General features: G+C 36.6%; 7 protein-coding genes across 11 annotated transcripts; 5 read left to right on the top strand and 2 right to left on the bottom strand.

Annotated features, from left to right (window-relative positions):
* The first annotated feature begins 16,453 nt into the window (after positions 1 to 16,453).
* LOC116136436 lies at positions 16,454 to 18,289 on the top strand. Its single transcript, XM_031422142.1, has one exon. It carries the CDS (start codon positions 16,454 to 16,456, stop codon positions 18,287 to 18,289), a length of 1,836 nt encoding a protein of 611 aa, XP_031278002.1.
* Positions 18,290 to 44,809: 26,520 nt separating this feature from the next.
* LOC116136450 lies at positions 44,810 to 50,596 on the top strand. 5 transcript variants are annotated; one of them, XM_031422159.1, is made up of 9 exons: positions 44,810 to 44,948; positions 45,627 to 46,148; positions 46,900 to 47,291; positions 47,522 to 47,771; positions 47,987 to 48,152; positions 48,248 to 48,350; positions 49,087 to 49,215; positions 49,521 to 49,736; positions 49,841 to 50,596. In XM_031422159.1, the coding sequence occupies exons 2-9, from the start codon at positions 45,917 to 45,919 to the stop codon at positions 50,117 to 50,119; spliced, it is 1,767 nt and encodes a 588-aa protein (XP_031278019.1). In that variant the 5' UTR covers positions 44,810 to 44,948; positions 45,627 to 45,916; the 3' UTR covers positions 50,120 to 50,596. The 5 variants fall into 5 exon arrangements, with proteins under 5 accessions (XP_031278019.1, XP_031278015.1, XP_031278017.1 ...); XM_031422155.1 differs by having other exon boundaries at positions 49,087 to 49,218; XM_031422157.1 differs by lacking the exon at positions 44,810 to 44,948 and adding an exon at positions 45,176 to 45,280 and having other exon boundaries at positions 49,087 to 49,218.
* A 2,181-nt stretch (positions 50,597 to 52,777) lies between these two features.
* On the top strand, positions 52,778 to 53,619 carry LOC116136435. The gene is made up of 2 exons (XM_031422141.1): positions 52,778 to 53,183; positions 53,267 to 53,619. Exons 1-2 carry the CDS (start codon positions 52,946 to 52,948, stop codon positions 53,617 to 53,619), a joined length of 591 nt encoding a protein of 196 aa, XP_031278001.1. The 5' UTR covers positions 52,778 to 52,945.
* Positions 53,620 to 55,783: 2,164 nt separating this feature from the next.
* On the top strand, positions 55,784 to 56,529 carry LOC116136434. The gene is made up of 2 exons (XM_031422140.1): positions 55,784 to 56,093; positions 56,177 to 56,529. The coding sequence occupies exons 1-2, from the start codon at positions 55,856 to 55,858 to the stop codon at positions 56,527 to 56,529; spliced, it is 591 nt and encodes a 196-aa protein (XP_031278000.1). The 5' UTR covers positions 55,784 to 55,855.
* A 71-nt stretch (positions 56,530 to 56,600) lies between these two features.
* On the top strand, positions 56,601 to 60,776 carry LOC116136433. Its single transcript, XM_031422139.1, has 7 exons — positions 56,601 to 56,612; positions 57,220 to 57,469; positions 58,712 to 58,877; positions 58,949 to 59,051; positions 59,132 to 59,260; positions 59,366 to 59,581; positions 60,415 to 60,776. Exons 1-7 carry the CDS (start codon positions 56,601 to 56,603, stop codon positions 60,691 to 60,693), a joined length of 1,155 nt encoding a protein of 384 aa, XP_031277999.1. The 3' UTR covers positions 60,694 to 60,776.
* Positions 60,777 to 61,056: 280 nt separating this feature from the next.
* On the bottom strand, positions 61,057 to 65,592 carry LOC116136443. Its single transcript, XM_031422147.1, has 3 exons — positions 65,563 to 65,592; positions 63,436 to 65,415; positions 61,057 to 61,828 (listed from the first exon to the last, which is right to left on the bottom strand). Exons 2-3 carry the CDS (start codon positions 65,029 to 65,031, stop codon positions 61,442 to 61,444), a joined length of 1,983 nt encoding a protein of 660 aa, XP_031278007.1. The 5' UTR covers positions 65,032 to 65,415; positions 65,563 to 65,592; the 3' UTR covers positions 61,057 to 61,441.
* A 241-nt stretch (positions 65,593 to 65,833) lies between these two features.
* LOC116136442 lies at positions 65,834 to 70,650 on the bottom strand. The gene is made up of 3 exons (XM_031422146.1): positions 70,340 to 70,650; positions 68,213 to 70,192; positions 65,834 to 66,605 (listed from the first exon to the last, which is right to left on the bottom strand). Exons 2-3 carry the CDS (start codon positions 69,806 to 69,808, stop codon positions 66,219 to 66,221), a joined length of 1,983 nt encoding a protein of 660 aa, XP_031278006.1. The 5' UTR covers positions 69,809 to 70,192; positions 70,340 to 70,650; the 3' UTR covers positions 65,834 to 66,218.
* Between the last annotated feature and the right edge of the window lie 843 nt (positions 70,651 to 71,493).

Below are 71,493 nucleotides of genomic sequence, written 5' to 3'. Positions count from 1 at the left end.
ATGCTGAGTGGTTGAGTTCATCCAATCCTTTTCTTTTGTGCTGAATTACAAACAAGGATACACACTGTTGTAGCCGATGCACTCTCTAGAAGGTATGCTTACTTTCTTGTTGATTCTAGAGTTCTAGGTTTTGAATTAATGAAATTGTGCTATGAGGAAGATTTGGAGATGAAAAACTGCATAACTGAATGTGGGAAACCTGGTTTGAGAATTATATTATGCATGATGGGTAATGTTCAAGGGTAGAAGATTATGTGTCCCGAAGGGTAGTTTTAGAGAACAATTATGAGGGAAGCACATAGTGGTGGGTTGGCAGGCCATTTTGGGGTTACTAAGACTTTAGAAACCATAAGGAATATTTTTATTGGCCTAAAATGTTAGGGGATGTTCAAGCTCTTTTAGAAGGTGTGGTCATGTCAAAGAGCTAAGAGTCATTCAAGGCCGGACCATACCTACCCTTACCCATAGCCGGCACCCTGGGGGGATCTTAGCATGGATTTTGTGGTGCATTGCCTAGGACACAAAGAGGAAAAGATTCCATCATGGTAGTGGTTGATAGGTTCTCAAAAATGGCCCATTTCATATCATGCCATACCACAAATGATGCCTCCAAAGTTGCCGAATTGTTCTTTAAAGAAGTGGTGAGACTTCATGGCATTCCGAGGACCATTGTCTCGGATAGGGATACAAAATTCTTGAGTCATTTTTGGAGAAGTTTATGGGGTAGACTAGGGACAAAATTAATGTTTAGCACCTCACACCACCCGCAAACCGATGGTCAAAACGAAGTGGTGAATAGAGTGTTGGGTAATGTCGTAAAGAGTTTAGTGAGTAAGCATTTAAAGGGATTGGGATTTGCAATTGGCACATGCTGAATTTACCTACAATAGGAGTCCTAGTTCTAATACGGGTCACACTCCTTTTGAGAGTTGTATGGAGTAAACCCACTTATCCCTTTTGATCTCACTTCCCTACCCCTTGATTTTGAGCCAAGTGTGAATGCTAATGAGAAGTTGAAACAAATGAGAAACTCCATGAAACTGGAGAGCTCAAATAGAATATTCAAATGAGAAGATCAAGAATAAGGCAAACAAGCATAGAAAACCTAAGTTTTTCCAACCGGGGGATTTAGTTTGGATTCACTTGAGAAAGGAGAGGTTTCCAAGTAAAAGGAAGAGTAAATTAGCTCCTAGGGCTGATGGACCTTTTGAGATTGTTGAGAGGGTAAATGATAATGCTTATAGGTGGAGTTGCCTAGTGAGTATGGGGGAGTCTCGGCCACTTTCAATGTGGGGGATCTAAGCCCATACTTGGAGGACGATTTGGATTTGAGGGCAAATCCTTCTCAACCTGAGGAGGATGATATGTTTACAAGTCTAAAACATTGTAAACATGAGTGGACAAGAATTACAAGTCCTAAAACACTTGTTAATTCGGTTGAATCAAAGAATTTCATTCCAAGTCTAAACACTTGAATTGTGGAGTGTGGAAGCATGGAGGAGATTCGGCCCAAGCAAGTCCCAAGGGGAGAGAGAGCCCAAGCACTTCGGCCCAAACAATTCCAAGTCCAAGCCCAACAAAGGGCTCAAGTCCACAAGAGAGAAGCCCAAGTGTTGAAGTAAGCCCATTCGGCCCAATGCTCATCCAAAGGGGAAAGTCCACTTAAACCCTTATTGGATCCAATTGCAAGATCTTCAAGGCCCAATCTCTTGCACCCTTATTAGTAGACTTGATTAGGATCATTGATCAAGTTTTGGGCTAAAAAAGTGAGTTTTTTCAACTAATAGGGTGGTTAAAGACATGACCCTAGAATTAGGGAATCATGTCCCCTTTTGCATTAAATGGGTATGGCCAATTTGAATGAAGGCTTGTAATTTTGTGTGAATATTTATATTTTCATTTCTTGTAATGTATTTGTTGATTACTCTTTTAACCTTGTAATTGCCTATATAAAGGCAACTATTCTCTTGTAATGGTAGTCATGAAAATTATCAAAAACTTGGTTTAACCATTGAGAGAACTTTGTGTTCTTATTGAGATTCTTTATCCAAGTCTTGGCCAGGAGATTGGTGGGTGAATCGATTCAAGTTGGGGAGAATTCCTTTATGCTTGAAGTGTTCATTGTCTTAACCTAAAATTTGCAAGTAAGTGCAACATTGCTTCCATTTGTGTTTGGCCGAATTTGAGCTTAAGGTAGGGCATATTTTGTGTGTTGCTGTTGAAAATGGGTGGATTTGGATCAAAGAGCTACATGTGTGTAGTGTGAAAGTCATACTTGAGTAATTTTCTTAGGCATATTTCTTGTCACCATGTGAAAGAGCTACATTGTGTGTAGTGTGAAAGTCATACTTGAGTAATTTCTTAGTGCATATTTCTTGTCACCGTGTGAAAGAGCTACATTGTGTGTAGTGTGAAAGTCATACTTGAGTGAATTTTCTGGATGTAGAGACCCCTATGTTCTTGGAAAATCTACCATTTAGAGGACTACCTACTAGCAAGTGTGAAAGCTACACTTGGTTACCTCTTGAGTGTTATGCCCATCAATCTCTATTGATTTGAAAAAGAATACAAAAGTTTGAGATTATGTTCAAAAAGAAAAAGAATATAAAAAAAAAAAAAAAAAAAAAAAGGCCATTAGGGAAGGGGGAGTTGCTTTTATTTCAAAATTGACCAATACTCACCCCTTGAGGACACTACACACACATATGATAAAGAATGCTTGCTTTTGTTGCTCATATAATACTTAAAGGGGTGATTACTTTAAGTTGTTGAATTTTCATTGGATCAGATACTCCTTATGCATTTCTTTCAAAGGTTTAGAAATGAATTTTTGTGTCTTCTAATCATATCATTATGACTTGTCTCTTTAAATCTTGTGAACATTTTGATTGATCTCATGAACATCTTGTCTTTATTTTTAAATTTTAAGTGTTTATAGTTGACCCTAAACCCTAAACCCTAAAGTAGGTGCCCTAGAGCCAATCAATTATTATAGAATTGACTCTCTGTAATAATGTTCATTGATCAATAAAAAGGCATTTTATTGATCAATGAAGTGTAAATCATCATTGTATGTATTGATAAATATCCTCAAAATTGTAAAACCGTGACGAAGGTATCAAGTGTTTCAAATCTTGATAGTGAGAACCCTATGACCACATATGGTGGCCATTCTAGAAACGTCTGTAGCCCTAGTATTATTCTGAAGTAAGGGCACAAATAATACGGTAAGGCTATCATAGTGTTGAACGACCTTGTTGAAAGGCAGTGACCAATCTCACTTGTCAAGGTTGTTTGTTGACAACTTGGTGCAACACATGGGTGCTTGTTGTAGGCAAGTTTACTAGACTAACCCACTAGAGAATTCCATATGAATGGTAACCCCAATGTCTATGGAACATATCCTTTAACAAATGGTGGTGCATGTGATCCTTAGACTTGAGATCACCAGAGCGCCTTGTGCACCGATTGGTGCAGTTTGACACTAGCCCAGCGTAGTTCTATTTAGAGCTGTCAATATAGCAGTGATTAGCTGCATCAAGGAGTGTATCAAGACTATGGTGGATCGACAGAGGATTCATCATTCTCGGGTACGGGGGAAGTTATCTCACGGCGCAATTCAGTAAATGGCAATGACACTAAAACTGTGGCCACAGTGGGATTGAGTTGTTACTCTATCCAGTTTATAATTCAGGTCATTGGTCCAATAACTGAATACATAATATCAAGAGTAACCAAGGTTAACACTATTTCTATGCCCCGGTCTCGTTGAGATAACAGATGATAAAAGGATTGGATTGTACGGTAACCATATCGTTGACAGGTAGCTGCTTCACTGAATCTAAATCTATCGGGTGACCATGATGCCTTGCTAGGGGTCAATCTTGGTCTGTGTGTAGTGAAACAATTAATTGGTGTTAATCGCGAAACTACACACTACCGGTATGATGAGGAGCCTACGGGTCACACACATAGAAAATAATTTAAGAGCCAGTTTATCAGAAGGGCGTTTTCATCTTTTTAGGTGAAAGGGTATTTTGGTACTTTCACAGTGTAATTAAATTTGCTGAGCTCGTAGCCTTTATTTAATTTGTTAATAAAATTAAATAAGTGAAATTATATTTAAATATGTGTTCGCATATATTTAAATGAATTATTGTTATTGTTAAATGTTAATATATGAAATATATATATTAATTGAATTTAATTGAAATAACAATAATAATTATTAAAATATCAAAATGGGGCTATTTGGACATAGGAGTTGTTTGGGTTGGTTCCCAAGCCCATTCCATGATGGAATAGGGCATAGTGTGCACCATATAAGTGCAACACTTTGTGAAATAATTAATTGAATTCATTTTCATTCACAAAGCAAAATCCTCCAGCCCCATTCTCTCCCACGCCAGATTGCTTTTTACTTGAAACAAAATTTGCTTGGTTCTAAAAGGCTAAAGAGGATCTAGCAAATCCCTCTTTAGTTCGTTGGGGTTATCTTCGTGTGGACTACCGCTGGTTCAATCCTACTCTTGGGTCGGTAGCGAAACCCGTTCAGAGACAAGTTGGAGGAGCCTCCAACGTGCGTATGATTTCTTAAACTCTAAACTGATTTTTCTGCAGATTCTAATATAATGTATAAACTGTAAATTTGTGCCCTAATCTTGGTTCTAAGGAACGATCTATGATGTAAATAATTTTTGTTTTCCGCTGCCATGTATGATCATATCCTAACAATAGTCTATTGCCTTTGTGTCTTTGTCACCACCTTGAGTATTCATGTGATAACCTGCTTGTTTCATGGTACTCACATGAGTTTTGACAGTCATCACTCACTGATTTGTTAATTTGAATAGTGCAGATGATCGTCGTATGCTCACACTAACATTTGTGTCACCACCTAATGGATGAGTTGCTTGAATTTTTTTCAATTTTCTGTGCTCGCAAGGGTTGAGAAACTATGAACAAAGAGGGGGAGTGTTTTAATTCAATTTTTTATCTTGCAAAACTGTTTTTAATTGAACCATACTGATTATGTTTTGCTTGTTGTCTTCGTTTCATACTTATTCTATGCCTTAATGTAATACCCAAGATGTCAAAGGTATGTTCCTAACTCAAAATAGTCCTTTAAATGTTTATTTTATGTTAAAAAGCATAAAATCTAACTAAGGGTAAAATAGTCAATTCATTTGGAACGGTATGAATCAATTATCCATAAAGAGGCTTAGGGGCAAAATGGTTATTTTGCCTATGGATAAGCATTGAAAAAGTCAAGGATGAGTAGGCTTCATTGCATTTAATTGCATTAATTAAGTAATAATTATGTCTAGTGAGAAATGACCAAAATGCCCTTATATGAAGAATTAAGGACTTATGAGTTATACAATTAAAATAATTGGGCCAATTGCATAATTTTGGAAAATAAATGAAATATTTTCCTATAAATGAGATGAAATTCGTTCAAGCCAAAGGAGAGAGCCTTTCTTCAACATTTCTTCCATTTTCTCTCAAATCTTCCATGAAACAAGCTTTCTTTCTCTAGGTTTTCAAGGAGTTTTGCATAATTTTTCAAGGAGAACAAGATAGGAGCCTTGGATCTTCAATTTGAAGGGTTTAAGGTAAGGATTAAAAACTTTAGTTTTGATGTGATTTGAAGATTTGAGGTAGATGTTGAGGTATAATGTTATATATGTAGGATTAAGGTGTAAAAGAAGTCAAAGGCAAAGGATTTGTTGGAGGAAGTCTTTAAAAAGGTAAGGAAGAACCTCCCATGACTTTAGGGTTTATGCTAGGGTTTGTAGATTTTTATGAAACCTTAAATTAAAGCTTTAAGGCATAGAATTAGTTGATGGCAAGTGTAGTTGAACTCATTTATTCTACTTATTGCCTTGAATTCATTATACATGAAGTTATTGCTCTTTATGTTTTATGAGTTGTTATGTTTGATTGAAGAAAATGAAGTGTGGATACTGATTGTGGCAAAAATTGTAGTATTGGAGGCCACATGGTGTTGAATGGTTGCTATTAGAAGTGTTGATGTGTTGTTTGCATTAGCTTACAATGTTATAGCAATAATGGATGATTATGGAAATGAGATTTTACACTTCCTTTAAGATGTTAAAGACTATCAAGGGGAGGTTTATTTGATCCACAAGTTAACCTATTGGTTAATGTCAATAGGAATTGATGTGGCATAGTTAATATGAAAATTCGGATTTAATGGGCTTAGGGGTTTTGGTAACCCTGCTTCTGTATTTCGACCATAACTTGAGTTATAAAAATCGAAATGAGATGATTCTTGAAGCATTAGAAAGCTAAGACACAGACCTATAACTTTTATGTTTATGCCAAGAGCCAATTCGTTTGAGAAAAGGATGGAAAATGGCCTGAAGCATAAACTGGTTATTAAAGTTTAAGATTTAACATAATCAATTCTTATGATTATGAATTGATTATTAATGTATTATTGTAAGTATAACATGTACTAATGTTTACCCATTAGTTAGATGATATTTGAAAGATATACATGGTCATGATGTTAATACATGATTAATGTTATGAAATGGCATGAAGATGCAATATAATACATGTTTTAAGATGATGTATGTGAGCAAGAGGTAATGTAAGTGGATTGATAATCCATAGATGAATTAAAAGTATTAAGCTCACCAAAATATGTATTTACATGCCATAAGATGTTAGAGATGCAAATAAACATGATAGAGATGCATATAGACACGATGGAAAACGCGTAAGCATATCCTCGTATACCGGTTGAGGAAAGATGAATATATGCTTTAGATGCTAAATAACGCGTAAGCACGCCTCCCGATGATATGAGCTCTAGATGAAATTTGAGGCTAGATGATATGAAGTGCTTAAGATGCTAAGAAAGGTCCGATCGGCTAGACGTTAAATGTTTCATATGCATTTAGTTGCATTACATGAGTTATGATGTTATTTACATCATGAGATGATTTATACTCATGTTAGATGATTTTAGATGTTATGTCATGATATGTGATGTGTGTGTACACATTGATGTTTATATAGCCATGGGATAAAATGATGAAAAGCATATGAATTAGTAATAAAAGGGGAAGTATCCCTAGATGTAAAAGATAAGTGATGTGTTAACAGATATGTTTAAATAAAGATCAAATAGTACATTTAGAATGAAACGGATCACTCCTTACTGAGCGATTAGCGCTCACCCTTTCATTGTTGATTGCTTTGCAGGTAGACTAGAAGCGAGGGATGCTAGAGACAGCGGGACTACACGTGAGGGGAGATGATTTATTATCATCTCGATGTTTTTATCTTGATGTAAATATGTAAATGATAAATATTTGTGAAATACATTTGGAAGCTTCCACCCTATAAATATGTTTTGATTGTGTAATTTCTTAAAGTTTGTAAATTATAAGTTTAGATCCTGCGTGATATTTTATATGCATGTTTTGGATATTATTATTATTATCCTTATACAGATTTTTTCTAAATACAACTCGTTCTCCAGACATGTATCCTCGGGATTCTCATTGAGGGATATTCAGAGGATACCTGATTGGAGGGGGGTTTTACACTTAATGATTATGTCCTTATGAGATATGTTTTTGTGTTGTTTTAATTCTTGTCTATTGTTGATTGATTGTTGATATGTATTGAGACAAGTTTATAGATGAAAAGATTGTGCTTTGTTCATAAGTGTGACAAAGGGGGAGATTGTAAGTTATTTTGTCAACTTATGATTCTAGTGGTGTAACACCAGCCATGGAATGAACACTTCACTTTGAGTATTGCACAATCATTCTTGTTTAAATTTCCAGTGTGACCACCTTGTGTTAAAGTGACCACCTTCTATTATGTTGTTTATCTATTATATCGGGTGAACACCTCTAAGTCAAAGTGATCACAATGCATTTGGCAGATATTTTGGGTAACACGTGTTGTATTTCTAAAATTCAATGAGCTGTCTTATTCTCTTATGAGATATTTGTGTGGTCCGTAACACTTGTCAAATTGATATACAACGTGCTAGAAAATTTGTTCTCTTTGATAGGTGGTCCCAAGAAACGGAATAAACTTTTTCATAAAGTTGAATTCATAAAGTATCATTTTGGCCACTTGTCCCCTTGCATTGGAGCCCAAGTTTTCTATATATTCGTCTCCTCCAATGCAATTCTTCTTAAGCCTGATTATTCCTCTGATATTACTCTGAAAATTCCTTGAGGATTTTTTTGCTTTGAATCAGGTTTCATATGCCTTAGGTAGGCTTACAAATACCTTTGATAAACTTTGTTTATTTGTTCATGGCTGGAACGTGGGTTTCCATTGGTGATGCTTGATGAGATTTCAAGCTTTTGGAGCTGAAGTGTGTCTTCGGTGTTGATCCATGAGAGGAGCTAAAGGTTGACCAGGTGGTCTCGTGAATGTGGAGCTTGCTATGGTAGTTCAAAGTTAGACCAAAGGGTAGAGTTTGAAGCGTTGCAAAACAGGGAGTGTTCTTGCAACTGATGCTTAACATTGGCTCTGTAATTGAACTATAAATGTTTACCATAGTGGATTGGCTTCATTTGGACTTGGTCCCATGGATGTAAGCATTTTGCTTAACCATGTAAAAATTTGGTGTTGTTTTACTTTGTTTTATTTTTATTGCTTTCTGTTTATGTTCAAAGAACTCTTAAAATCAACATAGCAACCATTTCTGCTTAGGATTAATTCACTTGGTAAAGGAATCAAAACTTTCAATTTGTATCAGAGCTTGTTCTAGAAAGTTATTTCAGTTGATCCTTGCTTGTTGATTGTGTTTTTATTGTTTTTTTTGATCTGTTGTTGTTCTGGTTTATTTTTCATGTTATTCTGCAGTTTTCTCGTTATAGACTTTGTGTGACCACCTTAGAGATGTGTGATCACCCCGTGTTGGATTTTTTATTTTTATTATTATTATTTTGACCACATCTATGTGTGTACTGTCACTTTTGTTTTTCGTTTTTGTAGGTGACCACTGAAGCCTTGTGTGATCACATTGACTGTTTGTTCATCATGAGTTGGTGAAGGAGGGTCTACCACTAGACCACCCTTGTTGGAGAGAACCAACTATGCTTTTTGGAGACCTAGGATGCGTGTTTTTTTTTAAATCCATTGATGAGAAGGCTTGGATGACTTGTATTGTTGGTTGTAAAGAACCTAAAGTTGAAGAACCACATGGGACCAAAACAAAAGCCATTGATCAATGGACCAAGGCTGAGTTAGAAGAGTCTAGCTTTAACTCAAAAGCCCTGCATGCCTTGTTCAATGCTATTAGTATAAGTCAAATGAAAAATATTGCTAACTGTGAGACTGCAAAGGATACATGGGATAGACTCTAAGTAAAAATTGAAGGAACAAACCTTGTGAAAAAGACTAGGCTTAGGAGATTTATAACTGACTATGAAAACCTTGTTATGCATGATGATGAATCAATCTCTGATTTTCATGGTCGATTTTGTGATGTAACAAATGAGTGTTTTGCTTTGGGTAAAATCTATTCTGATGCGGAATTTGTCAGGAAAGTGTTATGCTCCTTACCCAAGAGATTCATGTCCAAGGCAACCTCTATTGAAGAATGTCGTGACCTCGATGTGATACAGCAGGACGAATTGATTGGATCTCTTCAAGCATATGAGCAAAATTTGAAAAGGTGGGGTAAACAAAAATCAGGTAATGACCTTGCATTTAAACATGAGGTAATTTATGATACCCGTGATGATGTTGATGATAGTGATGTGGATGATGATGAATGTGGCTTAATTGTTAAATCAATCTTAATTAGATAAGAAAAAACTATTATTGCTAAATCTAATACAATTCTCTAATCCACCAACAAAATTTTTGCAAGACTAAACCAATTTCAGTAACTCTTACTGCCTTAATCTTAACATATAACATATTTTAATTTGATAATATAAAATAAAAGATAAATTCAAATAAACTATATGATATTATCTAGGTTTCGGATTGGGTAATATATGTATAAGAACGTCACAACATGAATATATATATACAGCTACAAAACGAGATTCCTACATTTAATTGTACCCTTGTTTTAATTATGGCGGCTAATCTTGATTACTTCCTTTTGGAGGATGCAAATTAACGAAGGAGGAATCTTGCTATATATACAACAGTGAGCATTTATAAATCCCATTGTCACTAGATGGATTAATGTGGGGGCGAAATTTTATAATTAGAAGAAAATTTCACCTAACTATTCCATAATTAATATATTTATTTTTTATATATTAAAGATTTCATATTGTGACATAACTGTAGAATCTTATTTCATCACTTTTTCTGTTCTATTCCACATGCCAACAGTGGCTAACTTTAATCTTGCTTTTGATACTTCTGGATTGAAATACATTACAATCTAAGATTAATGAGAATCATTATCCCATTCTAATTCTAATATTCATTTCCACAAATCTAACATTGTCTAATGATGCGTTGATATTACAACATGCAATGTATAGTAAGTGCACTAGTCGTAAAAAGTAATAAAGTGATAAGTAGAGTATCGTTCCCACAAGGATTGCTTGTTAAACACTAATTTTCCTAGTTGTTTATCAAGTTGGAGAGATCGAAAGATGTATGGATTGCTGGAGAAAATCAAGCTAAAGTTAAAACAAAATTCACTACGTACTTTAAAAGCTAATTTATTACAACAAAGTTAATTCAAGAGAAATATCAATTAAACAAAGCGGTTAGGGTTTTAATTTCACTAGGATTTTATGAATTAATCTACGAATTCGGTTATTTCTACACTCACATGCATGGATTATAAATTGGACACCCTAATGTGTAAAACATACCTTCTCAGGCTATGTTTTTCTACTTTTCCCTATTAAGCTTCCACACCCAACAAATTGAAGATTAATAGTTCCAAGTTCGTTAAGCTAAATGGAATCCTAAATTGATTTCATTGATTCTCAAACCTATCTCTAGCGTTCAATAAAACAATGGCAATTACCCTAAAAAGCGAATACATGATTTACTTCTCAGTCTCATCATGCTCAATAAGTAATTTCAATAAAAACAAGAGTAATCACACAATCTATGTAATAGAATGTAAAAGCAACATCAATTTATTGATTAAACATTAAAATCCCAATTACATCAAAACCCTAACCCAAAAGTGAGTTAGTTCATACTAAAATTAACACAAAGAAAATAAAAGCTGTAAGTAAGGCATTCAACATGATGGAATAAAGAAAAGAAAACAAAATCTTCCCTATTAGATAAATCCAAAGAGTTTCAATCACCAAGCTTCTCTTCTTTCTCCCAAAACAAAGTCGAATCCCTTACTAAAATGACTAAGTTTCACTCATATAGTCGGTCCAAAAAAACCTAAGACTCTCGTATAAAATTAAAACGCACAGTTTTAATAACTGAAATTTGTAGACTTCGCTGCGGCGAAGAGTAAACTTCATTGCAGCATCGAGTTGGCTTCTAATTCATTATCTGACCCAAGAGTTTATCGTCGCGGCGAAGAAAGAACTTCGCCGCAGTGAACTTTTCTAAACTATTCTGAATTTACTAAATTTCCCTCCGCTTGCTTCCTTATTTTAATCTTCAATCTTTATTGATCTCTAATAGGAACAAGCTTCATAGTGCTTCAAATCTGCTTCAGAACTTCCCCGAATCCTGAGATTCGCTTGCTTCTGGGTCCAGAAACTCAATTCCGCTCAGTATTTGCTCTAATTGCATGTTTTTGCCTGAAACATAAAATATATGAAATTAAGTTGCAATTCATGCACAAATGAAAGAAGAAGTATCCAAAATCCGGCCAAAAAGCCTAGATAAAACAGTATAATCCTAGGATTATCATCTAATACGGTCTCAATTTTGAATAAATTGAAAGAATATAAATCTTTAAGAATAAAAAAAATGAAATCATAATGATAAAAGGGGTTGCTCATGGGATCGTGTTCCATAATTGTAAACAATTTTATTATAGGGTAATGTTATATAATTGTTCTCTCTCACCAACAGTTAAGTATTATTTCTCCTGTATTTGTATTGCAAGACGACACAACTCCGGCGTAGTCTCCACCGAAATACTACATAAACTGCCTCGTCGTTTAATTTATCCAGGTATGACGCATATTTTTTGTCGTATTTTCAGTGGATTACTAGAGCTGGTTGACCATATTACACGACGTTAATTTACATTGTATTCTAATTCCAGAAAATGATGCGACGTATTGTGTCGTCTTGTCTATGCAACAACCAATATTATACGACAAAATCATGGCACACTATTTCGCGTAGATGAAATTTTGTCCAAAACCGGCAATCCTTGTAGCATCGTTTTAGACACTTTTTCCAGTAGTGTTAATCATTTACCATAATCTTCTTTTCGGTTTTTAAACCACTGTTATACATTAAATCAATCATTAATTTCATTAAAATCCATTTTTGATCGGTAAATCAATCTTAATTAGATAAGAAAAAACCATTGACTTTTGTGAAAGTCAGAGAAAACAATTAAAGAAGAGGTTTCTATTACAATTTTCTAATCCACCAAGAAAAATTTTGCAAGGCTAAACCAGTTTCAATAGGCCTTATTTCGTTAATAAAATAAAACAAAAGATAATTCATATAAAATATTCGATCTAGACTAGGTTTAAGTATTGGATATTATATGTGTTCTCAACCGTAGGATAAGTTAATTAAAAGCCTTATGTACTTTGAAAAATATTTATTAAAATATCAATGCTAAAAGTTGGTGCAGACACCGCCCTGTTACACTTTTTTAATTAAACATAGGGAGAACGACATTTTCCCAACCAAGCTTTGGAAAAACGACACTTTCCCACCCACCTTTATGTTCTGTTAAGAAAATTCGTTCTCTAATATATACAAAGAATGCAAAGACAAAAATACCCTTCCCTCTTCTTCTCTTTTCTTCTTTCTCCTTTGCCAGAATTGCACCTGGCCGGGTGAAGCTAGAAGACACAAGCCCCCTGGAAGCCTAACTCGGCTTTAAGTTCACTAGATTGTGTTACAATATTAACATTACAACAAGAAACTGATTTTAAAAACAAATCATCATCTTCAAAGCTGCAAATGGTATCAAAATGTTTATTTTAAAACGCGTGTAGAAGGTTGAACATAGAAAGGGAGATAAAAAGGCAAAACTAGCTGGGAACTGCTAATTGTTTCTTCCCCTTCTTGCTCCCACGGGCTGTCTCCCCTCCCCTGGTCATTCTAGAGAGTATATCTGCTTGCTTTGTGTTCCCTTCCTGATTAAGGCTAGCAGTCAAATCCTCACAGCTCTTCCAATCAGTGGCTCCTGCTTTTGCAAGAATTTTACACAATTAAGAATATGCATTGAGAGTTTTCCCTACTGCTAAGAGAGTATCCAACACCCTTCTCATAGCTAGAAAAGTCTACAATGTAGTCTCTCTCCAAACAAAAATCCAACAACTTCGTAGCAGCAATGGTCTTCCCTTTCAAAGACAGAACAAATAGAAGACGATCAACATTGGGTGCACAACCACTGTGCATCAGTATATCAATGCGTCCAAGGGCTTCCTCAACATGACCTCTCATAAGCAAAGCTTCCAAGACCTTGGCGACCAAATCGCATTCGGCTAAATCGACGCGGATTTGGTGTGATTTTGTGTTTACCATCCCTTCACCGATCCCATCAATTACCCCAACAATTCGATATAGAAAGAACAAAAATAACAACAACATGACACCAGATCCAGATTTGAATTCCGGCCAATGGTGGGGGAGGAGAAATGATGAGACGTTTCGGCAGACAGAGTAGTGTGTCTTAAGTGAGAAGGAGAGAGAGTTAACTTGGCGGATGAACTGAGCGTATGTGAGAGCTTGACCGGTGATGGCGTTGACGAGAAAGTAGTGGACGGAGTGGGGGTGGGGTGGGGAAGGAAGTGTTTGATATCTGGGCTTTTTTTTTTTTTTTTTTTTTTAGTTTATATATAAGAAATAAAATGACATAATTACCTTAGACTATTTTGTGAATTTACTATTATATCCTTTTTCAATTAAAGTTAATGGATTGTGGGTGGGAAAATATGGTCGTTTCGCCAAACCTGGGTGGGAAAAAGTTGTTCTCCCTTAAACATATTCTATAGTTGGTCTTAAATATTATACTCTTAAAATCTTGGGTTAACACTTGCTTACGCAGGCAACTTGCGGATAAGGAGAAGAGGAAGCACGTCCCAGCATGAATGTACAACTAGAAAACAGGGATTAATTCTTAAATTTAATTCTGTTATTTAATTATGTTGTCTAATCTAGATCACTTTTTATCGGAGAATCTAGATTAACTAATTACGAGGAAGGGAGAACGACTGTTTCCCACTCAAGGTTTGGCAAACTGATACTTTTCCACCCATCAAATTCCAAAACGACGACAATTTCCCACCCACCATTATATTTCGTTAGCAAAATCCATTATTATTTGGTTGTAAACACAAAAATATCATTTATCATTTGATTTAATATTTTTCTTATTATTTTATGTCATATCAACAAATTCAATTATCAATATACACACTCTTTAAATATAGAAGTATTGATACGCTCTCCAGTATATACAAATACAAGAATATAAATTACCAATTTATCCTCCCAATTTTTTTTATTATAAATAATGTTTTATTGGAATTTAACAAAAAATTATATATAATTTTTTTTTTCACAAACTCAATAAATACAAGATCTACCAACTTTCAACAAACCCATTAAAATTTTCAAATGCTCGGGATTAATATCAGAACATCCATAGCACTATCAAATTACAAGAACAAAACTCTCACCACCTGCTTCATCACTCTATTTAGTATCCATGCACAAAAGGACATGTAGGAAAATACAAACACAAATAACCTCGCGCTTTTACTTTTATCAAAGGTTAAAATATTTCAACCAAGCTTAGCGGATTGAATAGTTACACCACAGAACAAAAATTTGAGGATAGTAACTGCAACTTAACAATACAGTGGGTGCTGGGTGGGGTTTTTTGTTGAACGGGTAGTGGGCAAGTTGGCAAGGTAACTATGTGAAGGGGTTGGAAATCACAGAAATCGCCCAAATGCTCCACAAAGTAGAAATAAAAACAAAACTTCAAAACCAAATTAAACTCCACAAAATCAACAAAACAATCCACTTTCAACTGTCAAACACAGACTTCTCTAAACGGCGGTGACAAAGGCAGGGGTGGGCATGTGAGATGACGGGGAGTGATCGGTGGGGGACCATGAGGCAGATGGAGGTGGCGGCGGAGGGTCGGGGGGTGCTGCCACTACGAAGGAGAGTAAAAGTCTTTGAGGCGGTAGCTCAGTGGAGAGGTAAGTAGAATGGGTTTTGGGCAATGAAAAGCTAGTGAGGGAGGCAAGCAAAGTCGTTGGAGGCGGTGAGAGAGGCCGGCTGCGACACCAGTAGGAGGCTGGCTCGTGACTAAAGGTTACGACGCTGCCAACCTAGTGTGACGCCTCTCAAGCATTTCATCAAACACTTGGTGTGCGTCACCCAAACAATCTAGAAGCTTCTGGAATACTCTTGTATATGCTAGAATATTGTAATTAATGTGGTAGTTGGTAGATAGTAGTTGGTAGGTGGTACTTTGGAGTTAGCTAATCTCCACCGTTGATCTCGGAAGATCTAGACCGTTCATTGTATACTCCAACTACTATAAAAGGGGGAGGCCTTCATTTGGCCAAACCATCCAAGAATTGTAAAGTTATCTCAATTAGTAAAGAGTTCTCTTCTAGCATCTCTTGTGAGTTTGTATGAGTGTTTTCTTACTTGCAAGGCTAGGAGCGTGAGCAAGCAAGGCTGACTTAGGGCAATCGTCGAGAGATTAGCACCTAAGGCCGAACGAGTCCGAGGGGAAGCAATCGGGTCGTTACAGTTGGTATCAGAGCAGGAAGATTCTTGGTTCAAGATGTCGTCCAAAGTTTGGCATGAAGAGCAAAGGGGGAGGGAGGCCATTCCTAACCCCAACCCCTCCAAGAAGAACTCTCAAGGAGGGAAGGACAAGTCTGTGGACTTGTTTGCCTCTATGGAAGCTCGTGTTATGCGCAACGAGGTGAATGTTGCCGAAGTGAAGGAACACCTCGACGTCCTCGATCAAAAGATGGACGATGTTGAAGGCATGGTCGAAACCATGGGAGAGTTTCGCCAACATGTTGCCGACAAGCACCAAGCTTTTGAGGAGTTCCAAGCGGTGGTGTTGGACTCTCTCAGGACATTACAAGCTCAAGTGGAAGAGCTCCGATTGGGTCTAGAAGAAAGCAAGGGCGATTAGGCGTTTTGCAAGAGGGCGGTGGCAAACGGGGTCGTCACCAATGCCACACCTCCCGCAAGGGTCGAAGTTCCAAGACCGCGGAAGTATGGGGGAAAGCGGGATGCCTAAGAGCTGGAGAACTTTCTATGGTCCATGGAGAGGTACTTCGAAGCTACTAATGTCCAAAGTGAGCAAGAGAGGGTGAACATTGCAACCGGGTGTCTTGAGGACCATGCAATAGCGTGGTGGCAACGAAAGCATGCCGAGATTATGCAAGGTACATGCATCATCAACATTTGGGAGTTGCTCAAGTGTGAGATTAAAAAGCAATTCTATCCGGGCAACGTGGCATATGAAGCACGGAAGAAGATGTGGGAGCTTAAGCACACGGGGCCGATTTCCAGGTATGTGGATGAATTCTCTAAGCTTATGCTTCAAGTTGATAACATGAATTTGGAAGATTTGCTATTTAATTTTATGGAGGGGCTCCAACCCTGGGCACAACGGGAGCTCCAAAGGCGTCAAGTAGCCAACATCTCTACAGCCCTTACCGAAGCGGACACCCTTGTTGAGTTCCACAAGGGAGAGACATCCAAGCCGAAGAAGGATGGCAAGTCTGATCACGGCAAAGGTGGGGGAGGAAAGGGAGACAAACCATCCCACCGAGAAAAGGGAGATAAGCCGCCGCACAAGAAAGAATGGCGGAAGTATGGCAAGAAGGAGTACAAGCGTCGTGAGAATTGCTATCTTTGTGATGGGGACCACTGGATCCGTGACTGCCCCAAGCGCAAGGCTTTCAATGCCATGTTCGAAGAGAAACAACCTGAGACATCCGCATCCGAGACAGCCAACATGGGATGCCTCCAACTTCTCAATGCCTTGAAGGTAAAGCCCGCACAACCGAAAGCTCAAGACAAGTCCCTTATGCACGTTGAAGCCACCATCAATGGGAAGAAAGTTCAAGCCTTGTTGGACACGGGTGCTTCCCATAACTTCATCAAAGATAGCGAGGCAAGACGATTAGGCCTCAAGGTGGAGAAATCAGACGGATGGCTCAAGACGGTGAATGCTGAAGCTAAACCACTTGGGGGCGTGGCTCGGAACGTTGAGCTACATCTTGGCACATGGAGCGGCAAGGTATCATTTTCTGTTGCACCTTTAGATGATTTTAACCTTGTTCTTGGCATGGAGTTTCTCAGGCAATTCAATGCGGTACCCCTACCGCGATACAACTCTATGTGCATCCTGAAGGGAGTCCCGTGCATGGTTCCAACCGTGAGCAAAGTCGCACCAAGCAACCAACTCTCCGCAATGCAAATTGAGAAGGGACTTAAGCGAAAGGAAGAGACCTTTCTCACCATGGTGCATGAGTTGGAAGACGAGGGAGGTGTGGACACCATGGAGCCGGTACCGGGGGAAATATCCAAAGTCCTTGAAGAATACAAGGACGTCATGCCATCCGAGTTGCCAAAATGCCTACCACCTAGGAGGGAGGTGGACCATAAAACCAAGCTAGAGCCGGGAGCCAAACCACCTGCCAAAGCTCCATACCGGATGTCGCCACTGGAATTAGACGAGTTGCAGAGACAACTCAAAGAACTCTTAGAGGCCGGATTTATCAAGCCTTCAAAAGCACCATACGGAGCTCCGGTCCTCTTTCAAAAGAAGCATGATGGGTCGCTTCGCCTTTGCATCGACTATCGGGCACTTAATAAGGTAACCATAAAAAACAAATATCCCATTCCACTAATTGCCGATTTGTTTGATCAACTTGGACAGGCCAAGTACTTTTCTAAGCTTGATTTGAGATCGAGGTATTACCAAGTGCGGATCGCGGAAGGAGATGAGCCAAAGACCGCATGTGTGACGCGTTACGGAGCCTTTGAGTTCAAAGTCATGCCATTCGGCCTCACCAATGCCCCTGCCACATTTTGCACGCTTATGAACCACATCTTCCATCCAGGTCAAAATGTACTAGAAAGTACCTGAAATCCGACAAAAAGGTATAATGAAAAGTGTATAATTCTCGGATTATCACACCGCTACCAAGATAAACGTGTTCCCAAAAGAACTTGGGAACGGACCCATGAAATCTATCCCCCACACATCAAAAAGTTCAACCACCAGGATGTTGTTCAACGGCATCTCATCTCTTTTTGAAATATTACCCATCCGTTGACATTGGTCACACTCTTGAATTATCCAGAAGGAATCCCTAAAGAGGGTTGGCCAAAAAAACCCTGATTGTAAAACCTTAGCTGCTGTTCTAGCTCCCCCAAAATGTCCACCTACTTCCTTCTCATGACAATGCCTTAGAATGCTCTCCATCTCCTCCTCCAGGACACATCTCCGTATCATTTGATCAGTACAGTGTCTATATAGAAATGGTTCTTCCCAAAAGTAGTACTTCAAGTTTGAGAAAAATTTTCTCTTTTGTTGATACGTCATACCACTTAGGAGCACCCTTGATGACAAATAGTTTGCAAAATCTGCATACCATGGTGCTTCTTCCACTCTCATCAACTTCTCATCCGAAAATGTTTCTGTAATTGGCATTTCCTCCTCAATTCCCTTGATTGGTCTCTCGATTCTCGACAAGTGATCAGCCACCAAATTTTTCGACTCCTTCTTATCTCGAATTTTCAACTTGAACTCCTGAAGTAGTAAAATCCATCTTATCAACCGAGGTTTTGCTTCTTGCTTTACCAATAGGTGCCGGAGTGCCGAATGGTTCGTGTAGACGATCACCTTTACACCTAACAAATAAGAACGAAACTTGTCAAAAGCAAAAACTACAGCCAACAATTCTTTTTTAGTGGTGGTGTAATTCAATTGTGCATCAACGAGTGTTTTGCTAGCATACTGAATTATATGCAACACTTTGTTTTTCCTCTGTCCTAAAACTACCCCTAAAGCAAATTCACTAGCATCACATATTAATTCGAAGGGTAGTCCCCAATCGGGAACTGCAATAATAGGTGCAGATACTAATAATATTTTCAGAGTTATAAAGGCATGCATGCAATCATCGTTAAAGTAAAAAACAACATCTTTATTTAATAAATTGCAAAGGGGTTTAGAAATTTTAGAAAACTCCTTGATGAAGCGTCTGTAAAACCCCGCATGCCCTAGGAAACTTCGGACTACTTTGACATTTGATGGTGGTGGCAGCTTCTCAATCACTTCTGTCTTTGCTCGATCAACTTCAATTCCATCCTTGGAGATCCTATGCTTGAGCACTATTCCCTCTTGGACCATGAAGTGACACTTCTCCCAATTAAGCACCAGGTTCGTCTCCTTACATCGCTGCAAAACAAAAGAAAGATTAGTTAGACAGCTATCAAATGATGAACCAAAAACTAAGAAGTCATCCATGAAAACTTCTATAAACCGTTCCACCATGTCCCCAAAGATTGACATCATGCATCTTTGAAATATTGTTGGTGCATTGCATAATCCAAAAGGCATCATTTGGTAGGCAAAGGTGCCGTAGGGGCAAGTGAAGGTCGTTTTTTCTTAATCCTCAAGAGCGATGACAATCTGATTATATCCTGAATACCCATCCAAGAAACAGTAGTAGGCATATCCTGCCAACCTCTCCAACATCTGATCAATGAAAGGTAATGGAAAGTGATCCTTTCTTGTCGCTATTAGGAAACGACCCGGTTGCGCAGCGGAAAAGAAAAATTTTCAACCACGGATCGTTCCTTAGAACCCAAAATCAAGGCACAGATTTTACAGTTTATGCATAATAAGAATCTGCAGAAAAATAAATCCAAAGGTTTGAGAAACCATACCCACGTTGGAGGCTCCACCAATGTTGTCTCTGAATGTGTTTGCTACCGATCCAAGTGTAGGATCGAANCAAAAGCTCAATGATACGGAGCGGCGATACACGGTACAAGAGAAAGAGATGACAGCCGTGGTGCATTGTCTACGCACTTGGCGACATTATTTACTTGGGTCCAAATTCTTAGTGAAGACGGACAATGTGGCAACAAGCTATTTCCAAAGTCAGAAGAAACTCAGCCCCAAACAAGCTAGATGGCAAGATTTCTTGGCCGAGTTCGACTATGTGTTGGAGTACAAGCCCGGGAAAGCTAATTTAGTAGCGGATGCATTGAGTCGGAAGGCCGAGTTTGCAGCCATAAGCAAGATACAAGGGGATCTTCTCCAGCTTATAAAGGAGGGTCTCGAGCATGACGCATTGGCCAAGCAACTCATTTCCTTAGCTCAAGGTGGCAAGACCAAGCACTTTTGGGTAGAAGATGGCCTCCTGTACACCAAAGGGAGAAGGGTGTATGTTCCGAAGTGGGGAAATTTACGAAGGAACTTAATCAAGGAATGTCATGACACCAAATGGGCCAGACATCCCGAACAAAGGCGCACTCGAGCACTGTTAGAAGCAGCTTATTATTGGCCACAAATGCGGGACGATGTGGAACAGTTTGTGAGAACTTGTCTTGTGTGTCAACAAGATAAGGTCGAACACCGAAGCCCTGCTGGATTACTAGAACCGTTGCCCACACCGAGTCGACCATGGGAGAGCATCTCAATGGATTTCATAGTGTGCTTGCCGAAATCCAAGGGGTTTACTACCATTATTGTCGTGGTGGACAGGTTGTCGAAGTATGCTACCTTCATCCCCGCACCAAAGGAATGTACAGCGGAAGACATGGCCAAGCTCTTTTTCAAGCATGTTGTGAAGTATTGGGGTCTTCCAAAGTCTATTATAAGTGACTGAGACAGTCGGTTCACTGGGAGATTTTGGACCGAATTGTTTAAACTCATGGGGTCAGCGCTGCACTTTTCTACAAGTTTTCACCCTCAAACTGATGGGCAGACCGAGAGAGTGAATGCTTTGTTAGAGATTTATCTACGGCACCTTGTGAGCGCCAACCAACTTGATTGGGCAAAGTTGATTGACGTAGCCCAATTTTCATACAACTTACAGAGAAGTGAAGCCACCAACAAAAGTCCATTCGAGGTGGTAATGGGTCAGCAACCACTCACGCCGCATACTTTGGGTACAATTTATAAGGGGAGTAGCCCCGCAGCATTCAAAGTTGCTAAGTCATGGCATGACCAAGCCGACATCACACGAGTGTACCTCGACAAAGCAACTAAGAAAATGAAGAAATGGGCGGATAAGAAACGGAGGCATGTAGAGTACAATGTGGGAGATTTGGTACTTGTCAAAATCCTTCCATCACAACACAAATCCACCAGGCCACTACACAAAGCCCTTGTCCGAAGATACGAGGGGCCATTTCCCATAATCAAGAGGGTCAGTAATGTGTCTTACAAGCTTGAGCTACCTTCTTGGTTGAGACTTCATCCGGTCTTCCACGTGAGTTGTTTGAAGCCATACCATGAAGATACGGAAGATCCAGGAAGAGGAGAACCAAAGCAGGTACCATTTGGCAACACCAAGTTCTATGACAAGGAGGTGGAGCGTGTGTTAGCCGATCGCGTCGTTTGACAAAAGGGCCATCCTCCAAGTCGGGAATACTTTGTCAAATGGAAGGGGCTACCAAAGAGTGAAGCTAGTTGGGAACCCGAGAGTGCATTGTGGCAATTCAAAGACAAGGTCCGAGAATTCCACGAAGAGTCGATGAGGACCTCTCCGGATTAGGTGGGGGAGAATGTGACGCCTCTCAAGCATTTCATCAAACACTTGGTGTGCGTCACCCGGATAATCTAGAAGCTTCCGGAATACTCTTGTATATGCTAGAATTTTGTAATTAATGTGGTAGTTGGTAGATAGTAGTTGGTAGGTGGTAGTTTGGAGTAGTAATCTCCACCGTTGATCTCGGAAGATCTAGACTGTTCATTGTATACTCCAACTACTATAAAAGGGGGAGGCCTTCTTTTGGCCAAACCATCCAAAAATTGTAAAGTTCTCTCAATTAGTAAAGAATTCTCTTCTAGCATCTCTTGTGAGTTTGTGTGAGTGTTTTCTTACTTGCAGGGCTAGGAGGGTGAGCAAGCAAGGCTGACTTAGGGCAATCATCGAGAGATTAGCACCTAAGGCCGAGCGAGTCCGGAGGGAAGCAATCGGGTCGTTACACCAGGGACAACCATAAGAAGAAAACATGGACTTCCTTATCATGTGCTTTTCATAAGTAGCAGGCTGATTCAACCCCGCCCCATATTAGGGGAAGGCCCACTAAATTATTGATATTTTTTACTGTATATATTTTAAAAAAAAAATTATAATATTTAATATTATGTCAAATTAAATTGTAAAACGAAATTTTTGTTTTAAATATTTTTCTTTATATATAAAAACATTCTATGGAAACTAATTGAACGATAATTATTTTCATAATTGTTCCTTATATGTACTGAATGCTATGGAAAATTGAATGATATTATTTATTTCACAATATTTAAAATTGAGTAGCATTAAACACTCTGTCATAATTATCTTATTTTCTTTATAGGAATAAAAGTTATTTTTGTTATTATATATTGAATAAAAATTTGTTTTAATAATTATACAAAATGACTTAGATGCTCTTGATTATTTTTAAAGTGAATGTAATTCTTAAATTCTAAATTAAAAAAAAATATATATATATAAGGAAGACCAAAACCAATTTTTTTTAAAGGAAATCAAAAAGGACAAAAAAAAAAATTAAAAAACTAGAAGAAAATTCAACAAAATTAAGAACTATAAAATATTTTATTATTTATTTTGTAAAAAAGAATAATTATTTGTTTAGTTTTTTTTTAAATAATTCTTTTATGTAGCAAAAAGAATAATTTAAATTTGTTGAATCTGATCCTAAGTAACTCCTTGTTGTCCCTTAATTAAATGATTTGTAACTTTTATCGTCTCATTGTAAAAGTCAGGAAAATTTATAAATGTCCCATGAAGATATAGTATATCAAACTTAAAGACTACTAACTTATGGGACATTTGCATATAAGATTATGATAATCCGTAAATTATACAGTTTTTATATGATCTCTTTGTCGGATTTCAATTACTTTCTAGTGCATTTTTACCTGAATTGGTGCGTAATTCTCTACTTTTCGTGTTTCAGGTTAAAATGGACTCTTTTAGCAAATAAAGGCAAAACTTGGCAGTTTTGACTCAGAATTGAAGGATTCCAGAAGATAAGAGAGTTCCGGAGTAGGACAATGCGCGATGAAGCTTGTTTCCAAGGTGAAGAGTCGAAAATCGAAGAATCGGACGAAGAGGCAAGCAGAGTGGCNTTCATTTGCCAAGCCGGAGGTAGAGTTTCTCGGCCACAAGATCACGGATGGGAAACTCATCATGGACAAAGCCAAGGTGAAGGCTATTGCGGAATGGGAAGCTCCAACAAAGGTTACCGAGTTGCGCTCTTTCTTGGGCCTGGTCAACTATTATCGGAGATTTATCAAAGGCTATTCCACTATTGCCGCACCACTCACGGATTTGCTTAAGAAGGCCATAAAATGGGAGTGGACGGTTGATCGCCAACAAGCCTTTGACACTTTGAAAAGGGCCATCACGGAGGAGCCAATATTAGCATTGCCCAACCATGCCCAACCTTTTGAGGTACATACTGATGCATCCGATTTTGCTATTGGAGGTGTTTTAATGCAGGAGGAACATCCGATAGCCTTTGAGAGCCGGAAGCTCAATGATACGGAGCAGCGATTCACGGTGCAAGAGAAAGAGATGACAGCTGTGGTGCATTGTCTACGCACTTGGTGGCATTACTTACTTGGGTCCAAGTTTTTGGTAAAGACGGATAATGTGGCAACGAGCTACTTTCAGAGTCAGAAGAAGCTCAGTCCCAAGCAAGCTAGATGGCAAGACTTCCTAGCCGAGTTTGACTATGTGTTAGAGTACAAGCCCAGGAAAGCCAACTTGGTAGCAGATGCATTGAGTCGGAAGGCTGAATTAGCAGCTATCAGTAAAATACAAGGGGATCTTCTCAAGATTATAAGGGAGGGTCTCAATCATGACGCATTGGCCAAGCAACTCATCTCCTTAGCTCGAGATGGCAAGACCAAGCGCTTTTGGGTAGAAGATGGTCTCTTGTACACCAAAGGGAGAAGGGTGTACGTTCCGAAGTGGGGAAATTTGCGGAGGAACTTAATCAAGGAGTGTCATGACACCAAGTGGGCTGGACATCCCGGACAAAGGCACACTCGAGCATTGTTAGAAGTAGCTTATTATTGGCCACAAATGCGGGACGATGTGGAACAGTTTGTGAGAACTTGTCTTGTGTGTCAACAAGATAAGGTCGAACACGGAAGCCCTACTGGATTACTAGAACCGTTGCCCACACCGAGTCGACTATGGGAGAGCATCTCAATGGATTTCATTGTGTGCTTACCGAAATCCGAGGGGTTTACTACTATTATTGTGGTGGTGGACAGGTTATCAAAATATGCTACCTTCATCCCCGCACCAAAGGAATGTACAGCGGAAGACACAGCCAAGCTCTTTTTCAAGCATGTGGTTAAGTATTGGGGTCTTCCGAAGTCTATCATAAGTGATCGGGACAGTCGATTCACCGGGAGGTTCTGGACCGAATTATTCAAACTCATGGGGTCGGCATTGCACTTTTCTACAAGCTTTCACCCTCAAACCGATGGGCAAACCGAGAGAGTGAATGCTTTGCTAGAGATTTATCTACGGCACTTTGTAAGCGCCAACCAACTTGATTGGGCGAAGTTGATTGATGTAGCCCAATTTTCATACAATAAGCTTACCAAAACTTAGAACTAAATGAAAAGTGATTTGAGCGATTCTATATTTATATAATAAATATCTAAATTTTTATATCTTGAATCAAATGATAAATAATTTAACATGAATTATATTAATTTAATATTATCTTATTATTATCTAATAGTGTAACAAAACATTATCATAGATATGACTTATCAAATTAAGTGCTAGACCCTTAAAGAATGTCTGGGCATGGTGTGACGCCTCTCAAGCATTCATCGAACACTTGGTGTGCGTCACCCGGACATTCTAGAAGCTTCCGGAATACTCTTGTACATGCTAGAATATTGTAATTAATGTGGTAGTTGGTAGATAGTAGTTGGTAGGTGGTAGTTGGAGTTAGCTAATCTCCACCGTTGATCTCGGACGATCTAGACCGTTCATTGTACATCCAACTACTATAAAAGGGGGAGGCCTTCATTTGCCAAACCATCCAAGAATTGTAAAGTTCTCAATTAGTAAAGATCTCTCTTCTAGCATATCTTGTGAGTTGTGTGAGTGTTTCTTACTTGCAGGGCTAGGAGCGTGAGCAAGCAAGGCTGACTTAGGGCAATCGTCGGGAGATTAGCACCTAAGGCCGAACGAGTCCGAAGGGAAGCAATGGGTCGTTACAGTTGGTATCAGAGCAGGAAGATTCTTGGTTCAAAGGTCGTCTGAAGTTGTCATGAAGAGCAAAGGGGGAGGGAAGCCAATCCTAACCCCAACCCTTCCAAGAAGAACTCGAGGAGGGAAGGACAAGTCCGTGGACGTGATTGCCTCCATGGAAGCGCGAGTGATGCGCAACGAGGTAAATGTTGCCGAAGTGAAGGAAACACCTCGACGTCCTCGACCAAAAGATGGACGATGTTGGAAGGCATGGTCGAAACCATGGGAGAGTTTCGCCAACATGTTGCCGATAAGCACCAAGCTTTTGAGGAGTTCAATGGGTGGTGTGGACTCTCTCAGGACATTACAAGCTCAAGTGGAAGAGCTCCGATCGGGTCTAGAGGAAAGCAAGGGCGATTGGGCATTTTGCAAGAGGGCGGTGGCAAACAGGGTCGTCACCAATGCCGCACCTCCGCAAGGGTCGAAGTTCCAAGACCGCGGAAGTATGGGGGGAAGCGGGATGCCCAAGAGCTGGGGAACTTCTATGGTCCATGGAGAGGTACTTCGAAGCTACCAATGTCCAAAGTGAGCAAGGAGGGTGAACATTGCAACGGGTATCTTGAGGACCATGCAAATCGCGTGGTGGCAAGGAAGCATGCTGAAATTAGCAAGGCACATGCATCATTAACACTTGGGAGTTGCTCAAGTGGTGAAATCAAGAAGCAATTCTATCCGGGCAACGTGGCATATGAAGCACCGAAGAAAATGCGGGAACTCAAACACACGGGGCCTATTTCCAGGTATGTGGATGAGTTTTCTAAATTATGCTTCAAGTTATAAACATGAATTCGGAAGACTTGCTATTTAACTTTATGGAAGGGCTCCAACCCTGGGCACACGGGAGCTCCAAAGGTGTCAAGTAGCCAACATCTCCGCAGCCCTTACCGAAGCCGACACCCTGTTGAGTTCCGCAAGGGGAGACCATCCAAACCAAAGAAAGATGGTAAGTCCGACATGGCAAAGGCGGGGGAGGAAAGGGAGACAAACCATCCCACCGAGAAAAGGGAGATAAGCCGCCTCACAAGAAAGAATGGCGGAAGGATGGCAAGAAGGAATACAAGCGTCGTGAGAATTGCTATCTTGTGATGGGGACCATTGGATCCGTGACTGCCCCCAAACGCAAGGCCTTCAATGCCATGTTCGAAGGAAACAACTGAGACATCCGCATCCGAGACTGCCAACATGGGATGCCTCCAACTTCTCAATGCCTTGAAGGTAAAGCCCGCACAACCGAAAGTTCAAGATAAGTCTCTATGCATGTCGAAGCCACCATCAACAGGAAGAAAGTTCAAGCCTATGGACAGGTGCTTCCCATAACTTCATCAAAGATAGTGAGGCAAGACGGTTAGGCCTCAAGGTGGAGAAATCAGACGGATGGCTTAAGACAGTGAATGCTGAAGCTAAACCACTTGGGGGCGTGGCTCGGAAACGTTGAGCTACATCTTGGCACATGGAGCGGCAAGGATCATTTTCTGTTGCACCTTTAGATGATTTTAACCTGTTCTTGGTATGGAGTTTCTCAGGCAGTTCAATGCGGTGCCCCTACCGCGATATAACTCTATGTGCATCCTGGAGGGAGTCCCGTGCATGGTTCCAACCGTGAGCAAAGCCACACCAAGCAACCAACTCTCCGCAATGCAAATTGAGAAGGGACTTAAGCGAAAGGAAGAGACCTTTCTCGCCATGGTGCACGAGTTGGAAGATGAGAAAGGTGTGGACACCAGGGAGCCGGTACCGGAGTAAATATCCAAAGTCTTTGAAGAATACAAGGACGTCATGCCATCAGAGTTGCCAAAAATGCCTACCACCTAGGAGGGAGGGGACCATAAGATCGAGCTAGAGCCGGGAGCCAAACACCCGCCAAAGCTCCATACGGATGTCGCCACCGGAATTAGACGAGTTGCGGGAGACAACTCAAAGAACTCTTAGAGGCCGGTTTTATCAAGCCTTCAAAAGCACCTACGGAGCTCCGGTCCTCTTTCAAAAGAAGCATGATGGGTCGCTTCGCCTTTGCATCGACTATCGGGCATTAACAAGGTAACCATCAAAAACAAATATCCGATTCCACTAATTGCCGATTTGTTTGATCAAACTTGGACAGGCCAAGTACTTTTCTAAGCTTGACTGAGATCGGGGTATTACCAAGTGCGGATTGCGGAAGGGGGGAGCCGAAGACCGCATGTGTGACACGTTACGGAGCCTTCGAGTTCAAAGTCATGCCATTCGGCCTCACCAATGCCCCTGCCACGTTTTGCACCTCATGAACCACATTTCCATCCATATCTTGATCGATTCGTGGTAGTTTATCTCGATGACATTGTGGTGTACAGCAACACTCTTGAGGAGCATGCCGAACACTTACGGACAGTTTTCCGAGTGTTGCAAGAGATAACTATATGTCAAGCGGGAGAAAGTGCGAAAAAAAAGAATTCAAGAAGTCTCTTTGAAGGCCAAAGATCAAGTTCAACAAATATGGGGGACCAAGAAAAAGCAAAATTTTTTAGGGATAAAAGTAACATATTTTTATATAGTCTCTACAAATTTTTGTGGGTCTTGGATGGCCACAGCCTCCCCCCTGGTTGCGACTTTGTAAAATGATCAAAATAGACATAATATTTAAACATTTGTATCTTTTTCAATGAATTCATATTAGTTTCCCTTAATAATATTATTTACCCACTACAAAGATTTGTCTTACTTTTAAAATATTTGTACGTGGAGTAAATATGTGAATGAATAAAATATTCTGATTTTCAAGGATCTTCACCATGAATTTATAAATTCTTTTTGGAAGAATTCTAAAATCTTTAGGCTTTGAATTGTGTGACCAAGTCTTGCTGAGGTCATCCAAAGCCAAATCCACCACTTGAAAGGAAAGCAAGTAATAGGGTTTTCTATTAATTAAGTAGAAGAAATGTTCAGTTAACCTCATTTAATGCGTGTCTTAATAAGCTATTGAATCAAAATTGAATTACTTTTTCTTCCTTCATAATCAATTTACTATTTCAACATCTCTTGCCTCGACTTTGATAAATGTAAGACTTAAATTAATATAAACAATGAAGACTTTTTATCGGCAAGAGGGTTTTTAAAAGGGCAAGTGGACAAATTATAATAATTGATGAAATTGTTGGTTACAATGACAAGCAAGGAAAATGTATTAAGAAATGGAAGACTTGGTAATGAGAACAAGTGAAATGACTCTATCTTTTAGTTGGCATTTGTGAAGGAAGTTGTCTTTGCTACTTATTTTGGGAGTTAACAACTTTTTCTCACCCAAATAATGACTTAATGACACTTTTCCACCCACATACATTTATAATACTATTTTATTATTCAAATTTATATTCTGATTGCAAACAAAGAGCAAATTCGGTCTAAGTTATTGAGGTTTTTGAAGAGGGGAGGCCGATGAGTTTTTTGGTGGTGGGAGGTTAGATTTTGGTGATTAAGATTGATCGAAATTTGACTTGGAAGGAGCAGTTGTGCAAACCTTAATGGCTCAATTACTGATGATTAGCAAGGTTGGAGGAGTAGGGTTTGAGAGATTTTGGTGAGTGATGATTAGGGAAGAGAATGTGGTGGTGTGAGGTTGCAACAATGTCGGAATCAGAAAGGGAATATAAATTTGGACAGTAAAGTGGTATTTTAAAAGTATGTGGGTGGAAAAGTGTCATTAGCCATTATTTGGGTGGGAAAAAGTCGTTTACTCTTATCTTGGGGTTGAGAGGTCAGGGGCATACAAACTATTTAATCTCAAAATGAGGTGGAGACTTTAACTTCTTTTAACCACATTTTCATATCTCTCTCTCATTTGACCTTTTTTTTTTTTTCTATTTTGTGTCATTTTGCCCTTCTTTTATATTCTCTTAAAGGGCTATTATCAATTTAATCACAATGTTTTCATAGAATGATAAAAACATAAAAAAAAAAAAAAAAGTTTCAAATCCTTCCAAAAAATAAAAAGAAGATAAATTAACCACAATTTACGATTACTTTAATAGAAAAAAAAGATTCAAAAACTAAAATACGATTCAAATTTTTGAGTTGTATTTTAAAAGTTTTAATATTTGAAAATGTGTGTGATAGAAAATTTAAAAATTGTTTTTAGATTAAAAGCCTTAGGAAATTGTAAAAACTACTTTTAATTGTTTTTCTATTTTTACACTATTTTTAGGATTGTATTCGTAAACTGTTTTTGAAGAACATTCCACTTATTTTTACAAAATGCATTTTCATAACATTTTTCATACTTGTTTAAAAAAAAAAAAAAAGTATTTAAATTCTACATCAAACGGGACCCTAATTACCCCAAATATTGCAATATATATTATGCAAATTTAGTATTTAAATGATAAATCTTAAAAATAAACATAAAAAATAAAAAATCAATTATTTTACCATAATATCCTTGATCTATTAAAATAAATGTTGATTGGGGTTATATGTTATTTTTGATAAATAAAGGTGAAAATTTTTTTTGAGGAAATCTTGATGGGGAAATTTAAACCCTTATTTAAATTAAAAAATATGTATAAAAGTGTATGATAAAATTTAAACGTAANAAGTGCCATTACATTCCGTATCACAGTTTCCGTGTTGTCCTCTACTTCCAAACAGGGAATTTTTAACTCAACTCCACTAAAGTATGGAATTGGGATTATAAAATTTCTCTATTTTCGTTCTATATCAAGTAAACACCTTCCTTCAAGAAATGTAAACTTCACTCCTGATTCTTCCAGTTTGACTGCTGAAGGTAAAACTGAAAAAGAAACATTGTGTTCAGGGTGGGTATGCAGCAAACTATTTCTCTTCAAATCAGTGAACTGATTAACGTTTGGATGATAATCAGGTTTTTCTTCTATAATGCACATACTATCATGGAAGAAAGAAATAGAAAGAGTAAGGAAGTCAGGGTACCCTTGTACTGTAACTTTAAATTTAGTTGACCTGTATAATTCTTCGAGGACGAAGTATGGGAGTTGATTTTCAAGTAATAGTAAGTCTCGCTTTAAACCAACTTCGAAGTATGGTTTATTTAGCAAAAAATCATCTTTGCATTCTTGAAATTTTGATCTATCTTCTTTTTTACCTGCGTGTTCCCGAAATTTCAAGAAAAGCTCAATGATGAAGATTGAATCATACAAAACCATTGTTATAAAATCAAGACTTTTAAGAGGGGAAGTCTCTGAATAGCAATTACGAATTTGTTGCTCCTCCTTTTCTATGAAGGTGATAAAATCCTCCCAATTCTCCTCAATCATTCTTTCACCAAATTCTTTTTTATATCTTACTTTTTGTTTTTCCATTTCAGCCAAATCCTTGTTACCATGATGAAAAGGGCCTATAGAAATTAATTGAGGAGTATATGCTGCTTCATTTATTTTGCGAAGCTCTTCAGGAACCCTATAAATACAACACTCAGAGTCAGGCTCTAACTTTTCGTCTATACCAATTTTCAACTCTGCGCGTTTATGCTCTTCAATGTAAGTATTTGATAACTTCCCGTAGCTAATCTTCATTTATCCTAGTAAAACATATAATATGCAAAAGTTGTTAACAATTATCTTATTATGATGGAAAGAAAGATTAATTACTAAAATACAACTAATACTATACATCAACGTATAAATTTTTTATTTTTAATAAATTATCATCATACTGTCAAAGGTTTGTTAAAAAGAAAAAAAAAAAAATGTATAATTTATTCAATTTTCTTGTTTCACTATAGCTGATTATCAACACTTTTATATAAGAAATATAATTATACAGGGGCAAAATTAAAAATTAATTTTCCAGAGGGCTAATAAAATTGATTTACAAGAAAAATATAATACCCAAATCATAAATTTAAATTTATTATAATCTTGTCCAGAAAAAGAGATAGAGTTATTTTTTAATTTAAAATTGTACATAAATAAAGAAGAGAGGTTTGGAACAAGAGAAAAAAAAAAAATAGCATAAATTGAATTCTAACAAAAATGTTGAGAATTTAGATAATTAAAATTATTTTTTAGAGATAATAACCTTATTTATAATAAATAATGTATTTTAGATATTTCTTTAGAAAATCAACATAATTTCGACTATTATACATAACAAATTATGCATTTTGTTATATTTATAAGTTATAACATTGAAAAATATTAATAAAAATTTTTTTAGAAACTTCCCCGGGCCACTGGTGGCCCTGGCTCTCCCGCTGCTTTTATATAAATGCCTATTGTAACGGGGATTTTGGGATTTTATTTAAGTTGGATAGTTTGAGCTTAAATAAAGACTACAATTTATAAGAAAACATGAAATAAATCTTAATTGTAATGTTGAGAAGTAACATAATAGTGTTTCTAGTAAATAAATAAATAAGACTTGGGATAGAATAGAAGGAAGTTAATTATGTTGTTTTAAGAAAACTGATGTCAATAGGGTTAAGAGTCTAAATATCTAGGATTCTCAAATAATTATAAAGAAAAAAAAATTGCCAAAAACATTTCTTTAATCAATTTTTATCAATAATAATATCTTCCGCTGCCATTATAAAAAAAATCCAAATCCTTCTTCTCAAAAATACTTCTACAATAAATTAGTTATTATAGATATATTTATAAAATTTTTAAAAGTTCATGAAATACCCAATCAAGAAATGATTCAATTTAGAAATTGAATGATAATATGCAATGAAATAAGTTACAAATATCCTAAACTAATCTTTTATACTAAAACTATAAGAACTTCATAGCTCAAATTAACATTAAAACATAGTACATTAAATAGAGAAACTACTTAGTCTGAATTTTGGTGCATATATAAATTAAAGAACTTGATCTTCATATGAATTTCACAAACCAAAATACAGAATAAATAAATAAAGAGCGAGAGAGAGAGCAAACAAACAAAGCCAAATTAGAGAAAGTTAAAATGAACCTGGATAATTCGAAGGAATAGGAATAGTGGTGAGATTGACAAAGAAGAATAGCTTCAAAAATACCACAATGAACTTTAGAACTTTTGGTAATCTATGTAATCTTCCTTTCACTTTGATAATGTGTTTCCTCTTCTTCTAATATATATAGAGGTTTGTGAGAGTATCTGTATTTTAAATACAAACCGATAGTTTAAGAGGTTGTTTGTTTGAACTTATGAAAATTAGCTTTAAGCAACATACTTATAAACTAATTTTAGCTTATAAGCATTTGAAATTTTAAGCAATTACTTGTTTGGTTAAAATACTTATAAGTGACTGTATAGTAGTTGACGTGTTTGGTAAAATGTGACTTATAAGTACATTTTATTATAAAATACTAAAAAAGATACTACATTAACGGGTATATATAAATTTTAAAATTAAACAAGGATATATGGTAATATTTTGTCAAACTAGCTATAAGCAGAGTGCTTATAAGCCAAAAAAAAAAAAAAAAAAGTACCTCCCCCCAACTTATTTTTTTTTTTGACTTATAAGCTCAAAAAAGTTATAAACAAACAGGTCAGCTTAATTTTACAGTTTATAAGCTAGTTTGACTAGCTTATAAGCTTAGACAAACACCCCCTAAGTCGAGAGAGAAACCATAAATTAATTTCGGTGATAAAGGTATTCATATATAAATTGTTTTTTCGATTTTGTTGATATGAGAAAATTTATTAATAAGCAAATACTTATAAAATTTAATGAGTTTTATTATTTTAAATTTATATTCTTATATATTTCAAAAAGATAGAGAAATAAAGATAATACCCACAATATAAGTACTTGAAAATGAAGATAATCTATTTAATAACATTAAAAATATTTTTTTATAAAAAAAAATCTTAAATACTATGTAATAATAATAAATTATATATTTAAATTAATTACAAATTTATTTATTTATTTATTTTTGTTTTAAAAATTTTTACCAGGCTTATGGCTCTCTCCTTCGCAGCTACCAGTACACTTACACCCAATAGTTATTGTTTCTCTACATCATCCAGTTTTCAAAGACAAAACAGTGTTGTTCTTATTTCTAATTTGATTAAAAATATGCAAAATTGTTTGCTGTGAGATTTTGAAAATTCTTTAAAATTTATTATGAATGTGATTTTATTTGAATCTCAAAAACAAACAAGCTGGAATCAGCTTATCCTATTTATTTTCACTTTGGCAATTGTTGCAATTAATTCGCCCAACAGGCACTTGGCTACTATAAATAGCCTTAAAAGCCTCCTGTAAATCGTACAATTGAAACAAGAGCACTTGGATGAAATCATGTAGCCCCTTTTACTTTTCTAAAATTTATTGTCATCCATATTATTTTATATTTCTATATAAAAATTATTCCATATTTCATATTTCAAATCATGTGTAACCATACATGATGTTAAAATGTAAATAAAGTGATTTAGTGAAAGATATGGAAATGTCAAATAAAATGACATATCACTTGGGATGTGAATTTTGAGATATATTTTAAGATGTGTAGAATTATTCGTTTTAGTCTTTCTAGGATTATAACATGTCATTAATATGACAAAGCTTTGAAAGTATCTTAATTCATACTTTATTTCAAATTATTTATATGTTATTGTTACAAGTATGTTTTGTGGTTGTCATCAAAATAGGAATACGTTTTTAGCACCGGACCCCAAAAATACTCGAATCAATAATATTTCAACATGCATTTTGTCGATTTTAAGGAGATAATGCACCATGTGCAAATAACATTGGTTAAACAAAAAAATCTCTAGATTACAGTTCACACTAACATCAAAGGAAAACCAAAGAGCTTTAGAACACTAGGGAAAGCATAAAACTGTAAAATCCACCTTCATTCCAGTTTGCCATTTGAATACAACATACTACACAATGTGTGAACGTAACAAAATGCGACAAACCCTAGTTTAAATGTTTCACTTATTAACCTAGTATTTAACAAGGCAACACAACAATGTCAATCCAAGCACATTAAAGTCATGAAAACAACTTCATCTTAAAAATAGACCATGGTTGGAAAAAATAAAAAAAAATAAAAAATAGAGCAACAAAATGTGAACTAGAGAATCCATTTCGAGACATATTAGACATGCTTAATATACCTATATAGTTTGTGTAAAGACATATTATTTTGCGCTTTAACCTCATGTACATATACAGAAGCATTTGAAGAACTTGTAAAACCCTTCTCTGTGTTTGATACACAATGTTTCTGTTCTTTAGATCTCTCATCTGAATTTAAAAATAATAATAACATAATTAATACTATACCATGCAACAAATTATATAATTGAAAAGCTTAACCAAAAGGCAAAAACAGTAATTAAATATCTCATTTATATTTATAGAAGCATTTAAAGAAATTATTGCATCTTTCTTTGTCTTCAATACATAAGTTTTATGATTGAGACTGTTAGGATAGACTGAATGCAAGTCGTGCTCATGCAGTTCGTTTAAGTAAAGCTCATGCAATTCGTGCTCATGCAGTTTGGTTTAAGTAAAGCTCATGCAGTTTGTTTAAGTAAAGCTCATGTAGTTCGTGCTCATGCAGTTCGTTTTAAGTAAAGCTCATGTAGCTCGTTTTAAGTAAAAACAAAGTGTTTTACTCTGCTAACTTACCATGTAAACTTTGACTTTTACTTTGTTCACTGTTCACCCTATATAGGTGAACTCATGTAAAATATCTCAGTAAGAAAAGAGTAGAGTTTTAGCTCACACGTTTTACACTCTACATTGATTTTTCTGCTAAGTTTCTTTTTCTGCAATTCTACTTTCGCAACCTGGTATCAGAGCCACTGACCAACGTCGGAAATGGCTGATTCCTCTTCAAATCCATCCTCTCTTGATGAATCAAACAAGAATTCAAGCTCTAAGGAGATTTTCGACACAATCAATTTCACTAATCATTCATCAGTTGCTTCATCCACACTTCCTGTGATTTCACCAAAGCTAACGTGTGATAACCACAGATTCTGGAAATCGCAAATTCTTTTTGTCGTAGGAGCTCATGATCTCGAAGAACACCTAAGGGACTAATTTCATGTCCAGCTCCGTTCGTTAGAGTTCAATTGGACAACTCAAATTCAGAGGTAACAACAAAACCTAACTCAGAGTTTACTCTTTGGAAGAAAACAGATAAACTGTTAATGAGCTGGTTATTGTCTTCAATTTCGAAGGCAATGTTCTCTGTAATATCAAAATGTCAAACTGCCAATGATATCTGACTTACTCTAGAAAAGGAGTTTTTAACTGAGTCTAGAGCAAAAACACTACATGTTAGAAGTCTCTTGCAAAATACAAAGAAAGAAAGTATGAGTATGCATGACTATTTTCTAAAGATGAAAGGATATGCTAAAATTTTGTCTGCCAGTGGTGTTGCTATTTCTGATGATGAACTGATAAACTACATATTAGACGGACTTGATTCCGAATATGATGCAGCAGTAGTAAATGTTACCACTAGGCTTGAATCTAGCGTTGATCCTATAACAGTTCAAGAAGCACATATTTTTTTGCAGAAGTTTGAATTACTGTTGGAAAAGGCAAATAGTGCAATGAATTCTATGGTACATGCTGAATTTCATAGTAGCTTAGCGAATATTGCTAATTTGTCTATTGATAATGATGCAAAAAAAATTACAGTCTGGACAGACTTCATCCCAACTCAAGGTAGTGTTACTCAATATAACAACCAATCCTCACCTATGTCACAGTCTCCAAGTCTTAGTTCATCCTATTTTCCAAATACACAGAGCTCACCTATATACACACCCCAGCAAACTCAGTTTTTCACACCACATTCTTCTGGAAACTATACTGGTGGCAGAGGCAGAGGTCATGTAGGAGGTAGAAATAGATTCATATGCCAAGTGTGTGGGAAAATAGGTCACTTGGCTTTAAACTGTTACCATCGCTTCGATGTGAATCCTTCTCAACACTACTCACAGAGTGTTAATACAATCCCCTCAATGCAGCTTCAGAATAATTTCCAATCACAGTCTCCCTCAGCTGCTGGTCATTCTTCAAGCAGTTTGGACACTAATTCTGGTACTTCACAGATGCATAATCAAGCCTTCATGGCTCAGTCACAGAATCATAGTTGACCTCCTACAGCAATCAATTACATTGCTACTCCATCCTCAATCCAAGACACTGCTTGGTATGGATTCTGGTGCAACAGACCATGTTACCTCTGATTTTTCCCAACTGACTTCAAGTTCCAGTTACATGGGCAGTGAGCAGCTTCAGGTGGGAAATGGTTAGTTGCGTTTAATTACACATACTGGTTTTGCAGTTTTATCATTTGTTAATAAAGTATTGCATCTTAAATATGTATTATTTGTTCCATCTTAAGAATGTATTATTTGGTCCTCATATCACCAAAAATTTACTTAGTGTTTCTAAATTAACTAGAGATAATGATGTCTTTATTAAGTTTTTCATTGATCATTGTGTGGTAAAAGACAAGTCTTCCCAAGCCATTCTTCTCCAAGGAACACTTAAGTCTGGCATGTATCAGCTTCAAAGTTCAGCCTGCTCTACTCCTAAGTCTACTGTAGTCTTGGTTTCATCCTTCAATTCCATGCCAAGACATTGTCTTGCTTCATTTCCTTGTTATTCCAATAAGGAACCTAGTAATCCTATGAATAAAGAACCTGATATTATCAATAAAACGAATACTTCTATTCAACTATTTCCTGTGCAAAAGACTGATCATATGATTTGGCACAAGCAGCTAGGTCATCCTAATAAATTCGTACTCACACAAATACTTAAACACTTACAAATACCATCCAATAACAAATCTGATATTACCTTTTGTCAAGCATGCCAATTTGGCAAGATGCATTAGTCCACCTATCTTAAATCCACATTTCGTGCCACCAAACCACTTGAACTGGTATATTCAGACCTTTGGGGACCCTCCCCTATCCCCTTTCCCGAAGGTTTCAAATATTACATTCAATTCTTGGATGATCACACAAGATTTACCTGGCTATTTCCCTTGAAAACTAAATCTGAAACATATTCTGTTTTTACACAGTTTCACAAGCTAGTTGAAAAACAGTTTGCTACTTCCTTAAAATGTGTTCAAACTGATTGGGGGGGTGAGTATAGGACTTTAGTTCCATACCTAAAAGCTCATGGCATCCTTTTTAGACATCCATGTCCCCATACTCATCAACAAAATGGGAGGGTAGAGAGAAAGCATAGGCAAATAGTGGAACAAGGTTTAACTTTTCTTGCTCAAGCATATATGCCTCTTAAATACTGGTGGTATGCTTTCCAAATAGCCATCTACCTTACAAATGGACTTCTTACCCCTGTGTTAGACAATATTTCCCCCTTTCAGATGTTATTCAAAGCTGTCCCCAACTACTCTGTTATATGAATTTTTGGCTGTGCTGTTTATCCATTTCTTAGACCCTATAGTCAACCCAAATTCAACTTTCGTACATCTAAGTGTACTTTTATAGGTTACAGCCTTAACCGTAAAGGATATCAGTGTCTAGCACTTTCTGGCAGAATATACATTGGCCAAAGTGTCACTTTTGATGAATTAGAATTTCCTTTCAAGTCTTTTCTTGAATCAATGCCACTTACATCAAACAATACCATGAATTTAAAGTGTTTTCCTTCTATGTCAGGTCATCCTAGTTGGTCTATTCCTGTCTCTACTCTACAAATTTTATCCCTAGTCAATTCAGAATCTACATGTCCTACTACACATGATCAGTTAAAAACATCAATTCAGGCACCTAAAACAATGTCATCCATAAAGTTAGTTCCTTCAACAGTAGGTTCCTTAGCTTCAGACCTTGATTAGTGCATCTCTACATTAGCTTTCAGCCCTAAAGTTTCTACTAAATCCTTGCCTATATCATTTGAATTCTTGTCTTCACCATCAACACCTACTGACACTACACAATCTGCTCCATATGATATTGATCAATCCTCTAATATCAGAACCTTTGCTGATCCTGTAATCTCAGTTTTCTCCAACTCAGATTCTCCCAAATCTTGGCTGTCACCTGTTACAATTTCCTCTCAAACCTCTTATGATACTATCCCTCTTATAGTTCAGCTGCCTCTAACTGAACCCTCTGGTCCTTTTGCCATTAATACTCGTCCTATGGTTACTAAAGCCAAAGTCAAAGCCCATAACATTGCCCTTCTTTCCACTTCTGCACTTGATACTAAGGAACCAGTATCTATAACTAAAGCACTTACACATCCTGCTTGGAAGGCTGCTATGCAGTTAGAATATGATGCTTTGTTGTCTAATAAAACCTGGGAATTTGTTCCTGCCTCATCCAAGATACAACCAGTTGGGTGTAAGTGGGTTTTTAAAATCAAAACCAATCCTAATGGCTCTATTCAGCAGTTTAAGGACAGATTGGTGGCTAAAGGATTCCAGCAGACCCTTGGTATTAATTATCTTGAAACTTTCAGTCCTGTGGTGAAGTCTCCCATTGTTAGAGTTATACTGAGTTTGGCTGTGAGTTATGGCTGGGATATACAACAAGTGGACATTAATAATCCTTTCTTGAATGGTGACCTTACCGAAAAAGTTTATATGGTTCAGCCTAAGCGTTTTTTGAGTCCTCATCATCCTCATCATGTATTTCAGCTTACCAAGGCTTTGTATGGTCTGAAACAGGCACCAAGGGCCTGGTTTGATAAATTAAAAAAAGCCTTTCTTGGTTCAGGCTTCAATCATTCCTTGGCTGATCCGAGTCTGTTTATTTACAAAAAGGATGAGAAGATAATGTATGTATTGGTGTATGTTGATGACATACTACTCACCGGCAATGATTTCAGCTTAGTTTAGCAAATTGTCACTGATCTGAATAATCAGTTTGCTTTAAAAGCATTAGGTTCACTCAAATACTTTCTAGGCTTTGAGGTGACAAGAAGAAAGTCAGGTCTTCATATGACACAGGAGAAATATGCCAAAGACTTGCTGATTAAAACTAACATGCTTGACAGTAAACCTTACTCAACTCCAATGGCAATAGGGAACAAACTTACCTTTATTTTATTTTATGTGAACAGCTCTAATTCTTATTTAAATCCATACGACACAAACTTATACTATTATGTGACATAAACAATACAATCTATTTCATCAACACTTTAATAAAAACACAATATTAAGAATGATATTAATAAAATATCATAATACCAAACATCATCATAATACCGAATACATCAATAAAAAAGAAAGTACATTAACCCATAATTAAACCAAAATTCTAATATACTAACCATTAATACTAATATCACATTGAAAGTATCACATAACAATACATGTACCTATCAATTTTGGATAAATATATATCTTATAGCTAATGGTTTATTACAATGTAAATCATAAAGTTTATCATTTATATACTCATACTGAAATTTTCAACTGAGAGAGACTTTGAGACGCTTCAATTTTTTTATTAATATTATAGTTTGACATATTTAAAAAATTGTCTAACTAATTCTATGGAATTTGTTGCCTAACCATCGTCCATAATTATGATTGCTCAAAGCCTGTTATGGTCGATAACTTCACTGTCAAACCATCAATTTGGCTATAGAATGGTAATAAGGCAAACACTGATATATAATTCATCCATCATCTAAGAATGCTTGAAATTTTGAACAGATGAAGGTATCATAGAGGTCTACATTGCACTGCCGAACCATAACCAGGATGTAATTAATTGCATTTATAATTTGTTATAACTTTTCTAGGAACACTGCTAAACTATGAATTTGATCGGAATTTGTATACATTGATACAATTCCATCCGATACTATATCGATCGCTTTCAGGTTATTTTTTATAGTCAAATGAAGTGTCAAACAATGAGATTTACGAATATTTCATTGGCGCAGGTCCAAAGGAAAGAATAGTAAATATTTTGTTAAACTCACAACTTAGAAAACATTATAAGGATGTCAAAATGGTTAAATCTTCGGGATGCCAATGCAATACCCACATATTGTTGAAAGAAATAAAAAACTCGATTCGTTTGTTATAATTCATTCTCATAAAATATCATAATCCAGAAAGCACACCTTTGATATATTGCCTGAGTAGTAATAAATACATAGATGATTGGGACACATGGTTGAATATCTCAAAATCACTATATATTGAATACAACCAACAAATCTTTACATCATTAAATTTCAAACCGCAAATGTTCACAATCTAGCAACACTGAACCAGAATAACCAAATCTTAGACTCACCATTACCATCATCCAGAAAAGTAACCATGACACCCTCACAACATGAATCGTTGACATCTGCAATGACCAACTCTGATACAATAAGATTCCATTCATAAATCACAAAATCGAACCTCAACTACTAGCAGATAATGCTACTTTGTGACAACAGTGCACCGAGCAACACAAAGCAATGATAGTTGAGGGCCAATTGTGTCACCTGAAAACACAGCTAGCAAAAAAAACTCATAAAAGCCTTGTTAACATAAAACAATCCATAAATGTTTCATATAGTTCAGTCCCAAAACAAATACTCACATATCGCCTGGGACAAATAGATAGCATGATAGAAAAATCAGTAAAAAAACATTTAAACAAAATACAAACCATCAACGTTTAATGTTACTCAACGTCAACAATACAAGGAAAAACTAATTGCCCATAGTATGAATATACCGACAACAAATACTCACTATTCGACAGAAACTGTAAGCCAATCGATTCATGTTATTTCATGTAGTTCACACCGATCGACTGCAACCACTAACATTCCAAATCAATAACCTTACCAAAGAATTAATAAACATAACTTGGTACAGAACACGTTGACCATTGTATGAACACGTCAACTTTTTTCCTGTAACCTGAAAATGAAATCAACAGAATCAACGAATTAACATTTCATGCCAGTCAATCGGCAGAATAGACGCAACGAAAAAATAACTCTACAAACGAAATAATAAACACATATCCTCATCCACTTGAAAACAAACACAATAAAATATAATCAATCTTCATGTCAACATCGTTAACGAACAATTATCAATTCGTATAAAAACTAGTACCTAAAAACGGAAACAACAAAAGTTAATTAATCTTCATATTAAAATTATCAAGGAACCGACTTACCATTCGGAAGGAATAACACAATTAATCATTCAAATAAATTGACCGAACAAAAACAATCATTCAATCTAACAATAACCGTTAAAATAGATAGGAGACATACTTACAGTTTCACTTTAAAATAGTTAGAAGATATACTTACAGTTCAGAAGAACAAATCAAAATAACAACTCATTTGACAGTGTCAATCATACATCCTGTCTTTATTCTATGCCGATTCATGATCTTTGACCAGTAAACAACAACAAAAACGTAAATAATAAGAAAAAAACATGAAGAGCAGACATATTATTGACACAAACTAACATGACCTATGAACAATTAACAAAAGAGTAATGCTACAGCCACCGAAGATTGCGCACCGAATCTGTGCACCGAATGACTTGACAAAATCCTAACCATTGATTTATTATCAGTTAATATTAATCAACGGTCATGATTTTGCCACGTTATTCAGTGCACAGATTCGATGCGCAACCTTCGGTGACTCTATCGTTTTCGTTAACAAAATGCCATATGTATTGTGGACACCAACTAACAAATTGCTATGATCCACAACTTAACATGCGACCTTTTTATAACCTCTTATTTAGACCTTCCGAATACCAATGCAATTAAATATAAATTCAATACGAAGAGAGTTTTCCAATGTCAATACGATGCAATAAGTAATAGCAATCTAATACACATGTGTACTTGTTATTAATTCGCATATTTGAAATGTCAATGCAATGCATCTGTGTTATTATTAATAAATATCAATCGTCAAGATTAAACAATTTGACTGGTTTGTCAATTTAATGTGTCAAAATTAAACAATTTTAAAACTTTAAAAAATGTGTTACATGGCAAACAACTCACAAGGATATAGATGACGTAATAAATACCAACCTAATCTGTTAAAATAAAGTAATTTAACTAGTTTGTCAATTTAATATGTCAAAATAGAATAATTCTATAGTTTTCAAATATATATCACATCAACCCGTATTGATATTCAACTTTATATAGAGAGAGAGAGATGTTTGGCAATCCCTCCCCCTCCATAACATTAAATTTCATTCGTACACTTGTAATCAAAGTATGGAACACTCCAGTTGTTGCCTGTTTCATATTTCCCCAACACGAGAAAAATTTTCAATTTCTCGGAAGCCCATAAAAATTAAACGAGATAGTAGAAACATATCGTAACGATATGGTGACGTGGTCCAACTCCCCAACCGCCGCCCGACCACCTCGGTAAGGTTAGGAAAAGCATACTTGGATTTTTCAATGCTGCCGTAATCATTCCCATCCATTAACTTTAATGGTCCCCACCTCCGCAATCCTTCATCATCAGACCTTCCAACGGCCTTGATCAAACCACAATAAAGCAAAGCCTCCTTTACAGGATTCCAGAAAAACTCCAATATTATTAATTCACGAGACATCACTCTTCTTGGGCCCATCTTATTGCAAACATCATCTTTTATTTACTATAAAATTTTTCAAAAAGTACTTTTAAAAATAAATAAATAAAACTGAAAATTTAACCCTTTTTTTTAATAAGAATTATAGAATATATTACTAAAAAGATTATAAATTCAAATCCCTTCTCACATGTTAATAAAAATAACTACTATTTTATCTGATCAATAGTTTTAAAGTTCTAAAAAATCAGTTGAAATATGCATAAACTGACTTAAATATTTTCGTAAAAAAAAAAATGAACATTAACTTGGTCATTAGATAAAGTTTAAAAAGAAATATACTTTTACATGTTATAATTATGGAATTAACATATTAATCCCTCTAACTCTTTATCTTTCTTTCGAAATTTATAATATTATGAAAATTTTCCCAATATGAGTAAATTTATTTGCGGAGAAATGTTAGTCATATAAATGTTTACGAGAAAACCTGAACCTAACCATTACTCTTGTGGTCCGATAGTAAAACTTTAGCCATTAACTCATTAAACTTGTAAGGTTCAAAAATTTGTTGAGATGTGTATAAATTGACTTAAATATCCCGACTAAAAAAAAAAAAAAAACCAAACCATATAAGAATAAAACAAATACTCAATCGTTTGATTAATCTTCAAATAGATTATTAACTACTTTTTTCTTAACTAATGTATTAAAATCTCTAGTATTTATGATTTCAAAACCATTTTTAATTTAATAAAAATTAACTCACGATCCAATCTTAAAATTTTTTTCTAACAATTTTAATGTGATAATTTATAATTGGTCAATTAATAATTAGGTAGGTAAGACCTATTATAGAACAGATAAAATATATTATAAATTAATACAATCAGAATTGTGAGAAAAATTTTATGAAATTGAATTACAATTGTAGGATTGCCTTTTGTCATTTTCTACCTTTCTTATGCTTTATATGTTTTTAAAAGTATTCCAAAATAATGAAAATTTAATCAAATTTAAATCCACTACTAATCAGTAATCACTCAACTAACCCACGTCCCACAATCTCACAGTACGTTGCCGTTTTTACACTAGTCAAATTATAGAGCTACGTGGGTTCCTTTCAAATAGATGTACACGTGTAAGTCACAGACGGAGATCATCCATCGCCATGTATGGATCAGAGGGTGACACGATAATCATAACCCAACTACTTCTCCACAAAATAAAAAATTTTGTTTTGTTCAGAATCAACCCACTTTTCCCGAAGATAAAGCCAATTCAAAGTTTCAATCTTTACTCAACACTTAACTGACTCACTCCATTGACTCCAATAATCATCGATCAATAATCAAATCGCCTTTTTGTTTTAAATAATTTTCATTAATTTTTGTCATCTTAAGCTAACTAAACAGTAAACACACCACTTCACCCAGCAAACATGGTTTCTTTAATTTTCTTTCATTGCATATTTTGGAAATGACAGCTGGGAATGATTATGACTTGAGAACTAGGACTCGACACTGAGAAAAGAGAAAAGGATGACAGGACTAAAGTGGGGCTCACTTCTAATGGAAGACCCCACTTGAGCAGGAATATTTCTGAAATGGGTTTTGTGTTTATGCGGTTTGTTTTGTTTTGGATTGGTTTCAGTCTGTGGAACTGCAACAAGTGACACAAAAATCGAGCAGTAAATGAAAGAAGTGATGAAATTTCTGTTTGTTTCTTGAGAAACTAAGCTAAAAACGTACTTGTGGTTAGTTTTTCAATGTATTTATCTTTACCCCTCTCTCTTTGTGGTGGTTCCTGGTTTTGTGCTCATGTAATAAAACTTGATTATGGAGTGTCATTTATGGGTTTATTTTATTACTGCATTTTGTGTCGTGGGTTATCTAGAAAAGGACCAAAGTTACAAAGCTTACAGTTTGGAGGCTTCTGGCAAGTTGCCTTTTGCGGGATCTTTTTTTTTATATCTTGGTTTTGGTTATCAACTGTATTTTTAAAGCTTTCTGGGCAGGTGTCTTTGTGCATGTGACTTTTAATGGGAATATTAATCATAATTAATGGGATTATAATCCAGTTACAGCTGTGAGCTCTCAGTCTTTTCTTTAGGTTCTTCTAGTTCAAGTTTTTATGATGATGATGTAATAGTCGACTTCTTTTTTCTCCTTAATTATCTCTTTGCTTTAGCTGAAGTCTGTCCAAGGGACTCTTCACTTTCTATATTCATTTTCTTTTGTTCTTCAAAGTTTTATTCTTATCTTTCAACTGGGTTCCTGTGAGTATAAGTTTTGAACCTTTTTAATGTTCCAGAAGTCTTTTAACAGCTCATATAGATTCTATGGCTGTGTTTGTTTATTTTATGTCTAATTGCAAAGTTAAATTTTCGGTAGATTGTACTGAATTTTGATTTATTTTCTCGTTTATTTTGCAGCTCGAAGGCAGACAGAAGACCAGCAAAATATAAAAGATTTTTTTTAATGTGATTTATATTGCTGAGAAATTGAGAGAGAATAATTAGAGAGAAAACCATTTTCAAGCATTTGTTAAAGATGAAAAGTCCTAAAGCCACAAATAGAAAAAGTTGGATGTAGTTTCATGTGACTGAAATTGTAAGTTAGTTGGCAAGCCATAAAAGTTTCAGAGAGAAGGCTTGGAGAGGCTTTCTGAGGTTCTTTACTACTTGAAATACTTTGACAAATTTTTGGTGAAGAAGGGGAAAAAATGGAGGCTCTGAACCAGAAGTCTCTTGAAAGAGTTGTATCACAGAGAGCTCTGCAAATGGGGAGTTCATTTCCGTGTCAAATTTGTGTTGTGGGTTTTCTCTGTGGAGTCTGCCTCGCCTCTTTGTTTCTTGCTACTCTGTCTTCATTTGGTAGTTTTGAGTTTGGTGGAATTTCATTTTCTTCCATTTCAATGGGAGCTCCACCTGGGAATTCAAGTTCAGAAATTATCAGTAAGTGAAATTATTTCTGCTTTGTTCTTCATTTGGAGATTTTTCTTTCTTTCTTTCTTTCTTTCTTTTGCTTCTTATTTCTGTTTTGTGGTTATGCAATCTTCAATTTCGGTTCATTTTTTTTCAACCTTTTCCTGAAAAAAATTCATCACCTTAATTACTTGAATAAAGAGGAAAGAAAATGAAGCTTCTTCTGAAAATTTTTGAGAAATCTTTGAAGTTGAATAGTTTTAGTTGGGTTTCAGTCAAGATTAAAGGCAGTTCATGGATGAGAGATTTAAAAAATAAAAAATAAAAAAATAAAAAAAATTAAAGATGGGAATGATCAAGGGGTGTGGTTAAAGCAATTTAAAGTTAAGAATAACTTATTGATTACATTTATGCTTTACTTCTCCAATTGCTTTTGCCTTGATTTGCTAAATCATACTTTTTCATAATTATTCTAATCCACAAGCTTCGCTAGATTTGCTTGGTATTGAAGCTAATCCTCTTACTTTTAGACTAATGAATGGAAAAAAAAAAAAAATGGCTCTAAAGTATTCATTAATTCATTATGAAGATGGAGATAATTGGAGACTATTTTTTAGGCTATTGAAAGTATTTTCACTTCATATTATTTTTCAAGACATCCCCTATATGATTAGTGGTTGTGGATCGATCGTCGATTTGCACTGGAAAACCTCATTGCTTACTGATAAATTATAATGCTTCACTTTTATGGTTAAAAGAAATTTTGTGAATTGAATTGTAGATGATGTTACAAGTACAGACTGCAAATTTAAATTGAAGGAAACAGAAAGACGGGTTGATTCACGTCGAAATGAAAGAGAAGCTGAGGATGAGAGAGTGTCCTTATTGTATTCAGCTTGGGGTGCTTTACTTACTGAATCAGTAATTGAAGAAAGAGAGTTTTCAAAAAGGTTTGGACTAGAAAGATCCAGTGTGCCCAATGCTCCTCATTTTGAGGACTGCAAGTTGAGTGCACGAGTTAATACACGTCTTGATGCCCGTTCTGAGAATGGGGACTTCCCGCCTTGGACAAGTTGGAAGGGACTACTGGACACGTATCCCGCATCTGCAGCAAACGAACAAATTAAACATTTTAGGCATCGAGCCATTTCGGAAGGTGCTAATCCTCCTTGGGTATGTATCTGATTTACACAATTGAATTACAATGCATGTTGCAGTAATACTTGGAAGAGTACCGCAACATTTATATTTGGTGGTTACCATTATATCGGCATGTTCACATGTCTTAACATTTGTAACCCAGCAAAGTGAGGTTGAACAACACAATGCATTTCAAAACTTGTAGTTACCATTATATCGGCATCTATTTTATTATGCATTCTAAATATGTGAGCTTGTTGCAGATTACAGGGTCAGATGAGGAAAATTATCCCCTTACTAGGAAAGTGCAACGTGACCTATGGGTCCATCAGCATCCATCAAACTGCAGTGATCCTAATGTAAGATTTCTTGTAGCTGACTGGGAAAGATTGCCCGGGTTTGGTATCGGGGCACAGATTGCTGGAATGTGTGGGCTTCTTGCTATTGCAATCACTGAAAAAAGGGTCCTTGTCACTAGTTATTTTAATCGCGCTGATCATGATGGTTGTAAAGGTATAAGGTGACAACCAATATATCTAATAGCTATCTCATTAAACTTAACAACATTTAGGAATGTATATAGATCTCTATAAGCCCTTGTACCAAAGGGTTTCAACTTAAAAAAAGGCATAATTTCCTCAGACACCGAAGTGGTGAAATCTTTGGTTGAAAAAAAGGCTTACTACTAATGTTTTAGTAGGCACTTCATTTGTTCACTGTTTTTGCAGGTTCATCTAGATCAAGTTGGTCTTGTTACTTCTTTCCTGAGACCTCGCAAGAATGTCGAAACCGTGCATTTCAGCTTATGGGCAGTAAAGAGGCATGGGAAAAAGGAATCATAACAACAAAAGACAATTATAGTTCAAAGGCAATATGGGCTGGAAGGACTCCTAGGCAAGTGATTACATGTTTAACCAATTTGTTCTTAAAAACTTTAATGAAGTTGCCATTGGAGGTCATTAATTCATTAATGTCAATATCTATAACAGGGTATGGGGTGAACCTTGGAGTTATTTGCAGCCAACAACAGAAATAAATGGCAGTCTAATTGCATATCATCGCAAAATGGATCGAAGATGGTGGAGAGCACAGGTGCGCCTTAGAATTTATCTGAAAATGAGAATTGTTTATAAAGTTAATTAAATAATACTACAATGTTTAATTAAATAATTAAAAATGGATCACGTTATTAAACATTCTATATAAAATTAATTATTTAAAATTTTAATATAAAATCAAATATTTAACTGAAGGGTGAGAATGTTGTAACTTACAATGGCAGATACAATTTTTAAATGGTTGATTCATTATAATCCAATGGTTGTGAATGGGATAGTTATTTTTTTATGTCAACTCATCAAATCTAAACCATTGGATTGAACTATTAATTAGTGTTCCAAATTTATGTCAACAAGTTAAGTCAAAATTTAAAGTTACTCTAGGCTTACTCTTTAACATATTTTGTATTATATTTTAATATTAAACTAGCTTTAACATGAATTGATTTTAATTCATTTCTTACTGACACGGACCTAATTTAGTATGGCATTACACCCATCATAGGACAATACAATATATAGTACAAGCTATACTATGTATTTCAATCTCAAAGAACTAATCTAGTCTAGTTGTGCCCAATCTAGCCTGCGAAACATTTGTTTATTTGTGATCCTACTACCATCTGATTTTTAAGAATGAAGGTCTGTTAGGGCACTTTTTGGTGATCATTTCTATAAATATTTTATCATCGGGGAACAATTCCTTTAGTAAGCAAATGGGATTTCTAATAATGATGATGTAATTCACAATTTCTTTGCGTTACTATCAGGCGGTACGCTACTTAATGAGATTTCACAGTGATTACATGTGTGGTTTGATGAATGACGCCCGCCACGCTGCATTTGGAAAGGAAGCTGCAAAAATGGTTCTTGCAAGTCTTCCCAGAGAATGGCCAAATGTTGTAAGTCTTTGAACTCTTTGTGCCATTTTATTTGCTTATCTTCTAAAGACGGAAATACAATTTTGAGTTTCATGCACTTGAAAAATACTTCTACACTGGTGCTAAAATGTATTTTAACAGTTTTGAGTAAATAATAGATATAAACTTTCATAATCACAGACAAATCAACTATAAATTTTGTAATGGGAAACCAGTAACCTATTTTACCTAGATCTCATTGTGACATTGAAGCTTATGCTCTTGTATGCTAAACATGAAAAGTTGTCGAAAATAATAATTTCCAATGAACTCTGTTATTGCAGGAAGTTACAAGCAACTCAAGATCAGATATTGAAGAGTTTGTATGGTCAAGTCACAAACCATGGATCCCAAGGCCATTGCTAAGTATGCATGTAAGAATGGGGGACAAGGCATGTGAAATGAAGGTGGTCGAATTCAAAGAGTATGTGCATCTTGCTGGTCGTGTTAGAAAGCAGTTTCCACATCTGAACAGCATTTGGCTCTCTACTGAAATGCAGGTTAGCATTTGCTACTGTTCTATCTCTCTGTATTTGATAATAGGATTGTGGCTTCTGTCTTTCTGATTCATTATCTTAAAAATCAATGATCTTGTTACATTCAGAAAGTTGTTGATAAAACAAAACAATATCCCCATTGGAACTTCTACTACACAAATGTGACGCGTCAAGTGGGAAATATTACAATGGCAAAATATGAAGCTAGTCTTGGTAGAAAAACCAGCACAAACTATCCGCTTGTAAATTTCTTGATGGCAACTGAAGCTGACTTCTTTATTGGAGCTTTGGGTTCGACATGGTGCTTTCTTATCGATGGCATGAGGAATACCGGTGGAAAAGTAATGGCCGGATACTTGAGTGTCAATAAGGACCGATTCTGGTAGAAATGAAGTGAAACACGAAGTTGTATAGCTATGTACATTAGAACAATAGTAAAAAAATCTTTTGAAAAACAAGTCAGACGTCTTCAAGACTGCGTAACTTGTAAGGAAAGAACTCTTATAACTTCCTTCCATTGGAGGCGAAGTATCTGAAAATCCTTGGTCAAAAGCTTTATGATAACAGTACAGTACTGAGAAGTGAGGAGGTTACTTGGCATCTCAAAGCTGAATCATCATCTATTCTTCAGATGAAGTACTATGGGCTGAATTCCGGCATAAATATGCGGCTTGGAAGCCAATGCTCCAATAGTATGGGAAATAATCAAACTGTATGTGGGTAGGTATTCATTTCTTGTCTAATGTTTGTATTGTACATATAATCTAATGTACATGTAGTTGAAACATAAACATATATATGTGTATCTAAAATTACCATATCCAATTTTGTATCTCCTGAATACCCTTGCCGGCTAAGACTCAAGAATAATTGCCAGAGTGTTGCCACGATTTACATGTTTTAAGAAAATAACAAATTGAAGACTCGGTTGATGTTGCAGTTTTTGAGCATGCTGATTGCTGTGAGACACGATGTAAGCAGAAAACCAGATCACATTGGACCCATTTGATGAAGAGAGATTGGAAACTCAGTGTTGAAATGAGGACACATTGGTGTGTTATTTGCTAAAAAAGGGCAGAGCCCTCTACCCATTCGTTCCTTCATTGTCCAAAGGCTTAACGGTTATGGGCGAAAGTTTATGGTGAAAGTGGTGCTCTGAAAACCGGACTGGTGGGTCTGACAGCGAACCAGCATCCTCTTCAGTCTGATTTTTCCCTGAAACTGAAGATGCAGTCAAACCAGATTGACCTGCGGTTAGACTGTTGAAATAGTGTCGAATCGCGGTTGCCCAACCGCGAGTTAATCCTGTCGGATTCCGACACCATTCGAAGGAGATAACACCATCATAAGACTCATTGGCATCTCCACAACAAAATCCTTCCATTTTCAGTGGCTGTTATCTTGTCGTTCATTGCTCGCTGTCCACCTATTGTTTGAGTGACCGAAAACCTTCCTTCTTGATTCCGGTGCCATTCGAACTCCCTGACACCACCATAAGAGTCGTTAACATCTCTTCATCAAAAGCCCCATCATTTTGAACTCTAGTGCCCAGATCTTAGGGTTGTTTTTGCTATATTTCAAACCTACAGGGACACATGAAATTTTGTAAGAGTGTTTTTACTGGATTTCAAAGCTACAAGGACTAATGTAGGATTGATGATGTCACCAATCCGATCGTTGGACGGGGCACCCTGGAACTAGGCCCTTGATAGAGTCATTGTCTTGTCTGGTTTTCAGAACATTAGAAATCAATCTCCAATGGGTGACTCCTAGATCCTGTTCAAATTTTTTATGTCTCTAAGCTGATTAAGGTGAAAAATATTTCCATGATTTCACTACTCCATCTAACAAACATGTGTTCTTTAGTTTTACTTCGTTACATGTCTTGGGAATGACAGCTAGCTATGATTAAGACTTAGAGAATTGGGATATGAGAGAGAAAACAGAAGACTTGAGTGAACTAAACATTGGGGTTAGCTTTCCAATGCCTTGATCTTTATCTATTTCTCTCTTCTCCTACTTCTGTGCCTGGGTTTGTGCTCAAATTATGGAGTCATTCATTTCTAGTTTTATTTTATTACAGCATTTTGTACTATGTGTTATATAAACAAACGAAGACTTAAGTTACAGAGCTTACAGTTTGGAGGTTTCTAACAACTTGCCTATTGCAGCATCTTTTTTAATATCTTGGTTTTTATTTTATAGTTTTCTGGGCATGTGTTTATATCTTGGTTTTGGTTATCAGGGCATGTGTCTTTGTGCATATGACTTTTAATGAAAGGCTGAATATCATTATCCCACCTTAACTTTCAAAAAAGTACCACTTGTCATCCCTGTTTTGACAAACTAGCAACTTCTTACTCATTTTTTTAACTCATCTGTTAAACTTTACGGAATATGGATATTAATGTCATTTTTCAATATATATATAAAGATGATTTATTTTTTAATTTAGGATATTTAATTGTCAGTAATAGTTTGATTTATATTTAATATTTATTTATAAGGGTAAATTTGGTATTTTATCAATTAAAGTTAGTTCAATTAAACTATCTTTGGGTGACGGAATGGTTCGATAGGGAATCTTGGGTTTATTACTTAAGAGGTCATGATTTCAAGTCTCTCTTCGGTTTCTAATATGAGTAATCACTGGAGCTCTTATCTCACTGGTAGTTCAACTTCAAGGGTCCCAAGAGATTTTTTGAAGTGCTCGTACGTTGGCTCGAACACCTCTCTGATCATCCAAAAAACAAAAAAAAAGTTAGTCCAACTATAAATTAGTTTGACAAAGATTAAAGGTGGGTAGGAAGTTGTTAGTTTCCAAAACCAGAGGTGGTAATTTAAAAGTTGAGGGGGGACAATTAATTTAGCCATAAGAAGGATTAATTAGATTATAATCCAGTTACAGCTATGAGCTCATTTCTTTAGCTTCCCTAGTGGAAGTTGGTTTGATTGATGATGTTATAGTCAACTTCTGTTTACTTCATTGTCCTTAACTGTCCTACTATCTCTTTGCTTTAACGTAAGTTTCTATCTTCAATTTTTCTTCTGCTTTTTCAAAGATTGCTTTTTATCGAGGTTCTTGTGAGTATAAATGGAGTAAAATCTCTATTCATATTTTTTCTGTTTGGAATAATTAAGTTCAGTTGTAACTTGGGAAGTCATATTTGAATTACTTGACAAATTTTGGTGAAGAAGAAGGGAAAACAAAAATGGAGGTACAGGTACTAAAACAGAAGTCTCTTGAAAGAGTTGTATCACAGAGAGCTCTGCAAATGGGGAGTTCATTTCCTTGTCAAATTTGTGTGGTGGTTCTTCTCTCCGGAGTCTGCCTCACCTCTTTGTTTCTTGCTACTCTTACTTCATTTGGTAGTTTAGAGTTTGGTGGGATTTCATTTTCTTCCATTTCAATGGGAACTCCACCTGTGAATTCAAGTTCAGACATGATCAGTAAGTGAAATGATTTCTTCTTGTGATTTTTCTCTCTTTCTTTTGTTTCTTAAATTTTATTGTAGATATGGTTACAAGTACAGACTGCAAATTTGATTCACATCGAAGTGAAAGAGAAGATGAGGATGAGAGAGTTTCGTTGTTGTATTCAGCATGGAGTGCTTTACTTACTGATCCAGTAATGGAAGAAAGAGAGTTTTTACAAAGATTTGGAATAGAAAGATCCAGTGTGCCCAATGCTCCTCATTTTGAGGACTGCAAGTTGAGTGCTAGAGTAAATACACGTCTTGATACCCGTTCTAAGAACGGAAACTTCCCTCCATGGACAAGCTGGAAGGGACGACTGGACATGTATGCAGCATCGGAGGCCAATGAACAAATTCAACAATTTAGGCATCGTGACATTTCGGAAGGTGTTTATCCTCCTTGGGTATGAATATCATTAAGGCTTTTAAATTGGATTTGTCGTTTGCGTTAAATTTTTATGTTGAAATGAGGACCCATTGGTGTGTTATTTGCGAAAAAGAGGCAGAGCCCTCTGCCCATTCGTTCGTTCATTGTCCAATGGCTTCATGGTTACGGGCGAAAGTTTATAGTGAACTTGGTGTTTTGAAAACCGGACTGACCGATCTGACCGGGAATCAGCGTCCTCTCCGATCCAATTGTTCCCTGAAACTGAAGATGGCAGTTAAACCAGATTGACCTGCAATTGGACCGTCGAAATAGTGCAGAATCGCGATCCAACCACAAGTTAATCCTACTTGATTCCGACATCGCTCGATGGAGATAGCACCACCATAAGACTCGTTGGCATCTCCACAACAAAACCCTTCCATTTTCAGTGGCCACCATTCTACCGTTCGTCACTCATCGTCCACTTTTTATTTGCACGATCGACAGCCTTCCTTCTTGATTTCGATGCCGTTCGAACTCCTTGACACCACCATAAGAGTCATTGATATCTCTACATCAAAAGCCCCATCATTTCGAACTCTAGCAATTGCCCAAATCTTAGGGTTGTTTTTGCTATATTTCAACCTATAGGGACGCATGAAATTTTGTAGGGGTTTTTTTACTGGACTTCAAACCTACAAGGACTAATGAGAGATTGATGATGTCCCCAGTCTGATCGATCGGTTGGACCAGGCAACCTGGGAACCAAACCATTGACAAGGTCAATGCCCGGTCCAGTTTTCAGAACATTAGAAACCAATCTCCAATGGGTGACTCCTAGATCTTGTTCAAAAAATTTATGTTTCTAAGCTAATTAAGGTGAAAAATATTTCCATGATTTCACTACTCCATTCAACAAACATGTGTTCTTTAGTTTTACTTCGTTACATGTCTTGGGAATGACAGCTAGCTATGATTAAGACTAGAGAATTGGGATATGAGAGAGAAAACAGAAGACTTGAGTGAACTAAACATTGGGGTTAGCTTTCCAATGCCTTGATCTTTATCTATTTCTCTCTTCTCCTACTTCTGTGCCTGGGTTTGTGCTCAAATTATGGAGTCATTCATTTCTAGTTTTATTTTATTACAGCATTTTGTACTATGTGTTATATAAACAAACGAAGACTTAAGTTACAGAGCTTACAGTTTGGAGGTTTCTAACAACTTGCCTATTGCAGCATCTTTTTTAATATCTTGGTTTTTATTTTACAGTTTTCTGGGCATGTGTTTATATCTTGGTTTTGGTTATCAGGGCATGTGTCTTTGTGCATATGACTTTTAATGAAAGGCTGAATATCATTATCCCACCTTAACTTTCAAAAAAGTACCACTTGTCATCCCTGGTTTGACAAACTAGCAACTTCTTACTCATTTTTTTAACTCATCTGTTAAACTTTACGGAATATGGATATTAATGTCATTTTTCAATGTATATATAAAGATGATTTATTTTTTAATTTAGGATATTTCATTGTTAGTAATAGTTTGATTTATATTTAATATTTATTTATAAGGGTAAATTTGGTATTTTATCAATTAAAGTTAGTTCAATTAAACTATCTTTGGGTGACGGAATGGTTCGATAGGTAATCTTGGGTTTATTACTTAAGAGGTCATGATTTCAAGTCTCTCTTCGGTTTCTAATATGAGTAATCACTGGAGCTCTTATCTCACTGGTAGTTCAACTTCAAGGGTCCCAAGAGATTTTTTGAAGTGCTCGTACGTTGGCTCGAACACCTCTCTGATCATCCAAAAAACAAAAAAAAAGTTAGTCCAACTATAAATTAGTTTGACAAAGATTAACGGTGGGTAGGAAGTTGTTAGTTTCCAAAACCAGAGGTGGTAATTTAAAAGTTGAGGGGGGACAATTAATTTAGCCATAAGAAGGATTAATTAGATTATAATCCAGTTACAGCTATGAGCTCATTTCTTTAGCTTCCCTAGTGGAAGTTGGTTTGATTGATGATGTTATAGTCAACTTCTGTTTACTTCATTGTCCTTAACTGTCCTACTGTCTTTTTGCTTTAACTTAAGTTTCTATCTTCAATTTTTCTTCTGTTTTTTCGAAGACTGCTTTTTATTGAGGTTCTTGTGAGTATAAATGGAGTAAAATCTCTATTCATATTTTTTCTGTTTGGAATAATTAAGTTCAGTTGTAACTTGGGAAGTCATATTTGAATTACTTGACAAATTTTGGTGAAGAAGAAGGGAAAACAAAAATGGAGGTACAGGTACTAAAACAGAAGTCTCTTGAAAGAGTTGTATCACAGAGAGCTCTGCAAATGGGGAGTTCATTTCCTTGTCAAATTTGTGTGGTGGTTTTTCTCTCCGGGGTCTGCCTCACCTCTTTGTTTCTTGCTACTCTTACTTCATTTGGTAGTTTAGAGTTTGGTGGGATTTCATTTTCTTCCATTTCAATGGGAACTCCACCTGTGAATTCAAGTTCAGACATGATCAGTAAGTGAAATGATTTCTTCTTGTGATTTTTCTCTCTTTCTTTTGTTTCTTAAATTTTATTGTAGATATGGTTACAAGTACAGACTGCAAATTTGATTCACATCGAAGTGAAAGAGAAGATGAGGATGAGAGAGTTTCGTTGTTGTATTCAGCATGGAGTGCTTTACTTACTGATCCAGTAATGGAAGAAAGAGAGTTTTTACAAAGATTTGGAATAGAAAGATCCAGTGTGCCCAATGCTCCTCATTTTGAGGACTGCAAGTTGAGTGCTAGAGTAAATACACGTCTTGATACCCGTTCTAAGAACGGAAACTTCCCTCCATGGACAAGCTGGAAGGGACGACTGGACATGTATGCAGCATCGGAGGCCAATGAACAAATTCAACAATTTAGGCATCGTGACATTTCGGAAGGTGTTTATCCTCCTTGGGTATGAATATCATTAAGGCTTTTAAATTGGATTTGTCGTTTGCGTTAAATTTTTAATTTTTTTTCTTTTTTATCACCATGGGTGTCCTTGTCAGTTTATGCGCACCTCAACTAATCTCTTGAGGTCCTTGAACTGTCGATCGTTTAAAAGCCTCAGTGGTTATCCTATTAATGTCTGGAGAGACTTGAACTCAAGATTTCATAGAACTTTCTTTTGCTTTTTTATCATTAGACCACTCAGTAATAGTTAATTTTTAAGTTGGTTTTGTCGTTGGAAGCGTAATATGATACATGTAAAATTATTAAACTAACCCCAAGGGATAGGCCTGGCGGTCAATGAGGTTTGCTCCCTTCTTTGACTTTTTAGGTTCGAACCTTGAGGTCATCTATCGCATTGTGACTTTTCCACATTGTGACTTACCCGATCCTTTGGGTTTATAGGGTGTTCAAGAGACCCTGAAATGCACGTAAACTGGCCCGAATACCCTGATTACCAAAAAAAAAAAAAAAAATTACTAAACTACGTATTTATTTTAACAAGTTTTTTTTTTTTTTAAATTTCTCAAATATATTAACAATTAATTTTTTACGTAAGAAAAAGCAAGGTTGAACAATGCAATGCATTTCAGGACTTATAATAGTTTTTACCAGCTTCTGTTTGAATATGCATTCCAAATATTTGAGCTTCTTGTTGTAGATTACAGGGTCAGACGAGGATAATTATCCCCTTACCAGGAAAGTGCAACGGGATTTATGGGTTTATCAGCATCCATCAAACTGCAGTGATCCTGGTGTAAGATTTCTGGTAGCAGACTGGGAAAGATCAGCCGTCTATGGAATCGGGGCACAGATTGCTGCAATGGTTGGGCTTTTTGCTACAGCAATCAATGAAAAAAGGGTGCTTGTCACAAACTATTATAATCGAGCGGATCATGATGGTTGTAAAGGTATAAATAATTAAGGTGACAATCAATTTATCTATTCCTTTTATATATATACTCGTTAAATTTTACAACATTCTTCAAGGTGTCAGATGATTAATTAAAATACGTACAAACTAGTCTGAATAACCCCAATCACCCCACAAAAAAAAAAAAAAAATTTTAACAGTTAGTAATCTATATAGATTTCTATGAGCCTATAATATTTAATGCCATTTTCATAAATGATTTAAGGTATTGCTAAATGTCATGTTTTTATGTTGATTTATATAAACATCGATAAATTTGCAAGATCGATTATTTTTATTTGTAATATTAAGTTTCAATTTATCTTTATTAACAATATTTTAATTTATCTTCACTTCATCAGATATTAATTAATATTAGAAAATTATAAGAATCAATAATAGTATTAAAATTACTTTATAAAATTTTGGGTGGCCAAAGTTTGTAATGGTCTAATATCTCATAAAATGGATTTATTTCATCTGCTCTGGGGTGATATTGGATTCAAAATTAGGGGTGTATAAAGAATTGGCCGGAACTAGAACCGACGAATACTCGGGGTTTCAGTTTCGATTCTAACCTGAAACCGACCCTCACAGGGTAGGTTCCGGTTCTAGAAATCAGGAATCAGCCGGTTTCTGAACCAAAACCAAGATCTGAGTACTTAGGTAGGAAGCAGGAATCATGACTGAATTGCATTTTTTGTAAACTGTTATAATTTTAGAGGGTTTATTTGTCATTTTTTAAAAGTATGGACTAATTAAATTAAGCTGGGTATTGAAACCAGAACCTATGTTTTAGGTTTCGCTTCTTAGCTTCTAGAAACCAGAACCGACCGATTCTGATTCCTTTGAATTGGGGCGGTACCCAGACTCGCCCACCCCCAATCAAAATACTCTAATGATTTTCAGAAAGTATTAAATATCTCTTAAAATTACCAAAATCCCCACAAAAAATAAAATAAAATAAATCGTCCTAATCCTTTACAAATATGTGAACAAAAAAGTAATACTAGTCTTACAAAGAGGCATACAAAGAGTCATACAAAGAGTCAAATCCAACCTTTGAAAGATCTCTCTCTCTTTTTCTAATCTTTCAAGGACTGGATTTGACTCTTTGTATAACTCTTTGTATGCCTCTTTGTAAGGCTAATATTACTCGAAGAAAAACTCGTATGGGTTTGATAAAGAGACTTTGAACTATCATTTTAGCGGGCACTTAATTTGTTCAATGTTTTTGCAGGTTCATCTAGATCAAGTTGGTCTTGTTACTTCTTTCCTGAGACCTCCCAAGAATGCCGAGGCCGTGCATTTGAGCTTATGCGCAGTAAAGAGGCATTGGAGAAAGGAATCTTAACAACTAAACGCAATTATTCTTCAAAGCAAATGTGGGCCGCAAGGACTCCAAGGCAAGTGATTTCATTACATGTCTTTCATACAAAAACTTTTACCAATTCATCAATGTCAATATCTTATACAGGGAATGGGGTGAACCTTGGAGTTATTTGCAGCCAACAACAGAAGTAAACGGCAGTCTGATCACTTATCATCGCAAAATGGATCGAAGATGGTGGAGAGCACAGGTGCGCCTTAGAATATGCATCTCAAAATGGGAATTGTTTTTATATGTAAATATTCAATTGCTTTCTATATTTACTGTCAGGCGGTACGCTACTTAATGAGATATAAGAGTGATTACATGTGTGGTTTGATGAATGACGCCCGCCATGCTGCGTTTGGAAAGGAAGCTGCAAAAATGGTTCTTGCAAGTCTTCCCAGAGAATGGCCAAAGGTTTTTTTAAGTCTTTCAATTCAACTCTGCCATTTCATTTGCCTATTTTGTAAAGAAGGAAGTTGTTTAAAATGATAAAATCTCCAATGAACTCCGTTATTGCAGGAAGTTATAAGCAACTCAAGATCGGATATTGAAGAGTTTGTATGGTCAAGTCACAAACCATGGATCCCAAGGCCATTGTTGAGTATGCATGTAAGAATGGGCGACAAGGCGTGTGAAATGAAGGTGGTCGAATTCGAAGAGTATGCGCGTCTTGCTGATCATGTTAGAAAGTACTTTCCGCATCTCAACAGCATTTGGCTCTCCACTGAAATGCAGGTTAGCGGCTTGCCATTGTAGTTTAAAAAATTGTCCACTTTGCTTCTAGTCCATACGGGTTTATTTTTAGATTCCCGGAAAAGTCTTTCACCCAAGAAGTGTCCTATTTAATAATGGGTATTCAAACTTTGTAAACCAGTATTTTAAAACCTGGCCCAGCCTGGCTGGTTCAATTAGGACTCCGGCCTTCACCAGGCTAAGTTACCAATTTTACTATTTATAGAAAACCCTAGAAATTAGGACGACAATTGATGGACAATACGTGGCTAGGATATTGGGGGTTTTGAAGAGAATGGCCGGTGAGTCAAAAGGTGGTGATGAAGATGATTTCCAGTAAGTGAAACAATTAGAAATCGCAAAAATAAATAGACAACAACAGCAGGCTATTGCTTGTGTTTGGTGAGGTGAATGGAGGTGACATGAGATGGGTTTTGGTTAGGAGGTTGAGGAGAGAGTTTTCATGGTGATGGGGTGTGTTTTCAACGTTGAAAACAGGGCCTGTTTGGCCTAGGTTGTCAACGTCGATGATGTAATTTGAAGTGTTTTTGTAAGATTTTAAACTTGCAGAGACTTATAGTTAATTTTTAAGGGTATTTTTGTTAATTTCAAACTTTTTTAGATGCTGAAGTCACTGGTTTGATCAATCGGTCAAACCAGTTCAACCGATCAACCCAGAACCCTGCTACTTTGCCAGGTTTCACCCCAATCCAAGTTTTAAAACCTTGTTGTAAACTAAATATTATACCCGTTCACCATAAGTGGAATGTGACGGTCTCTTTGTTTGATAGTTTCTGATATCTTATCTTATATATCAATGATTATATAACTTTCAGGAAGTCGTTGATAAAACAAAACTATATCCCTATTGGAAATTCTACTACACAAACGTAACGCGTCAAGTGGGAAACATAGCAATGGGCAAATATGAAGCAAGTCTTGGAAGGGAAACCAGCACAAACTATCCTTTTGTAAATTTCTTGATGGCAACTGAAGCTGACTTCTTTATTGGAGCTTTGGGTTCGACATGGTGTTTTTTTATCGATGGCATGAGGAATACTGGCGGAAAAATAACGGCCGGATACTTGAGCGTCAATAAGGATCGGCTCTGGTGAGAAATGAAAATGAAACATGTATCATCTAATATCCGGCGATGAACTGCAATTTCTGTTATATGAATAATGAGATGGGCTTATTACCTGCAATTTTTGCTCAAAGATATCTCGTTTCTATATCAATAAACAATTAAACAGTCAAGAACAATCAAAACGAAAGGGGGATGACATTGCAATTTGCTATGTAGTCTTACACGTCCCATGAGTAATAAAAACCTAATTTAGCTCCCTCTGGATGTTCATGGCAACCAATTAAGTAATAAAAGCAAATCCAGTATGTATTATCATCCATCGTTTTCCTTCCTTGACAAATGAAAAAAAAAAAAAACTAAAAAGAAGGGTGTGTTATTGGCTACAATGATGAAAAAGGAATACCAATCACAAAAATGTAAATTTGATGATCATCGACTTAGATACAACAATTTTGAGTCTAAGAAAGGCTAAAATGGAAACAAACAATTAACCAAACGAGGAGATTCTGCTCCTCTCCAATTTCACATCACATGACAATACAAGAAGCGATCATGTAAACATTATCCTGTAAATCCTCCGCCAGACAGTCCTAAAAATAAGAATAAATGTCAGATGGGCACAGGAAGCAGCACTTACCTCCTCCTTTCCCCGCTAAGCACCTTGAAACCGAACGGTATAGAGAGGTTTTCTGTGCAACTATTCTTTCACATCTTCACTCAACTGATGTCCCCAATCACCACCTGTGTTAAAAAGTACAATGAGAATTCCTATGTGATTATTCTTCCACTTCTTCACTTGTCTGATGTACCCCATCGCCACTTTTGGCTGTTGCTGCCTGTTTCTTGTGTTTCTTGTTCTTGGCTTTCTTGGCTTTCATGCGGCGCTTCTTCTCATTGGCATCAACCCAGGTATAGTCAGATGGTACGAGGAAAGGATCAATATCATCCTTATACCGGTGACTATCACTATCACTTGATTGGCCACCACGACTCCCTCTCATCCATGAAATCCAAGAGGAGGATCCTTCTGATTCTTTTGACTTGGAATCCTGGAAATGTGCCGGGCTAGAGAGAGGAGTTGAAAATTCCTCCAGTGGCTGCAGCTCCTCAAATTTTGTAAAAGTAACAAGGACCCGAATAGTTGGAACAATAGGGATAGCAACCTGCACTAGGGAAAATCAAAGATTATCACAATGTTCAAAAGAGAGTCCAGAGCACAAAAGATTAAATGCGCGATATATTCCTTTAGAACACTGGTTATAAAATTGGTATAAGATGAACAAAAATTCAATTAAACTGAATTATAAGTACAACAATTTTGTAAATGCCGGTTTCATGGAAAATAATCCAGAAGCGTTATATTAGTTTGATATGAACACAGCAACTCAACTTCATTTTAAACACAGATCACGACCCATTAGACAGGCACAGTAGTTTACACTTCCAAGATCATTACATAAAACAATTATCATCTGATATACAAATAGCAGTTAAAAATAACCACAGTAGTGAACCCTGACCATAAGCAATTGTTGCATTCTCCTAAAAGAGAAACTATAGAACCATCCGAAAAGGAGAACCAAAGTTTTTTACTTCGATCTTTTAGAAATTTTTTACAAGTAGCTGCAACTACCATGGACTCCCAAAAATATTTGCACACACAGTACAAGACATGAAGTAGATATCCAAGTTCATAAAAAATTATTTGTTAATGCACATCAGGCCAAGCCAGAGTCCAGACCAAGCCAAAAGCAGCCTATCTCAAACCAGGTCAACAATCTATATGAAGGCATAACTTGGTCTTAACAACCAAAAAGAAAACAGAGCCAACTACCAACAACGATATAGTTCTGGCTGGTCCAAGCTTTATTGGGCAAAAACAGTTGTTATGCATGACGATACAATTCAGAGGTCCCTGAGCTAAATTCCTTTTAACTGAAGCCACAAAATTCATTAAGCTTGCGTCTCATTTCAGTTATATAATTACTCAAATTGACCTAAATAGCTCTTGAAGCATGTATATACTGTATTGTGTCACATGACAATGGAAGCAACTGCTCATAGCATGTATCTGATCTTAGGCCAGAATGCATGTAGCAATTCAGGTCACTGGTCAGACATGAATAGGAATTAAGATGTGCCAACACTGGTTCAGAAACTGCTCAAACTCAACTTTATGGGTCAAAGATTAACACTTGGGTAACTGGACTCATGAGAACAAAAGGTAAAGATCACCCGCAACAAGCTAATAAAGGATTGATCTTTAACTTGCAGCTGAGTGGAAGTTGCTCCTGGTTTTGCCCAAACCAAATGCACAGTCCATATTAATAGTCAACAATAATGACTCAGCCCAAGGATAAAATTACTGAAAAGACACTTCCAACCCCAAAAGCTAATGCACATACCGGATCCAAGATAGCTTCAAAGACCCATTCATTTGTCTCCAGTCCCAAGACAACTTTTTTTTTAACTTTAGAGAAACAGAATCATCTTTGAACCACTTAGCTTATGTATCAGGAATCCTGAATATTGTTACCCAGAAAAACAGATAGGATAAAGCATGTGTCCCACTCTTATCCTCCAACTGCCCTTCCCAAAAAAGTAATAACAGTAAATAATTGCATTTAAAAAAAATATAACTTGTTTATGGGACAAAGTAATCAGGTTATCCATCCTAACAGCAGCAGACAGTAACAGAAACGCATAAGAGGAGAATTGCAAAATCAACCATATTTAAGGTAAACATACAAGATAAAATATCCCAGATTACCTTGACAGGAAATGTTCCATGAGGCAGCTTGGTGGTCAAAAGCTCCCTGAGTCTCCTAACAGCCTTGACCTTGTTGGCTAATATGTCAAGTAAAGGCAGGAGCTCATCCGTTTTTAGAGGGAAATCTGGTGTCAACCAGAGGACAGGTCTCAAACCTTTTTTATATTCGCTCTCATTCTTAGATTCACCACCGGGTCCTTTCTTCTTTTTCTTCTTGCTGCTTTTGTCCTTTCCCTTCTTTAAATCACCCACATCCTCCCTCAGATATTCAGATGAAGATCTTTGATTAGCAGCCAGCTTCTGGTTGCTACCTTCTGGAGCCAACTTCGAGAACTTCTTCAAGAGTTTCGAATCCTCAGGATCATCACTGTTGTTCTTGGTACCTTTCTTGTTCCAACCAAACCAACTCTTCTTTTCCTTAGCAGCACTATCAGATTCACCATTTTCATAGGGACCTCCTGAACCATTTTCTTGAGAGCCAGGGACCCCATGTTCATCATCCTCACAAGGACCATCAGGGTTCCCCATACGAAGTGCAGAATCCAATTGCATCCTTTCCTCAGCTGTCAATACATCATCATACTCCTCATTATCACCACCATTTGCTAACCTTTCTTCATCTTCCACGGCAAAAAGCTCTTCATCAGTCATAGCACCCGGAACCCGCCTTGACTTCACACTAACCATCACATGGAGCATATCATAAACTTTGGCCTTCCAATTTCCAACCATCTCAGTCCTCTCCTGTCGCCTCCAATTCAAGTGGGAAACAAGCTCAGCCTGAGTGACATCAATGCCAGGCCGATACATGTTAGTTTGAGACATCAAGGCCACTTCATGGGCAACTTCTGATTCTGTTGGCTGTGCACCTGCCCCTTCCAGAGCATTTGTGATTTCTTTCTCCTTATGGGAAAGAACAATCAAAGAACCAGGTGGCAAAGTTACATTACCATCCTCTGACGTATAGCCCTCCCCCAAAAAGAGAAATGTTTGGTCCGACCGTTGAATGCGAAATCCATCAAATCCAGCAAGGGTCATATCCGCACGGAGATTGGATCCACGCTTCCAAATGCGGTAAGTATCAGATGGGGCAATGCGACCAATAAACGGAATGACTGAGCTCTCAAAATGGAAGGTTATCTCCATGTAAAAATCACGGATACGATTCGCTGAGGCAACAATACGTGGAAGTCTTCGACACCATTTTGCCCAGGCAAGAGGCTGATAATGCCTAGCAATAATCATGGCTATCGATTCCTCTCTTGTGCAAACAGCTTCTTGCAAAGCACTCCAACCATTCTCATTCTGAAGGCTCCAATCTGCCCCAGCTGCCATCAAAATCTCCGCAGAGATTGGATCCCGCAGCCTGACAGCAAGGTGCAAAGGGGTTTCACGTCCAGGAACATCCCGGCGATCAATGACAGCCGCGACAGCATCAGCTTGGAGCTCAGCAGCAAGAGAATCCTCTTCTGTATTAACCTCCCCAGCCTTGGAAAGCCGTGGGAGGTTAGCAATGATGCGCCTCAGGGAAGCATAGTCTCGGCGTGCAACTGCTAAATGAGCAGGACTATGGACATATTTGGTAAAATCTTCCATTGAATTTTTTTTTCCCCAATTCACTTTCTAACTCCACTTCTAAGCAGTAATTTCGCCCATTTGGGTAAAGCAAATGACAAAAGCTAACAAGACAATTCTAATGACATCCACTCATAGCTGTATCCTCAAACCAAGATTAGGGTTTTAAACAATCAAACTGCAAGAACTTAAACAGCTCTAAAAAATAAATCAGTAACGTCTCAAAAGGTTAAGATTCACACAACTTCAATTAAAAGACTAAAAATGTCTTATCTTCTTCGTATTCCTCAACTTTCTTTCCTTTTCTCAGCTCCCAAACACTCGTATCATACTTCAATTACCTGGCTTTGAGCTCCACAGAATGCACTTCAGCTTCTACAGAGCTCAAATCTGCCAAAATTAAAACTAAAAAAAAAAAAAAAAAGAACTACAAATAAGTCCAAATCTAACAAAAAACACCTTCAAGAAACAATCATTTTCTTTTCTTTTTTCATTTTGTTGACCTCAATTTTCGTAGGAAACAAACAGAAATTGCTGAGCACAAGAAAATACCTGAGAGAGGAGGATAATTTTGAGGCGATCCCCATTAAACAGTCAAGAACAATCAAAACGAAAGGGGGATGACATTGCAATTTGCTATGTAGTCTTACACGTCCCATGAGTAATAAAAACCTAATTTAGCTCCCTCTGGATGTTCATGGCAACCAATTCAGTAATAAAAGCAAATCCAGTATGTATTATCATCCATCGTTTTCCTTCCTTGACAAATGAAAAAAAAAAAAAAAAAACTAAAAAGAAGGGTGTGTTATTGGCTACAATGATGAAAAAGGAATACCAATCACAAAAATGTAAATTTGATGATCATCGACTTAGATACAACAATTTTGAGTCTAAGAAAGGCTAAAATGGAAACAAACAATTAACCAAACGAGGAGATTCTGCTCCTCTCCAATTTCACATCACATGACAATACAAGAAGCGATCATGTAAACATTATCCTGTAAATCCTCCGCCAGACAGTCCTAAAAATAAGAATAAATGTCAGATGGGCACAGGAAGCAGCACTTACCTCCTCCTTTCCCCGCTAAGCACCTTGAAACCGAACGGTATAGAGAGGTTTTCTGTGCAACTATTCTTTCACATCTTCACTCAACTGATGTCCCCAATCACCACCTGTGTTAAAAAGTACAATGAGAATTCCTATGTGATTATTCTTCCACTTCTTCACTTGTCTGATGTACCCCATCGCCACTTTTGGCTGTTGCTGCCTGTTTCTTGTGTTTCTTGTTCTTGGCTTTCTTGGCTTTCATGCGGCGCTTCTTCTCATTGGCATCAACCCAGGTATAGTCAGATGGTACGAGGAAAGGATCAATATCATCCTTATACCGGTGACTATCACTATCACTTGATTGGCCACCACGACTCCCTCTCATCCATGAAATCCAAGAGGAGGATCCTTCTGATTCTTTTGACTTGGAATCCTGGAAATGTGCCGGGCTAGAGAGAGGAGTTGAAAATTCCTCCAGTGGCTGCAGCTCCTCAAATTTTGTAAAAGTAACAAGGACCCGAATAGTTGGAACAATAGGGATAGCAACCTGCACTAGGGAAAATCAAAGATTATCACAATGTTCAAAAGAGAGTCCAGAGCACAAAAGATTAAATGCGCGATATATTCCTTTAGAACACTGGTTATAAAATTGGTATAAGATGAACAAAAATTCAATTAAACTGAATTATAAGTACAACAATTTTGTAAATGCCGGTTTCATGGAAAATAATCCAGAAGCGTTATATTAGTTTGATATGAACACAGCAACTCAACTTCATTTTAAACACAGATCACGACCCATTAGACAGGCACAGTAGTTTACACTTCCAAGATCATTACATAAAACAATTATCATCTGATATACAAATAGCAGTTAAAAATAACCACAGTAGTGAACCCTGACCATAAGCAATTGTTGCATTCTCCTAAAAGAGAAACTATAGAACCATCCGAAAAGGAGAACCAAAGTTTTTTACTTCGATCTTTTAGAAATTTTTTACAAGTAGCTGCAACTACCATGGACTCCCAAAAATATTTGCACACACAGTACAAGACATGAAGTAGATATCCAAGTTCATAAAAAATTATTTGTTAATGCACATCAGGCCAAGCCAGAGTCCAGACCAAGCCAAAAGCAGCCTATCTCAAACCAGGTCAACAATCTATATGAAGGCATAACTTGGTCTTAACAACCAAAAAGAAAACAGAGCCAACTACCAACAACGATATAGTTCTGGCTGGTCCAAGCTTTATTGGGCAAAAACAGTTCTTATGCATGAGGATACAATTCAGAGGTCCTTGAGCTAAATTCCTTTTAACTGAAGCCACAAAATTCATTAAGCTTGCGTCTCAATTCAGTTATATAATTACTCAAATTGACCTAAATAGCTCTTGAAGCATGTATATACTGTATTGTGTCACATGACAATGGAAGCAACTGCTCATAGCATGTATCTGATCTTAGGCCAGAATGCATGTAGCAATTCAGGTCACTGGTCAGACATGAATAGGAATTAAGATGTGCCAACACTGGTTCAGAAACTGCTCAAACTCAACTTTATGGGTCAAAGATTAACACTTGGGTAACTGGACTCATGAGAACAAAAGGTAAAGATCACCCGCAACAAGCTAATAAAGGATTGATCTTTAACTTGCAGCTGAGTGGAAGTTGCTCCTGGTTTTGCCCAAACCAAATGCACAGTCCATATTAATAGTCAACAATAATGACTCAGCCCAAGGATAAAATTACTGAAAAGACACTTCCAACCCCAAAAGCTAATGCACATACCGGATCCAAGATAGCTTCAAAGACCCATTCATTTGTCTCCAGTCCCAAGACAACTTTTTTTTTAACTTTAGAGAAACAGAATCATCTTTGAACCACTTAGCTTATGTATCAGGAATCCTGAATATTGTTACCCAGAAAAACAGATAGGATAAAGCATGTGTCCCACTCTTATCCTCCAACTGCCCTTCCCAAAAAAGTAATAACAGTAAATAATTGCATTTAAAAAAAATATAACTTGTTTATGGGACAAAGTAATCAGGTTATCCATCCTAACAGCAGCAGACAGTAACAGAAACGCATAAGAGGAGAATTGCAAAATCAACCATATTTAAGGTAAACATACAAGATAAAATATCCCAGATTACCTTGACAGGAAATGTTCCATGAGGCAGCTTGGTGGTCAAAAGCTCCCTGAGTCTCCTAACAGCCTTGACCTTGTTGGCTAATATGTCAAGTAAAGGCAGGAGCTCATCCGTTTTTAGAGGGAAATCTGGTGTCAACCAGAGGACAGGTCTCAAACCTTTTTTATATTCGCTCTCATTCTTAGATTCACCACCGGGTCCTTTCTTCTTTTTCTTCTTGCTGCTTTTGTCCTTTCCCTTCTTTAAATCACCCACATCCTCCCTCAGATATTCAGATGAAGATCTTTGATTAGCAGCCAGCTTCTGGTTGCTACCTTCTGGAGCCAACTTCGAGAACTTCTTCAAGAGTTTCGAATCCTCAGGATCATCACTGTTGTTCTTGGTACCTTTCTTGTTCCAACCAAACCAACTCTTCTTTTCCTTAGCAGCACTATCAGATTCACCATTTTCATAGGGACCTCCTGAACCATTTTCTTGAGAGCCAGGGACCCCATGTTCATCATCCTCACAAGGACCATCAGGGTTCCCCATACGAAGTGCAGAATCCAATTGCATCCTTTCCTCAGCTGTCAATACATCATCATACTCCTCATTATCACCACCATTTGCTAACCTTTCTTCATCTTCCACGGCAAAAAGCTCTTCATCAGTCATAGCACCCGGAACCCGCCTTGACTTCACACTAACCATCACATGGAGCATATCATAAACTTTGGCCTTCCAATTTCCAACCATCTCAGTCCTCTCCTGTCGCCTCCAATTCAAGTGGGAAACAAGCTCAGCCTGAGTGACATCAATGCCAGGCCGATACATGTTAGTTTGAGACATCAAGGCCACTTCATGGGCAACTTCTGATTCTGTTGGCTGTGCACCTGCCCCTTCCAGAGCATTTGTGATTTCTTTCTCCTTATGGGAAAGAACAATCAAAGAACCAGGTGGCAAAGTTACATTACCATCCTCTGACGTATAGCCCTCCCCCAAAAAGAGAAATGTTTGGTCCGACCGTTGAATGCGAAATCCATCAAATCCAGCAAGGGTCATATCCGCACGGAGATTGGATCCACGCTTCCAAATGCGGTAAGTATCAGATGGGGCAATGCGACCAATAAACGGAATGACTGAGCTCTCAAAATGGAAGGTTATCTCCATGTAAAAATCACGGATACGATTCGCTGAGGCAACAATACGTGGAAGTCTTCGACACCATTTTGCCCAGGCAAGAGGCTGATAATGCCTAGCAATAATCATGGCTATCGATTCCTCTCTTGTGCAAACAGCTTCTTGCAAAGCACTCCAACCATTCTCATTCTGAAGGCTCCAATCTGCCCCAGCTGCCATCAAAATCTCCGCAGAGATTGGATCCCGCAGCCTGACAGCAAGGTGCAAAGGGGTTTCACGTCCAGGAACATCCCGGCGATCAATGACAGCCGCGACAGCATCAGCTTGGAGCTCAGCAGCAAGAGAATCCTCTTCTGTATTAACCTCCCCAGCCTTGGAAAGCCGTGGGAGGTTAGCAATGATGCGCCTCAGGGAAGCATAGTCTCGGCGTGCAACTGCTAAATGAGCAGGACTATGGACATATTTGGTAAAATCTTCCATTGAATTTTTTTTTCCCCAATTCACTTTCTAACTCCACTTCTAAGCAGTAATTTCGCCCATTTGGGTAAAGCAAATGACAAAAGCTAACAAGACAATTCTAATGACATCCACTCATAGCTGTATCCTCAAACCAAGATTAGGGTTTTAAACAATCAAACTGCAAGAACTTAAACAGCTCTAAAAAATAAATCAGTAACGTCTCAAAAGGTTAAGATTCACACAACTTCAATTAAAAGACTAAAAATGTCTTATCTTCTTCGTATTCCTCAACTTTCTTTCCTTTTCTCAGCTCCCAAACACTCGTATCATACTTCAATTACCTGGCTTTGAGCTCCACAGAATGCACTTCAGCTTCTACAGAGCTCAAATCTGCCAAAATTAAAACTAAAAAAAAAAAAAAAAAGAACTACAAATAAGTCCAAATCTAACAAAAAACACCTTCAAGAAACAATCATTTTCTTTTCTTTTTTCATTTTGTTGACCACAATTTTCGTATGAAACAAACAGAAATTACTGAGCACAAGAAAATACCTGAGAGAGGAGGATAATTTTGAGGCGATCGAGTAAGTGAGTTGTTAGCAATAGCGAAAGCTCAGATTGATTTAGGTTCAAAAAATTTCAGGTAGAGAAAGAGAGAGAGAAAGAGAGAGGGAAAATAATCAGAGGGTTGGTGATGAAATGGAAGAGGAGATCTAACGGTCGTCGGTATGTTTCTGTTCACTTACTCCACCATGAACTTCTGACTCATTCTCTCTCCAACTCGGTTCTTTAACTCAGATCTCTCTCTATCTCTATCTCTATCTGTGTCTGTGTCTGTACATTTTCACGTTGCGTCTCTTCACTTTTGCTTTTCTTTTATTTTTCTTTTATTTTTCTCTCGCCGTTTTAGAGCTAGAGATAGAGAATGGTTTTGCCCCTGTTTTTCATTTAAATTACTTTTATGCCATTCTAACTTTTTTTTTTAAATAAATTTAATTTTTATTTGTTTCTTAATTTAAATGGAGATTTTATTTACTGTGTATTTGGAAATTTATTTATTTTAATTAGTGTTCTGCTTAATAAGTGAAAAGGGATTAAGATAAAATAATTACAAATATCTTCAAAGTATCTAAAAATATTAAAATAATAATAAATGATTCTATAAATTCTTAATATTTTATAAAATTTATCAAAAAAATTAAACAAAATTGCGTTCCTATAAAATTAAACTAAATAAAAATGATTTATTTAAAAAATATTGATTTATATTAATGCATATTTGAATTTTTATTTAAAAATGTTTTAATCGATGAAACTGATGTTAAAATCTAGTTTCTTGCTCCTCATAACCTTCTGTCTGGTTCATTTTTGGTTTTGATATTTTATTAATAAGCGCGATTTTCTAATTGCCCTTTGCGATTCAGTTAATTACATTTGTGCCACTTATTACGTGAAACGGTGAAAGTAATGGACTCTCAGTCTCAGACAATTTTTAGCTTTTTATGATATAATATTATAATTTCATATCAAAAGGTCATTTTATATTTCCACCATATATTATCTAGTAATTAAATAGACAATTAAGTATGGATAAATCCCAATTAAAGTAAAAAATAGCGTAATGTTTTATATTTTTTTATTAACTTTCCAGTATATATATATATATATAATATATATATATATCTATATATAATATATATATATTA

This window comes from Pistacia vera, unplaced genomic scaffold (assembly GCF_008641045.1).
Source record: "Pistacia vera cultivar Batoury unplaced genomic scaffold, PisVer_v2 Contig313, whole genome shotgun sequence".
NCBI lineage: Eukaryota > Viridiplantae > Streptophyta > Magnoliopsida > Sapindales > Anacardiaceae > Pistacia > Pistacia vera.
Note: the sequence above shows the minus strand (reverse complement) of the source record. Positions and strands in the feature narration are given on the sequence as shown.

Bases quoted from the DNA above. Each gene is read 5' to 3' on its own strand.
- LOC116136443 (XM_031422147.1), bottom strand. From the start codon at position 65,031: ATGGAAGATTTTACCAAATATGTCCATAGTCCTGCTCATTTAGCAGTT. The intron at 61,829-63,435 runs GTAATCTGGGAT...TCCCTAGTGCAG, and splicing joins ATGGAACATTTCCTGTCAAG to GTTGCTATCCCTATTGTTCC.
- LOC116136442 (XM_031422146.1), bottom strand. From the start codon at position 69,808: ATGGAAGATTTTACCAAATATGTCCATAGTCCTGCTCATTTAGCAGTT. The intron at 66,606-68,212 runs GTAATCTGGGAT...TCCCTAGTGCAG, and splicing joins ATGGAACATTTCCTGTCAAG to GTTGCTATCCCTATTGTTCC.
- LOC116136436 (XM_031422142.1), top strand. From the start codon at position 16,454: ATGGAGAGGTACTTCGAAGCTACTAATGTCCAAAGTGAGCAAGAGAGG.
- LOC116136433 (XM_031422139.1), top strand. The intron at 57,470-58,711 runs GTATAAATAATT...ATGTTTTTGCAG, and splicing joins GGATCATGATGGTTGTAAAG to GTTCATCTAGATCAAGTTGG. The intron at 59,582-60,414 runs GTTAGCGGCTTG...TATAACTTTCAG, and splicing joins GGCTCTCCACTGAAATGCAG to GAAGTCGTTGATAAAACAAA.
- LOC116136450 (XM_031422155.1), top strand. From the start codon at position 45,917: ATGGAGGCTCTGAACCAGAAGTCTCTTGAAAGAGTTGTATCACAGAGA. The intron at 46,149-46,899 runs GTAAGTGAAATT...ATTGAATTGTAG, and splicing joins TTCAAGTTCAGAAATTATCA to ATGATGTTACAAGTACAGAC. The intron at 49,219-49,520 runs GTAAGTCTTTGA...CTGTTATTGCAG, and splicing joins CCAGAGAATGGCCAAATGTT to GAAGTTACAAGCAACTCAAG.
- LOC116136435 (XM_031422141.1), top strand. From the start codon at position 52,946: ATGGAGGTACAGGTACTAAAACAGAAGTCTCTTGAAAGAGTTGTATCA. The intron at 53,184-53,266 runs GTAAGTGAAATG...TTACAAGTACAG, and splicing joins TTCAAGTTCAGACATGATCA to ACTGCAAATTTGATTCACAT.
- LOC116136434 (XM_031422140.1), top strand. From the start codon at position 55,856: ATGGAGGTACAGGTACTAAAACAGAAGTCTCTTGAAAGAGTTGTATCA. The intron at 56,094-56,176 runs GTAAGTGAAATG...TTACAAGTACAG, and splicing joins TTCAAGTTCAGACATGATCA to ACTGCAAATTTGATTCACAT.